This window comes from Equus asinus, chromosome 3 (assembly GCF_041296235.1).
Source record: "Equus asinus isolate D_3611 breed Donkey chromosome 3, EquAss-T2T_v2, whole genome shotgun sequence".
In the NCBI taxonomy this organism is placed as follows: domain Eukaryota; kingdom Metazoa; phylum Chordata; class Mammalia; order Perissodactyla; family Equidae; genus Equus; species Equus asinus.
Window position 1 is genome coordinate 101267774 of NC_091792.1, and position 60948 is coordinate 101328721.

At 40.9% G+C, this 60948-nt stretch overlaps 1 protein-coding gene and 1 long non-coding RNA gene across 4 annotated transcripts; both read right to left on the reverse strand.

Annotated features, from left to right (window-relative positions):
• Window positions 1-10287: 10287 nt before the first annotated feature.
• On the reverse strand, window positions 10288-18843 carry CCNG2 (cyclin G2). 3 transcript variants are annotated; one of them, XM_014865521.3, is made up of 9 exons: window positions 18515-18799; window positions 17638-17947; window positions 17410-17547; window positions 16627-16764; window positions 15307-15557; window positions 15035-15113; window positions 14850-14948; window positions 12520-12725; window positions 10288-11334 (listed from the first exon to the last, which is right to left on the reverse strand). In XM_014865521.3, exons 3-9 carry the CDS (start codon window positions 17545-17547, stop codon window positions 11211-11213), a joined length of 1035 nt encoding a protein of 344 aa, XP_014721007.1. In that variant the 5' UTR covers window positions 17638-17947; window positions 18515-18799; the 3' UTR covers window positions 10288-11210. The 3 variants fall into 3 exon arrangements, with proteins under 3 accessions (XP_014721007.1, XP_044622126.1, XP_014720997.1); XM_044766191.2 differs by lacking the exon at window positions 18515-18799 and adding an exon at window positions 18307-18497; XM_014865511.3 differs by lacking the exon at window positions 17638-17947 and having other exon boundaries at window positions 18515-18843.
• Window positions 18844-21651: 2808 nt separating this feature from the next.
• On the reverse strand, window positions 21652-60666 carry LOC139044849 (uncharacterized). Its single transcript, XR_011502173.1, has 4 exons — window positions 60261-60666; window positions 50069-50205; window positions 47148-47330; window positions 21652-34366 (listed from the first exon to the last, which is right to left on the reverse strand). It is a non-coding gene; the product is annotated as an uncharacterized lncRNA (long non-coding RNA).
• Window positions 60667-60948: the final 282 nt, after the last annotated feature.

A 60948-nucleotide genomic window follows, 5' to 3' on the forward strand; every position in this document is an offset into this window, starting at 1 on the left:
GTCATTTATCAGGTCTATCCTTCTAAGTAAAAATTAACAAAGCTCAAGACAGACTTGACTGGATCACAGACTGGATGTAATCTTAACAAAAATTACGAGTAGAAATAATGACAGTCCTCTAGTCTAGGATTTAAGAAACCCTCTTCCAGAAGACAAGAGTTTGAGCTGCATTAGAATTTTCTTCTAAGCTTTGGAGTGAAAATGACAAAGCTACAGTGGACCTCAGGAAGTCACCTCGCCCAATCTCTTCATTTTATAAAGAGGAAAGTTAGCTCCAGAGCAGGGGAGTAACTTGCTTAGGTCAGACAGCTTAGACCGATCTGGGACTAAAACCCAAGATTCCCAGGCCAGGCTTTTCCCAACAGCTGTCCCACGTGGAGTTTGCCTGGTCTCACTGGCTTCCACAGCTAAGCCTTCTCCTTCCATATTTTAATCCCTACTGTACCCCCTTTCTTTCAACTTCTGTCAACTGCAGCTTCCTTTCTTTCCCTCTTGCTTCTCCTTCCACAGGATTTTTTACATTCCTCTCAGTCCTGTGTGTTCCCTCTTCCTGAACCCTTTGTTTTTTCTGTCTTTGCTATCAATAAAGGAAGAAAACCACTGTGCCTGTCTATCTTCGTATCTTCTACATTTAGTACTTAAAAAAAAAAAAGCTTGATGTATATGGAAATTCTGAACTATCTTTAAAATAACAATTCTATGAATATACCATAAAGTCTACTGGAAAAATAATACTGCCAAATTCCAAAGATTTAATGCTAAAGCACTTCTGGAATGCAGAGTAGGTTTTGAAATGGTTGCATAGAGGCCCTCAGGACTTCAAGAAAAGATATAAAAGTTCCTTTAGGGGAATTATAGTCTTCTGTAGTATAATCAGATCAAAATGTAGTGGATGATATTAACTCTCTGCGGCAGCAATGGAAACAACCAAAGAGAGTAAAAAACATACAAACAATGAAAACTAAGTCCCATCACATTAACTGGAGAAAGCTGCTTGGGGGCAAGCTGAGCACCATATTTCACCAGGTCTGGATGGGACGATGCTCAGAACCAAAACCTACTCTTTGTTTTCAGTCCCTGCTCTCCCAGCGTGGAGTCCCTGATTACAATTTCCCATATATTCTGCTAGCAGGAAGGGCCTGTTTTTGATGGCAGGCATTAACATCCTATATCCAACCAAAGGAAATCCTCTAATAGAAATTGACTAGTTGGTACCCCCATTTCCTTCCACTCAAAGACTGTTCCACTCCACGTGTTAGCCTCTAGCTCTGGTCCTGCACAGCTGAGCTTCTGACTTTGAACTCTGGTGGCCCCATGAAAGCGTTATCACCATGAACTCTGCCCTAACGTCCAGCCAGCTTCCTCTGGCATTTTGGGGCCTTCTCTACCTTCTGCAGATTGATGACATAACAAATATCTATTAAGCATAATTGCATGGCTCTGAATAAGGTAGGTTATTTGCCCTTCAAGAGTGGACAATCTCATTGATTTAAACAAACCAGGAGTAGTGCATGTTCACGATCTGAGGAAACGGAGAGCTAGGTGTGCTTCCCTCTGGGCCATTTTTCTCGTGCTCTTCTAACAGCAACAAGAAAGGAAGGGAAAGAAGTCCTGAGAATCTACTGGGGCTGGCCCTTGGTGAGCAAAGAAGCGGTTCTCTCTGCTCCCAGATGAAGGAGAAGCACCTCTTATAACCATTTCACTTGTTGCTTGAGCAGCCCTGTCTGTTCCCAGAGCTGAGTCCTGGAAACTGCATAAAGGAGCTATGTCACTGAAGCTCAGACCGGGCTCCCGCCCTAAGTCCAGGCAACAGCTGTGAAGCAGCTGCACCACCGTGTCCTAAAGCTGCTTAGGGTAAGATGCAGACGGAAAGGGGCCAGCTCTCTGAAGCTATGTGAAAAATACAAACCCCTGTGACAACAGCTGGCAGGTAACAGATATCATGAAGACATTTGTGGCATTAGAATGGATACATAACAGATGAGTTTTAGATTAGTATTTTAAGTTATTTTCCCTAAAAGTTATGCATTCGAATCTTTTCAATTCAAGAAAAATTAATAAGAAAAAAAGAGAGAGAAAGGGAAGAACCCTGGCAGCTGGTACAATGCAGGCACAGGGGCAGGTAAAATGTGACTCTGTGTATATAAGTAGGATCCTACTCCATATACTCTTTTATAATCCACTTTTGGCTCTCCCTTCAAGAAAGAACCTGCCATTCCGCTACAAGAATCCTCACCTCCTTTCCCTGCCCCGATGCCCCACCCGAAAATAGCATGAAAAGCTTCCCTGGAGCAACCAAGATAAATGTCTGCTGCTGGAGCTGGGCCCCAAGTTCAGGCACAGCACCACTTCTGAGAGTTGGCAGCTTGTCTACCCTTTGATTGCCTTTCTTCTCGGGACACGTCAACCTTCCTCCTCTTTAATGTGCAAGATGGGGCAAGAGCTCAGGCCAGGCAGGTATAGCTGCAGGCAGGGCTTTCTCCAATGCTACACAGAAAAGCTTTTGCCTGCTGAGGCCCAAGGGAGCAGCTGCAGGTGCTTGCCTGCCACATCCTATGAAAAGAGTCTTGACCTTATGGTGGCTTAGCATGCGTGTTGCCTGATGGCAGGCGAGCTGGGACCTGGAAGCAAATGGAAGGCAGGCAGAAAGTTACTTTCTGAGCCCAGCTTTCAGGGTCTATGCTTCCCATCATACCCTTTAGTGACACCTTCCTCTGAGCCCTTTAGGAATCGAATGATCCCATTCACTTTTTCTGAGCCCTCCTCCTGGATCCCCATCAAAATACTCTGGTGCAGAAATAAGGAAACTGTCACTGACGTGGATTATTGATGGGGTGTGAATCCATATAACCTTTCAGGAAGAGCAGGTCAACAATAGATAAATTTTAAATGTGTCTTCCCTTAGAATAGAGCCTGGAATTTCATTTCTAGACATGTACGCTGAAGAAGTTACTACATGGGTGAGCAGAAATGTGTGTACAAGAATGTTTATTGTTTCTTTGATTAAAAATACTGAACAATTAGAAACAATGTAAGGATCCATTAGAAGGGGATCTTAAATTATCACGTAAGCATACAGTGAAACACTGCAGCCATTAAAATTAAGGAAGTAGATCTGTATCAACTGACACCGACATATGCCCCCATATATTGTTAAATGAAAAAAGTGGATTATAAAAGAGTATATGGAGTAGGATCCTACTTATGTAAATATATATATATATATGTGTGTGTGTGTGTGTGTGTTTACACTTACATGGAAAGAATGAAAAAATAAATATCATTCTGACACAGTAGTATCTCTGAGGGGGTAACATTGTAGGCATTACCCACTTTCTCTATATGGTTTACATTTTTAGAAAGGAGATATATTAACAGAAAAAATATTTTGATACATTTTTCAAAACCCTCTCTCAGGAAAATATATGCAGTGCCTTCATGCTGACAACCACTCGTATTTGTAAAGAGCTTCACAGTTTACAGAATACTTTATTTTCTCCATTAACTTGTTCAGTCGTCACAGTCCTGGGAGGTGGGAAAGGCAGATCTTGGCATCATCAAGGACAAGCAAAGCCAGACATTAGTTACAGCGGTGAAACCAGACAGCAGGAGGAGAAAGAGCTGAGCTCCATTCCAATTTGGGCAGAAGTGACAGCATTTTAAAGGGAGAATGAGGATGAAGGGAGGGGAAGTGAATGGAGGCTCAATGAAAAATTACAAGGAGCTGGTGAGTGTGAATGTGACCAGGTCAGCTGTGTGTACTATCTGGCAGTTATCAAAGTTAGGATTCTAGCCTCCCATAGAGACTGGGAGACAGAGGTCCTGGCCTTCCAATGATTACATTTCAAAGGAATGGCTTTCAGATCCTTGAGAAAGATGCTCCTGACTTGAAGGAGATACATACACATCTCACAGGGACAGAAAAAGGATTCACAATTGTAAGCCCTTTTCAGTGAATGCTCTAGGAAAGGGAGGTCAGGTGTTGGCTAGAACAAACAGTAAATTCTTTTGCTAGCTCTGAGCTTTTCCAGACAGGAACTCATAAGAGGGCTGGGTTGTCTCAGGAACACAGCCTTAGGCTGCTAGAAGCGGTGTTAAAGTTTGGTCAAGTCTCTTAACGCAGGGGTTTGAAAAGAGTGTGCTTGCCAAGAGTTTTTATAGTTCTCAGTGTCTCTTGTTTTCAGATTGAAAAACTAGTTCTCAGAGAAGTTATGTGGTGTGTCACCTTGGAGGTACACCACAGGGCTCTCCCTTCCAGAAAGAACCTGCCATTCTGCTGCAAGAAGGGCAGTAGCTGACAGCCTCCACCTGCAGCCCCTTCAGGAGCTACCTCAGCATATGAGCTGAAGCCACACTCTTCCTGAACAGTCCTCTGCCAGCAAGTGAGCACCAAGGGTGCTAGGCCTGGCCATTTCCAACCAACATGGGGCTCTTCTAATGGACAACACGTGCTCCCAAGTCCAAGGTTGGCTGAGTCTTGTCGGGTCAGCATCACAGGCCCAGGCTCTCCCTGCCCAACCCTCCTTCCTCTCCCTTTCTTGTTCACAGGTGTCACGCCACAACAAACCTATTGCACTTCCAACTTCAACTCAGTGTATGCTTCCTGGGGTACCGAAAATAACACATGTGGCTTGTCCAAAACTATACTCACAGTGAATAGGCGCTCAAATCCTGACTCAAACCATAGTTTCTGAATCCCATTAAGGTGTAAACCTTGTTGGAGATATTTGCATTTTAACCAGACTCAAAATCTTTAGCTAAACGAAAGACTTTCTAAAAGTGGGAATGACGAAATAAGCTAGAGGGAAACAGATGTGAGGGACACTGGAAAGAGGATGGACAATCATGGCCTCCCAGGAATGACTGAAATCACACCAAATGGTCTTTTAGTTCCATCTAAGAAGAGAATCGTGCAGATGCAAGACCAGGATGCTAACACCATGTCTTGGACATATTTCTATTATCATGCTCCTTACATTGCATGGTAATTGATATGTCTGCCTCTCACTTTAGAGTCTGAGCGCCTCCTTGGTCAGGCCTGTGCTTTGATTCCTTTTTACATCCTCAGTGCCTGGAACAAAACTCAGTACATCATAGTAGCTCGATAATAGTTGAATAAATGATTGAGTCTTATCTCAGCAGGGAAATAACAAGGTAGAGACAAAAGTGAGGCAATAATTATCATAGCCAATATTTACTGAGCATATGAGGCACTGTTTCAAATTATCATGCAGCATCATGTCAGTGAATACACACAGTGAGCCCACGAGGCAGTGTTGCAGGTGGTGGTGTCCAGGAAGCAGACTCTGAGACAAAGTTTAGGGTACAAGACGTTCATTGGAAAGTGCTTGTGAGATCAACACCCATGGCAGGGAGGAGAAGGACGCAAGGCTGGGTGGAGGGAACTGAGCCACAATGCAGGCCTACCAGCAGCTTCCACTAACCCCACAGGAAGCTCCAGGACAAAAATTATCCATCTGGGTTGTCCTGTGTTGGACCAAAATGACCAAGCCTTTATACTTCCTCCCCTCGCAATCAGTCACTAGATGTGGGCCCTCTGGGCGGGGTGTGACCTTGGGTGAGGCTGCTCTCTGGGTGGGCAGCTGTAAAGGGGCTGTCGGCTGAAGGCTGTGTTCCAAAAGCACTCTCAGCAGCTGGGCATCTCGGCAGTGCATTTCTGCGTCTGTCACAGGTAGATAATATTATTGACCCCTTTCTACAGATGAAGAAACTGAGGCACAAACAGTTTAGTTAACAGCAGTCAGGTCAAATAGTGAGTGACTAAACCAGGATCAAACCCTGATGGTCTGTTTAGAGAGCCTGTGTTCCTGATTACTACGTCTCACTCTTGGATAAAATGCACACAACTCTAGCAGTGGGCTACTGACCCCCTGCATTCCCTAGTGATGATTTGGAATCCTAACTTTGGAGAGGGTGAAATCATCCTCTCATGCATGGAAGATCACCTTTACAAAGTATGAATCGCTGCAACCCAGAATGGAAACACACCGTTGGGTGTGATACTTGTAGAAAAACGTTGACACATGTTTTTACCCAGCAGTATGCTAGGCTCTTTGAAGTATATAAAGGAAGCAGGATACATGGTCTCTTCTCAAGACAAGCTTAGATTTAGGCAAAGGGATAAACCACAGACACATGAAATAATTATTGGAAAAATCCCAGAACTGTAAATGGGAGATGATTGCTATGTTGAATAACAGTAAAACAGGCAAAGGGCAAGCAAGCCTGTCATAAAACAGTCCTCTATTGTTTCGTTTCACCCCCGTTAGACCAAATGACTCTGGGCCTTGGAACCCAAGATCACACAAAAGTATAAACTATAACCCAAGTGTAAAAGGAACTAGACACACAGGGGTTGGGAAGGGCCCACAGCCTGAGTACAAAGAAGTTTCCAGGGTAAATTAAAATCCCTCATCTTCTCTACCAGTATACTGCATTGAATTTTTACATTACCCTATGTGGCTCCCGGTTGATTAAAGATATTTTAACTGTAAATCTTAGCCATTTTTCCTTTATCTTGCTGAGAGCACTTAAAAATCGAACAACAGGAGAATACTATGGTTTATTTTACTGGTGTTATGAGTAGGATTTTCTTTATAAAAACGTTTATTATTTCATTCGTTCAACAACTGTGTAATAAGTGCCATCAACATTTGGGTAGCAGTTCAGCACAGTGGCTAAGAGAATAGGGTTTGGCAGACAAGCTTGGTTTGAATTTACAGCCCTGCCACTTACCAGACCTGTGTTAAAGTACTTCTCTAATCCTTAGTTTCTTCACATGAAAAACGAGACTAATAGTAGGACTTGTTGAGTAGCATTGTGGTGAGGATTAAACAATTCATGTAAGGTGCCTCGAACATATTAAGTAATCTAAAGTTATTTTTTACCAGTCACAGCCGGAGTTGGAGGAATTTGGGCCAGATACCATGCTGGGTGCTGGAGATTCAACAATGAGCAAGAAAGACAAAGAGCCCTTGACTTCTCAGATCAAACAGATAAGGTAAGCAAACAAGGGAGAGAGACAAGCAAGGTATTAACTTCTAGGATAAAAAAAAAAAAACAAGAGTTTTATGGAACCATTAGCACTGACAAGGAGAGGAAAGTAAAGGAGTTCCAGAAAGACTTCTTGCAGGGTCTTGTAAGCTATGGTAAGGAGTTTGAACCTGATGATAAGGAGCAATGGGAAGCCATTAAGGATTTTAATCAAAGAAAGGATGTATAATGAGTGTGTGTTTTTTAAAGTTCATTCTTTATTCTGTCAATACACTAATAATTCAAATCCATTTTAAGAAAAAAATAGAAACTATAGGTAAGCTTAATTTTAAAAAGTCACCTGTAATCTCGCCACTCAGAGATAACCACCATTTGACTATAAATAACAAGCAATCTGTCTGTTATCTATTGCTGTGTAACAAACCACCCCAAAACCTAGTGACCTAAGACAATGATTTCTTATTTTTCATGAGTCTGTGGGTTGACTGGGATCAGCTGGGTGGTGCCTCTGCTCTGTGTGGGTTAGCTGAGGATATTCGTGCAACCCGCATTCAGCTGGGAGCTTAGCTGAAGCTGGAACATCCAAGATGGCCTCTCATCCTCAGGAGCCTCTCTCCACATGGGCTCTCATCTGTCAGTAATCCAGCTTGCTTCTTTGCAGCATAGTGGCTGGATTCCAAGAAGGATGAAAGGCAAGCTGCCTGCTGGTCCTCTTGAAACCTTTGCTTGGACATGCACTGAAGTTCTTCCACTGCGCTTTAGTAGGCAAAGCTAGGCACAAGTCAACTGAATTCAAGGGGAATAGACTCCACCTCTTAATAGGAAGACCAGCATGTATGCACAGGGGTGGGAAGACTCATGGGCCATTGGGAAACTATCTACCATGCAGTCTGATTTGCTAATCACAAGGTCAGTAAAGTTGTTGACCATTTCTGGTACAAATAATTAGAAAAACTCAGTTCAAAAGTGACAAACGCAGAGTACATGGTTTTGGGCCATATAAAAACTGGTAAGTGGGTTGCTTAAATAAGCTGACAATTTGCATGTGTGCAGGGGAAGGTGGGAGGCAGGGGTAACATCATATTAGAACCCAGTGTTGAAATCAAAGGAATCAAAGGAAAAAGGCAGATCCGAGATAAAGAAAATGGTTAAAATAGTCACAAGAATTCTACAGCAACCAACATGTCTACAGTTAACCTGAGTATTAACTCTTGAGCGTGACAGGCAATTACAAAGCATTATTTGACCAATCTCACTTTCTGAGGGTCAAATGGGTGGAGACCCAGGGACCAGGGACAGCGATACTTCAGCACGCACACCAGCAGAAGCAGCAAAGTGTGCACACCACATCCTTAGAAAGGACAGAATCAAAACCCGAAAAGCCAAATTTCTTGCCAAATCAAGGAGCAAATATGAGACCAAAACGGTAGCCTTCTCCTAACCTCTGCTCTGAATGAGGCAAGAGGCTTGATACTCAATTTTATTCATCACAATCATGGGAAAGCACCTGGATGAATGGCCCAAGGAGGGCATAACAGACTCCTGGACTTGTCTATGAGTCTACTAATAATGCCTCAAGAGAAGGCATAGGTGCCTCTCAATTCCATCTCTCTTCCTCACCCCACTGCCAGTTGCCTTAATTCAGTCCTTCATCACCTCTTGGATTTCTGCAGGACCCTTGACCGGTCTCTGTTACTCATCTCCACCTGCTCCAGCTCTTTGCCACACAACTGCCAGTTAACTTTCTTAACACACATTTTCTAGCCCTAGGAAATGGCAAGAAAAAATGGCCAGTCAGGTGCAGTGGTCTGATTAGGAAGAGACTTGTATGTCATGTTACAGATTTTATCCTGATTGAGAGGTACCTACCGAACACTTTTTCAGGAGAGAGATAATCTGCCTATTTTAAAACGATATCCAGGCAGCAAGAGAATCATGAGTAAGCCTGGCGACTGAGAGATCACTAAGACACTGCAGTAACCCTGCTCATGAAGAGTGCAGGTCTGACCCAAGCCAGTGGCAGAAACGGGCAGAGAGATACAGTATAAATGATAAACAGTGAGCTCCAGTAACCAGGCACGAGGAAACGAGGATATCACCTGTTTCCAACATGAGTAGATGGAATATCTACCTATTCACCAAAATAGACACATAGGAAGAGCAGGTTTGGGAGTAATCAGAAACTTCCAAGTGGGATGGCTAGTTGTGAATAAACAGGTTGGGAGCTGGATAGAGGTCTAAATATATTGAAAACCAGAAAGGGGAACAGATGAAGCCACCTGTGGACAGATTCACACAGTTATCTAGTAAGAAAAGCAATAAACCCCTAGAGTAACTAAGATGGTTTCAAGATTTGGAAAGCCCAAGTAACTTTTCATCTCAACAAATCAAAACCTGAAGGCAGATTATCTACTATTTACCAAAATTATTTAATGAGAGGGAGGGTCACTGAAACAGATTCTCCACTGAGAGAGTAGAAAACATGCCCTAACTCCAGGGGAGAAGAGGTATTACCTGAAAACCATATTCGGTATATCTGAGTTTCTAAGCAATTAGAGAAAACAACGGTATACAAAATCAAATAGATGAGGAACATCCAAAAGAAAAAAAAAACACGACTTGCAAAGCAAACCTAAGGCTTGGAAAAGAGCCAGAAGCTGGCAGGGTCCAGGCACAGCTAACACCCCTAGTGCTTACTCACCAAGCAACCTTCTGATTAGAATTTGGCTTGTCTGCAGACTACTGATCTGTTAACCTGAGTATTTTGGTCTACCTGATACCTGCTGCTTTGCACTATAAACTAACAGGCATTCAGGTTAATATATCACTCTTCTGTTTAATTATGAGTCCACTCCAGAGAGAGGTCAATTCTCAAGTGACAGATTCACTTTCGATATCTCCAAGGCTAAGGGCCAAACTATGGTGAGGAAGTCATACCTAGAGGACTTCTGGTGACCAGATAGAGGGCTTATCCTGGAGGCACTTCAGCCCCACTTCAAGCCTTCCCGTTGAAACACAACCAGCACTTTTTCTTTTACCAAGAAATTAAAAATGATGTGACTGCAAACAAGGAGTACAAGTCATCAAAATTTTTATTTTGAGTTGTAATCTATTATTACTTCAAAAAGATCCACTTCAGAAAACATCCAATGGATGTTGACTTACCAGTAGAAAAAAGTAAGTCATCAATATATGATTTATAATACAGAATACACAATAAATTATATTTACATGCAATGACTAGACTATCACACACGGTAAAAAAATACAGTATTTTTATGTACACTTTTTAAAGATTTACATTTTCATATACAGTTTATAAAGTTAAAAATTCTCTGCACAAAATCTCATGTGTACAGAGTCTATAAATCTTATTATTATGGCTGTACCACCACACAGATATACTTAAAACTGTAACACTACACTTAGTTTTTTTTTTTTACTCCATATTCAATCTTGGCACTCATATACTAATAACATTATTTTTGAAATGTGAATTACAAAGGAAATAAAACACAGTCATGCAGACTTTTTTTAATATAAGAAAATGAGCTAAAATGTGCTACTAGATCAACATTTATCAACCAATTCCATAGCTACCTAGTTCTGTTCAACTTCCTGCACTGCTTTCAGACAAGGACATGCAAAACTAGCAGAAAATGCATTGATCATTTTAAAAATAAACAACAAAAAGCGTGTTTGACATTTAAGAGTATATTCTCTGTTCTGAGAATGGGGGGAAGGGGGAGATCTAAGATAAACCATTAAAGGGTTATCCATTGTCCCTGCTAAGGAAGCACTTGCACACTCCCAATCTGTTTAAATAGACACCTGAAGGCTTTATAAAAGTTTAAGATAAGCTACACTATTCCTCTTTAAAAATCTTCTTGAAAAGTAATGAATTCAAGGTATCAGCACCTTCCCTCCTCCCCCAAGTAGCTAAAGAGCAACAAGAAAAATAAAGTGCCGATGTCTGAAGTATTGTTAATTGTTTAAGAGGCACTAACCCATTTGATGGCTTAGAATTAAACATGAAAATAGGCCAGATCTGATCTGAATAATAAATAGAAGGTAGGTAATTCCAGTCTATGCAATTCCGGCCTAGCTGGGGGCTGGACCAGACAACTACCCACTCCTCCATTTATTGCTTTGAAACCTGTACACAGTTTAAATTCTCACACAGAACAATGAGATTTCTAAGATGGAAAGCACAGTGTCTGTGCCACTTTGAAGTTGAAAAAGAAAGTGCTCTCCTGGTCACTGAGGGGAGAGCTGCCGAGACTCTCTTCTCCACAACTCATGTCTTCACAAGAGTCCTCACTAAAAGGAAAAAGGGACACAAAGAAGAGGGTTCCATTATGTAGAATACACTTAAATGCTTAACAGGCAAAATAGAACTGCTAAACGAGTATCTCTAGTCTCAGATTTTTACATTTAAAATTTCAGGTTTACAGACACACAACTTAACTTATAAAGACTTCCTAAAATGAAGTCTATTGTAATCTCCTTAAAAAATACAGATGTCCTTAAGAGGTTTAAACAAATAACTCTGTGCCAAACTACTATTCGTATACCTATTAATAACACTATCAGCAACTAATAGTAGAATTCTAAGTATTTTTTAAATCCAATAAATGCAAACTAAGGACAACATATCTCCTATCACATGGTTTTGATGTCTTTCTTACAGCAGTAATTGCATCACTGATATTCTCAAATACCAAACCAAGAAACCAACAAACTATGAAAATGGAACTTCTAGTCCTTTATCTCTATAACATAAAACAATCATATTTAATAAAATTCATTTTACAAACAAAAATAAACTCTGAGTAAGACAATGGCATGTGACAAAACTATAAAAACAGCTACAGAAGTCTGCCACATTAGTGGTGGTGCTTCCCTTTATTTTCTAGTCATTTAACCTGCAGCCCCTTCTCATAGTACCATATTAGCACTTCATACTAACATTAAAAAGCCCGGAATGCTGTTTCTGTTTCTTTTTTTTAACCAAACTGTATTTCAAAGAGCAAGGGAGATGGGAAACAATTGGTTTTTAAAAAAGGAAGAAGTAAAGTCAGTCAGAGAAAGACAAATACTGTATGATCTCACTTATATGTGGAACTTAAAAACTAAAAACAGAACTCAGATTCAGAGAACAGACTGGTGGTTGCCACAAGTGGGGGATAGGGAGGTGGGCGAAATAGCTGAAAGTGGTAAAAAGGTACAAATTTCCAGCTATAAAAGTCCTGGGGATGTAACGTATAGCATGGTGTTTTGGCTTTTTTTCTAAATGAAGGAAAAAATGGGGGGAAGAGGTACATTTCCAAATTATTACCTATTTTAATTATTAACTCCTTCTAGTTAATTTTCTTACCTGAAGAAATGACGCTATTAGAGTAGGGGCTTTCTCTGATGCCTTTTAATATTCCATGGTTCCATTTTGAGTATAAAATCAGTAATATTTAGTCTGAGGAAATCTAATTAGTCAAGGAACTTGCTTACCTTTCACTTTCATCAAAACAAGTCCCTTCTGGTATTGTTGGCAGCTCAGGAACACTATAGTAGCTGTTGTGGAGGTTCTGGGCTGTGCGCCTTGAAACAATCCAAACTAACTTCTTAAGATCTGGTTTGCAACATTCAGGAGAAGAATATTCGGCTAGGCATTTAGAAACTAACTCCCTCCAGTAAATGAACTCAGCGTCGTTAACCTGAAAAAAATATTTTAATGAAGAGGTTACAACAGTGGTTCCCAAACCTTGCTGTACCTTGGAATCACCCTGCTGTCTTTAAAAAATACTGACACCTGGCTACCACTCCCAGGTATTTTTATTTAATTGATATGTGTGACCTGGCCATCAAGACTTTTTAAAGCTCTCCAGGTGATGCTAACATGTAGTCAGAATTTGGTCCCATAACCTCTGGTTTAGGGGAGGAGCACCAGAGGTAGAAATAATTTACATAGGATTCAATACATAGAAAGCTTCGCTTGTTTTAAGAAAACACACTGACCTAAAAACACTAGGTCTGTTAATAAATCAATTATCAAATACATTCTTTAATAGTCTCACTGCAAAATAATTTAGTATAATTTAGGTTTCTGTAACGTAGCACTCTTTTGATTGCTACAAATATGCACTAAAACTGTCTGGACTGCTAAAAATATGCATTCAGACATCAGACATGTAATAATGGAGAAGTTAGCAATATGAGAGAAGAGGAATTTCCCCAAAAGGGCATAGTTCCTCCACTACTGCGGAATGCCCCAATTTATTTCAAGGAATCAATTTTCACTGAAGACGTTTCCAGATAAAATTAACATAAAAGGCTTAGATTAAAACTAATAAACGCATGATTAAAACAAAAGCCAGAAGAAATCTGTTAAAAAACCATGCTTCACAGTGCATGTACCTCCACCACAAACAGAAAATTTTCTATCATCTCGGCCTCCATTTCCACCTAATCCAGCTGCATCTTAATCCCCTTGCACTCTTGGCTTCTACCACACCCTTCTCATTCTACTCTCACCTCCTAGGTATCCAATGACCTCCTCCAATTCTCATCACACTGGGCCTCTGATCAAAATTCAATCCTCTTGGCCACAGCCTTCTTGAAAACCTCCTCCCAAACTGACAGCGCTCTTACTTGTCCAGAACACCTTCCTTCACTTGGCTCCTAATGGGGCCAGACCAATGCTGAAAACCCAGAATTTTAACTGACCCCTAAAGCAAAGGGCTCCACAAGCTTCTTATGGTTTCAACTATTAACTCCTCACGAGAAATTTCAAACCCCAATCTCCACCTATGTTTCATCTTCTGAGTTTTTATTCCAGACTGCCAAATATCTACTACCTACCTAGATGGTATACAAGTACCTAAAATCATGCTTCTTTGATCACAAATTAACTTCTCTCGAATTTCCCTCAATGTTTCCAATATTCTCTCCAGCATTAGGTCCAAATCTTGGTCATTTATGACTCCTTGCCTCATTTCCATGCTTTGCTTCCAAAACCACTATTTGAGTTGGCTATCCTTAATCCTGCTTGTGACTATCACCTAGACATTCTATCTACAAACCTACCCTAAAATGATTCCAAAAGCCTTCTTGTCCACCACTTCCTGGACACAAGCCTTTGCTGCCCAAACTTTCAATAAGATTCTTTTGGAACAACCCCAGTCTCCCAGTTATAGTACCTCTCATGGTCTGCCCTCCTTCTCTGCTACTCAAACCCTGAAAGTACTCCGTGTTCAGTATTATCTGGCACTGAGACACAGAATAATAAATGACAGAACACACTGCCTCATGTTAAGTTCCATATTTCTCCAACTAGACTATTAGTTGAAGAAAAAGGACTGTGCTTTTATTTGTTTCACACCTCTTTATGACTGCAAGAAATTATTGGGCTGGCCTGACTAACGGGTTTAAAAAGAAAAACATAGCTGACGTTATTTTGGAAATACTACTAATGGGATGATGATTCAGCCCTACAGATATAATGGGATGCCATCAGTGTATTTACTAAGTCTACTTCTTAGTGTGCATTTTAGAACAATGTGCATGTGGCAATGTAAAGTGCTCTATTACCAACTGGCAAGAATACTACAGAGGTCCGTCTGAATGCAGAAAGAAGACAGGCTAAGGGAATAGGTTCCCTTCCAGCTTAACACTGTTTGGGTCAAAGCTGCATTTTGAGAACTTTACCCCTTCAGATAAAAAAAAAATTAGTAAAAGTTAAGAGACTTATAAACCATTACTTAATGTGTAAGTCACCACATTAAAAAACTGAAACACTACGAAGGAAACTTGCTTTAAAGACTAAGAACTGAAGATATTACCTTGGAATGTTTTTTAACAAGCAGGAGAATTTCCAATAATTCAAGAGACTTCAAAGTTTCTACTTCCAAATTGAGAAGGCACAAAGCTAATACAGATGGCTACAAGAAAAAAAAGAAAAATAAATATCTTTTTTAAAATTCAAACTAGAAACTATAAGACATGTATAAGCAAGAAATCGACTTACTCTTGCTTTTGAAAAGGTAAGTCGGCAGTTGCAAGCTTTCAGCTGAGCTTCTAGTTTATCAAGGCTCAGTATTTCTTTCCTATACAAGGAAAAGAAAGGACAAAATGTTTATTAAACCTCCAAAGATTTAAATGATTTTAAGGACTTGCCATTAAAAGTCCAAGTTGAAAGTTTGGAGGGGGTAAAAATATAAATTTCACTGGCATTCTAATTCTTTACTGTTAGCTATAGCAATGCTAAAGTACAAAATTTTTATTTTAAATACCACTGACCTTTCTGAAGTATGACAAAGTACAATAGTATGGTATAAGTGCAAAAAGTTTAAGGCAGTAGTAGCTTCCAATTCATAGTGCAATTTTTCTGAAATGATTTTTTCCATTCGTTTTATGTCAGAAGCTGTACATTTACATTGACTAATCCGGATTACATCATGAGTGGATGGAATATTGCATTCTTCTTCAACTATTCTAGCAGCCAGCAAAAAACAACAGACTCCAATGCAGGACAAATGTTTAGGTTTCACCTGAAAAACAAACAGAAGGCTTCTTCTAACTATTGTCACTTTGATTTAGCAAAGCAGACACGACAGAACGATGCCCCGACTCTTAAGACCACACAGTCAAGCTGCTTCCCTGTACTTATACTTACCCACAATTATACTTCATCATTTTAAACTATCTTAATCTCCCTTCAAAAAAAAAGCCATTTTGAGCATTTAAATTATTTAATTTAAATGCAGGCAAAAGATTTAAATGCAAGTTGAAAGGCTAGGTTTCTAACACTGAGTTATACTTTGTATTTCAAACATACGAAATTCATAATAGTATAAGCTCTCCCAAAATAAATTAAGTCTTTCAAAACTAAGAAAGCACACTACTTCTTTGGATATAAAAATAATACATTCTGCTTATCTTTTTTTCTTCTTATCTATTTATCTTTAAAAATCACCCCATACTTCAATGCAAATCTGCCCAAGAGAAATACTGCATTACTTGCGCAGAGTGGGGCATATGTAAAGCTGCCGTGGACAGATGGCTGCCCTTTTCAGTGCCCTGAAAACTGACCCAGCAGCTGACAGCAATCCTACTGGCAGAAAAATCGCCACATTTTTCTAACAGTTGTTGGTAATTGTTAATAAGACTGTGGCTCCCCGCTTTGAAAAGACTCCTATGCAAGGTAGAAGGTTACCTTTTAACATACCATTATACTTCCATTTGTCATGTTTCAGCATTAGAAACACCAAGGCTCCAACAGAAACATGATGGAAGACGAAAATACGAAAACCTTTTTTTGAGGACTGTGCACGTACTGTACACATATATGGAGAATACCGTAGGCTTCATTTTGTCACCTCTTCATAGACACGGTATGTAGGAGGTACAGCAAAACCTAACTTAACACACAACGATACACTTAATTTTGTAGTCAATCTGGCACTAAAGATCACAATTCTGGGATTATTAAAAATGCTTACGTATAGTGACATAACTACATTCATTTGCCAAATATTTATTGAACCTTCGTATACTAGGCATTGTGCTAAGCACTGGGGATAGAAAAATAAGGATGTATTTATAAAAATGATTAAATACCTTCATAAGAGCCAAAAATCTGTCCAAAATATTGACAGCCAGAACAAAAGTTTCAGTGCAAGATCCAAAAAAGTTGGTTAAACTTCTTAAATCTTCTACTTTGGCATTTCTCAATCTTGGACACAAAGTGTTATCATTCTGCAATAAAAATCAGGGGCCAAAGCGTATGATTTCTTAGAACTAGATGGATAATACACACAGATACAAATAAGGCAATTATTTCTTCTTAATCTTCAAGAACCTGGTGGAAAGAGTGGTATCATTTAACTAAAGCACTACAATTTTTCATACACAAAATGCATATTATCATTGATTTTTTAAAATATACATCATAAAAGAACTTCAGCAATTCAATATAAAATGAACTGCTGCCACAGAGGGTTCCAGAGAGTCACAGCAAATATAATTCAACTCCCTTGTCACAGAGTTCCTTACTTTTCTAACAAAATCATTTAAGATCCTACTATAAATATTTCATACTTATACTGTAAGTATTTCAGGCAGAGGGTACTTCCACAAATGAACTGCTCAAATCCCAGGAAGTGTTCCACCCAGAAAACCTAGCTGGGGGTGCCAGATTTGAGGAAATACTTCTCTAGAGTTGGTACCACTCTCGTTCCTGCTAAGAAACGAAAGCACGGCCTGGATTGAGATTTATCTTAATCCTCCAGAAGACCAACTGAATCTTAAGAAACTTCGCAGCCTCTGGTCTTGATTCAACAAAGAAAAAGGTATTCAAACCCTATCAGCTGCTCGAGCAAGTTATCTTTCCTGAGAACTTACCTCCGGGGTAGCCTCGATCAAGCTCAGCCCTTTTTCTCGAGGTTGGAATCTCTGTTCCTGTTCGAGGTATAGGCTCAACAATCCGAAGAGCTGGACCCCTTCACGACCTGCCAAGTACTCTGCCCCCAAATCCTTCATCTGCAGCAAAGACACGGCACACAGTTAAAGACTGTAGCCTGGGGGTGGCGAGGGCAGGGGGAGAGGGCAGAAAAGAGCTGGTGCCAATACCTCCAGCGAGGGCGCCCCAGCGCTCCCCGGCGAGGAGCGGGCGAGGGGATCCGTCACGTCCTCCAGAACCCCGGCGCAACCCTCTCCCACCGCCAGGGAGGTGTGGCAGGGGGAGGGGCCGTGCGCACATCCGCCGGCCTGCGCCGGGTCAGACCGGCCAGCCCGGGCCTCCCGGCCGTTTCACAAACAGGAAACTGTCCCCGGGCGCCGGTGTCTGGACGGTGTGCCCCACCTGAAGCCGTGGGGGGAGGGCCTCCGGCCCGCGGGATGCACCGGGGACAGCCGCCGCAGCCGGTTTTGCGGGCCGGGGCTTTGCACAATAGGGGGGAGGGAAGAGAAAGTCTCGCGACCGAACAAAGAAGCGGAGGGAGGAGACTCCCGAGCCCCGCCCCTCCCGGGGACCCGGCTCCAGAAGCCCCTCTCGCTGGAGTCCAGCCCCCAAGCCTTTCCCACCCGCGGAGGCAGTGCCTACTCCGGATATAGCCGAGTGGCAGAGACCCCAGTCCGAGAGCGGGGAGGTGGCGCGGCCCACCGGTCGGGGGGCAGAAGGCCAGCCCGCCCCGTGCCCAGACAGCCCCCCTCCGTCTACTGATGCCCCAGGGCCGTCAATCCCACCGCACCACCCTGGCGAGCCGCCGTGACAAAAAGAGCGCAGGGCGGGGGGAGCACCAGAGAATTGTCTTCAGCCTCCTCGCCTCTCCATCCAGCCCACCAGCGTCTCTCCGTCTCCTGGCGCCCACTCCCGAGGCTGAGCTGAGAGCTGGACCCGAGTCGCACGCCGGGACGAGGGGTGGGCATTCTGATCCCCCGCCCCGTGCGCGCGCCAATCCCGACCACGAACAAAGAAACCCCCGCGATCCCGGCTGGGCCCACTCACCGTGCCGGAGACGCGCCTCCACCGGCCCGCGGCGTCGCGTCCGGAGGGGACTGGGCGCGCCGGGGGCGTCCGGAACTGTCTCCGAGGTCGGGGCCCCGCGCCTCAGCGGTGCCCCCGGACCGGCATCCGACCCTTCCCCCCTGCCACCGCCGCCTCGGCCTCACAGCCCCGGCTTCATCCTGCTCACGGCGTGCCCACCCTCCGGCTGGGGCGCAGCGCCGGCCCCTCAAGCTCTGGCCCTCTCCGGGGCGCCCCAGCCGCCGCCGTCGCCGCCACAGCGGAGGCCCAAGCAAAACCCTTGTTTTTGTTTTGAGTTTTCGACGCCCCCAAAGGGGCGGGGCACGTGATTCCCCGCGGAGGGATCCGCCGCTGTCGCAAGAGACTTTGAAAAAGAGTCCCTTCTAAGCCGCTGTCCCCGCCGGTTTTGTGGCCTTTCCAGCTCGTGTTTGCTTCGCCGAGCCACTCCTCCCTCTCGGTTCCAAGGCGGAGGGTGGAATCTGGGCGTCGGCTTTATTCTGCGATTGATCCAAGGGGGAAGGAATGGGAACGATAGGGTTGAGGAGCGGAAGGAGACAGTTTCTGGTCGCTTTGCACCTTTTAAAGGTCCCCGATTTGTTTTGTTTTCGCTGTTTTGAAAAGTCCGCCCAAATGACCCGGCTCTCGGATTGGCTACTGGTGAGGCGACCAGAATGCGGGGGCTGTGATTCACTCTCGAACCCGGATTGGCTAACGGGTTAGTCTTGGAGCCCTCTGACTGGCTTTCGCCGTATCCTGCGCCTCTGTCTTCCTTGGGGCCTTAGCAACTCTGGGGCCTGGATTGCGCATGCCTGGGGGGCCGCCTCAAGGAATGCGCTGCTCTGGCGTTGGGGTCTCTTCCATCCTGCGTCCTCCGCGCGTCCCCGAGCTGCGCCGCTGTGGCTCTCCCCGCGCAAGACCCGGAACAGCTAGATAACATTTGTGACCCCTTTCACCACCGGAGAGTTTTCTGCGTTCCTTTTTTATTTTGTCCTGCGGGTCCATTTTGCAATAACCAATTAAGTTATTATAAAATTTTCAGTGTGCTTGCTAAAATATTTACGAGTAAATGCTATCATCTTTGGTATTTGCTTTAAAGTTTTTCCGACCAAAAGGAAAAAATGGAGAGGATGGGTGAAACAAGATTGGCAAAAAAAAAAGTTGAGTTGTTGAATCTGGGTAATGGGTACAAGAGGGTTCGCTATAGTATTCTTCCTGCTTTTGTGTACCTTGAAATTTTTGCGTAATAAAAGCAAATAAGTGTTCAATGAAGGGACTTAAAAAAAAAAAGAAAAACTTCCCTGTGCGCATTGACAAGGGCACATAAATATCTAATAATTATAATAGCGTTCCTCCAGAGGTTGCAATTGTGCTGTTGTTTTAATGAAGATTCCGAGAGACTCAATCACCCATAAATTATCATTTATTGTCCATTATAATTAGCATGTTGTTAAAAGGAGAGACCTCTCCTGAGTTGGGGCAAAAAGCAAAGCAAGGTTTGCCTTAGGCCAGAGGAACTTCAACAGGGAATATCGTTGGGGGATGTAGCAGCTCCCCCCCCCCCACATTTATAGTTACGACATTTATAGTTACTTCCTTTACTTTCTCCTTCAGTTCCCTGCCCCTGTTGGCCAAACACGCAAATCAGTAAATAGCACATTATTGGGTTCTAATCTAAATAATCAGAGAGCCCCTAGGAACAGATTTCTCTTTTCTGCTCTTCTGCATGATTTTTATTTTTCAGGAAGATTAGCCCTGAGCTAACTACTGCCAATCTTCCTCTTTTTGCTGAGAAAGACTGACCCTGAGCTGACATCTATGCCCATCTTCCTCTACTTTATAGAAGGGCCACCTACCACAGCATGGCTTTTTGCCAAGCGCCGCCATGTCCACATGCGGGATCCGAACCTGAGAACCCCAGGCCAGCCAGAAGCAGAACCAGTGAACTTGACTGCTGCGCCACCAGGCCCGCCCCTCGTCTGCATGTTTTCGGTGAATTGTTTGTTAACTGTAAATATGAGAAGGCACACAACCTAGCTTTAGCAGCAGCTTTTTCTTCTTCCCAAAGCAGCTAAGGAATGTTAGAAACAGATCCCTTTGCATAGTAGCTGGGACTAGAAACATGCGTCTGGATCCCACAGCAGCTGGGGGGAAAGGAGCTCAGAGAGCAAATCCTCTACTTCAGGAGGTGTGGCCTTGTGCAGGGTTTTGGGAAAATAAAATTACATTAACAGGGTACTTTTAAATGATTTACAGGTTGCATAATTTTGTTCAATGCTTGTTTAATCTTTTAAACGTTATTAAAACTATTACTTTTATTTGAGACGAACTTCTTGCTGGAAATCTATGATGAAAAACATAAATGAGGGGATGCAACTAACATGGAAAATAGAGCTAAGATTAGAATTACACAGATGACAGCTCATTGCACAGTGAATAAAGAGGCTCAGTGGACAGAGTCCAGAGAGAGACAGAAAGCAGCTGCACAGAAAATGTACATCATTAGAGAAAGGAGAGTTTGTGGTCAAAACATGAAGGAGATTGGGGCCTTTTTTCAAGTAGGAGGGCAAAGGTACAAAAGGAATGTAAGATATAGAGCAAGTGATGTGAAAGAGGAAATGTAAAATTATGTGGTAGAAGATTTTTTAAATGAAGTATAAGATAAAAAGAAAGACGTGGAGACATTGTCCTCTGCTTAGATCATTAACTGTTACAAAGTTATACAAAATGTATACTAGATAATATTTCATAACTGGTCGTTTATATATCTTTTAACAGGCAGCCCCATGAACGATGAGCAGTTCTCGAAGAGTAAGAAAAGAAAGCTTTGTAAATGTTGGATTTCCTGCTCTTGGCAGGCCCTGTTCAGTACAGGAGAAAAGTGATCAAGTTGCCCAATATGCAGCTCTTTATCCACTTTAGTCCACTTATCTTTTTAAGATAAAGGAAAGCAATCAAAAAATGTTGGTCATGTAGTTACATCACTCTTTTTGTTCAGAACACCCTCTTTTAATAATGATGATATTCTGGGGGAGAAAATGACGCAAGTTTTCTTTTTAGTCTGCTGGGGTTTTTTTTGGTTGGTTGTTAATGTATCCTTTATTTTTATTTTTTATTTTTTATTTTTGTTAACAACAGCATTTCCCCAGGCTCTCTTTGTCTGTCCTTATCACTTTGGCTTACTTTGCTGCAGCTGTAGGTCTTATTTATTAGAAAGACATTCTCCCCTCGGCTAATCAGCCTCTACTTTTCAGTCTTCCCTAAGCTTTCTTGAGGGCGCTTTTCCGGCATCATGCACACACACAGAATGAGGAATCAGAAGTCTGGCAGTCCCCAAGACTTCGAGGGGATTTACTTCATTATATATGCTTGGTCTTCTACAGCACCGTGACAGGGGTGCAGTGGAGTTGGGTGACACCGTGAAGGCCTGATGGGGAACCTTTTTCCTCAGTGACGTCTGAGACTGAAAGTGGAAGGTGGGCACAGAGAGGAAATAAGCAGCGGCCCGCCCACAAGGAAACCATGCATTTGTTCCCCGAATACTTGACTTACTCTCCACCCATGTTTGCAGCAGAAGCAGCAGCAGCAGCGGCTCCTCCTGCCCGTGGGTCCTGTCCCCACGCAGCAGCTCTGACTGCCCATGGGTCCTGTCCCCATGCTATTCCACACTATTCTCTAAATAAAAGAGCACTACCGCCAGATCTTGAGAGTCCAAGAAATCTTTCTTTAGACTCCTTGGCTCACTGACCCCGCATCATTTCTGGTGGCCCATATGGGGAACTTGCTTCATAGGCTTGTGAGCTCAAGTTCTGGTAAGTGCCCTTTTTTCCTTGTGCCTTTCTCTTTTTTGTGGATGGATCTAAATTCACTTCTCCATCGGGAACTTTCTTGGACGGCTGTATGAATCCACGTTTGCTGCCCATGGCTACTCTATGGGGCAAATCATGGCATTCAGCTTGAAGAGAATCAGTACCTTAAGCCTCAGGGTGATGGAGAATGAATTAATCCATTCCTTCCTGACTCTATCTCTAATATATAAATTTTACATGGGCACGGGTTGACCGCTTAAGTCATTAGGATGGTTGCCAATCTCCAAGACTCCCATGGAAGGTTTCTTTTCCTAAGGCTGGATTGGTATCCCTCCTTCTGGCACCTGACCACACTCCGAACTGCGGGAAAGTCCCAATTGGGACTCCAGTTCAAGGAAAGTACCAAACTCTAAACTTTGGTTGAGTATGGGAACCCCTTCTTGGGAGAATGGCTCCAGGATGCAATTGGGTAGAATGTCCCCCAGACTGGTGGAAAATTGCTTACTGTTTTTCTCTATCCTTTATCCTGGGGGCCATTCACCAGGTACCTATTACTGCCAAGCAGAATAGGGAAGATGTTCAAGGGATGCACCCATCATCCTTTGCTGCAGGAACCCCAATGGGGGGATTTTCAAGGTAATGGCTCCTTTTCTTTCATCTCTCTTAAAGTTCTCCTTTTCTCTTGGGGACTTTTCACCAGGCACCTGTTACTGCCAGGCATAACAGGGAAGGTATACAAGGGATGCAATGCTGGGGGACGCCCCCATCACCCCTTGCTATAGGAACCCCACACTAGGAACGAGGGGTAGGACGCTGCCCTAGGTTCAGGGGGGATTTTCAAGATAATGGACCCATTTCTTTCATCTCTCTTACAGTTACAGTGGCCATTTTCGTCTCCTTTTGAGCTTTGCAACTGGGAAACAAAGAAATCTTTAAAGAGTAAAAGGCTCCACACCTGGGAGCCACCCCCAACTCTGGTTTCCGGGCCTGATCACCTGGCGACCCCAAGTGGGGTGCCCTCTTTTGACGGTTGACTCATTGAGTATTTCAGTCATCTACTGAGTCGGTTATGAGGGTAGAAGACCTGTGATTTATTCTGTGAACTGTCGTGCTAGGGTAGTGTGCCCAGGCATGGGAACTGTTGTGTGACTCTTATCTTGATAACCATCTGGAAGAGGCCATGAGGGCGAGGTCTGATCTCTTCTTTTCCTTTCTTTGTCTGTGTTGTTCATCACCTCCTTTGTTGTCACCAAGTTGAGGTTAAGTTCAGGCTGGACCTGAGCAGAACCTTGACCTTCTGTAAAATTGAAAAAATAAGCTTTTTGCCAGGGACTTAACTCTCAACCCTGGCGCTGGGAGCCCCAGCCTCCAGCCAGTTCCAGGCCTTTGCCTCCTGCTTCCCTGCCTCAACTGTGCTGGCTCAGAGACAAAGTGCCCAGGCTAAGCGAGACTTGACTAAATCTTATAACTATGTCAACACCCGCAATCGGCCTCTGCGCCCTTTCTCCAGGTGCTGTCAGTCAGACACTGGCTTTACTGCCATGGGGAATGCCCTAAGCATCCCCAGAGACTAAGCGCTTGGTGCATTCTAACTAATTGGAAACACTTGCAATTGGATGGGTTATGCCCCAGAAACTCCAGCCAGGAAAAAACTTGAGGGGTTTCTCCGTGTCTTTGTGATGCAGTTGGACAGGTAGATCAACCTACAATGTCATTGAGTTACAACCCAGTTTCTGAGAAATCAAGAGCTCTGTTTAATTGGCTTAAAGTGAGTGCTTACAAAAATTCAAAATGTAGGAGAAATTAACCCAGTGTCCTTCAAGTTAATGTGATGTGAATTAATCTTTGGTAAGTGAAAGCTTGTTTAAGTTTGTTTGTTTGATTGAAATAGTCGTGTTGTCAGAGTTGTTGGTATTTGCATATGACGCAGGGATGCAGCTTGGGTTTACTAGTCAAATAAGTTCATGTTGTCTGTTAGAAATTTGTCAGCAAAATAATAGCTTTAAATGATGATCAGTTTTGTCTAAAGTCTCATGAGGTTTTCATGGGTAATCTGAACATACTTGTTGGAAACAAATGATTTAAATAGATAAAAGTGGGTACAATAACTGTTTTATGGTCTGTATACTTGGGGAAAAAAACAGCTTTGAAATTCTTTTTGGTAACAATCTTGAGTTTTGGCAAGTTCAATTAAATGATAAAAATCTGAGTATCTGGGTCATTTTTGGATTGGATGGAACACTGAAACATTATTGTTAAAAGTATGTAAGTTATCTACTTTTGGCTTCTTATTGTAAAGAGGCTAAAAGCGTTTGGGTCTATTAAAGAGCATGCCTTGTGTTTTATTGTGAAGTGGCATGTTTTTAGAAATTATGAGAAGTGTTTAGAATGCTGATATAAAAGATAATTCATAATTGCTTACCTTTTAGTGTTTACTCTGGTCTGTTAAGGGTTAAAAGTTCTTATTAACCTATATGATTAAAGCTACTGGAAATTAATAAGGAAAACAGCTCTGTATTCAAGGAAAGTAAAATGTATGTTTTCAGTAAAGAGGGTATAAAGAATGGAAGTATTTTTGTTTGATGGGTTAAGAAAGATAAATTTGTCCTAATGTACTAGAAAGGAAAAAAAGAAAGACTTTGGGACAAATTCTGAAGGCAAAAAGAAAGTGTAGAAGGTTTGTGAAGGAGAAATTCTGAAAGGAGTTTTATGCCTGGTCAAGTAGACTAAAGTAAATCCAATTAAGTGAATGAGTTTTAATGTTAAAAATAAGCTGGCGCAGAAATTAAAATTTGGTCTTCTCTCAAAGGATAATTTTCTTGAACTTTTGGTCTGCTCTTGATAAAGAGGTTATAAAAGGTGTTCCTTTGAATAAGTCTACCTAAAAGACAAATCTGTTTTGTTGAAATAATGACTGAAGTCACTCTTAACATTGTTTCTGTTCTCACTTTGAATGGATACCTAAGCATTGTGTGACAGTGAGCGTTGTTTGAACAAGTGTTTTAAAATCTTTTGGTATTTTTGACAAGCTTTTCGTCAAAAATATTCAAGTCCTGAATAGAAGGGGTTTTTTTTTGACAATACTAAACTAATTAGGCTTATTTGATCTATTAAACTACATGGGAAGCATTGTCAAATAAGCAATGATAAACTTTCTTAGGTGGTATTATGTGGGTAAATATTATTAATATAGATGTCTTAGAATTATATAGCATTCCTAAAATTCTGATCTGTCCTGGTTATCAGTCATAATTCCAGTTATTATCTTAAAGTGTTATATGTCACAGAAGTAACCAAGTTTCTTTGTCAATTGCCCTTTGAGTCTTTTGTCTATTTGCAGATAGTTGCTGTTTTACTCTGATGCCTTTTGCTTTTGCAAATATGTTTCGTCTTCAGAGAAATTCCTGGAAAGGATTCTGACACAAGATTCTAAACTACAGGTTTCTGATAAACTTTCAGATTGTAAAACTGAACAGGGTAAGAAATTACAGAATTCTAACAGAAACTGAGCTCATAAATCTGCTAACAGAAGATTAAGCTCAAGAATCAATTATACAGGACTGTGTGAACTGATGAGGATGATTATAATTTTTTGTGACTTCTGTTTGAAATATTGTTGATTTTTGAGGTGTTGTTTTGTTTTCTCATATTTAAAGAAATCTTTTTCTCTTTTCTCTTATGCTAACTATGCCTTATAGCAATTTAGTGAAATCATAAGTTTATGAGCAGAACTAAAACATTTATCTTTTTCTCCCTATCTGACCCCTCCAGAATTTGGAAACTCTTTGTGAGTGAATATGGTTATTTCATGGCAATATTTGCATAAGTTCAATAAGAATCTGTTCTCCTTATAACAGGACACATTGGTTATATTACCAAGGCTTTGACTGGAATGTCATATTTGAGAGAGACATATAGGTGCAGACATAACAAGATAGCTTTTCAGGAACAAAGATTGGACTTTCTGGAAATAAAGCCACTTGGAAATATGGGACTGGTACCTTGTTTACAGAGATTCTGGCAATCTTACCTGGTAAGTAAGGAAGCTTGCTTATCTGGCAGGTGCAAAGAACCTCAGAATATTTTGGGGGACCTCAAGAAGAGAGAAATCCACCCAAATCTGTAGGTACTGCAGGCAAAATCTGACAGCAAGTCCTTGGCTTGGCTTTTCTGGCCTCAAGAGGCCTTTACAGTTCAATCTGAGATTCCTCATAAGAAAATTCCAGCCAAGCAGATTTTTAAAAAAGCCTATATAATCAATTGCTATTCTTGCTGCACTTATGTAAATAATTGAACCAAGTTTTATTAAAACTACACTTATTTTGCAATCCGATTAATCTTAATTTGGCTATCTTGTAAAAATGAGGGTGATTTTAGAGAGAAAAATTATGTTTCAGTAGAAGCTATAGTATGTACACATTCATGGGTATTATATTCTAGTTCTTTTCCTCTACAAGATTCATCTATTACTAATCATAATGTCTCCTTGTGGCCATCCATCTCTGATGGGGAGTTCCCTGGCCACAATCAAGCCTTTTCCTTCAACATTACTGCCCAAATACTAACTAGATTTGCCTTGTCACAAGTGGATCATAAACAACAAGTTCCAAAGGTAAAGTCCCCAACTTACTGATACACACAGGATGGACTATATCAAATTTGGGACGAATATATTTGGCTCACTCCTAGTAGTGGTCAACTCAGCCAAAAGGCCACTCTATGTTGAGAACAAACCAATCACACCTGTGATATGTGGCCTAATAGTACCTGACCTATGGGAAAAATTCCCCATTGTATGTGTTCTTATATCATAGCCTTAAGAAATACTGATTGGTTTGGGACTGACTGGGATAGACGGCCCAGCGTACGTTGGTTAGCCACTAATGGCACTCAGTGGTTATGTGGGTCCAACTTATGGCCTTGGCTGCCACCTGGATAGATTGGACGATGCACCCTAGGTTTCGTCTGGATGCAAGGTAGAACTACATTTACTATATCTCCTCCTGCTAACCTACCCAACCTGCAACAGCACTGGACGCGCTCTGTCTTCCACTGGTATGACCACCTTGCCTCAGTTTTCCTTCCCCAATTAAGAATCGAAAGTGTCATCTGGCACATGGAAGCTCTAAACAAATTTACTATGAAAGCATTAAATGATACACAACATAGCCTTTTGCTGCTTGATTTAGAAGTATCCCAAATGCATAAGGCAGCACTCCAAAACCGAGCCATTGTAAAAACTTGTGCCATTATAAAAACTGAATGTTGTGTTTATATTCCTGACTACCATCAAAATATCTCTGGCTTCCTATCTGATATGAACCACCAAATTAAGGCCATGTCTGACCCTACCCTATCTCTAAATGATTGGTTGAACTCTTGGTCAGGACCAGGTTTCTGGACTACTATCAAAACCCTATTCATTGCGTTAATCATATTGCTTGTATTTCTTATTATAATTTGTTTATTTCATTGTTGGTCTTCCGCATGTCAACAAAGTTTCACCTCCTGGACCACCTCTCATCAAATTATTGTCTCATCTCTAGAGGAACTGTATACCTTTTCAGCCTTGGACTCCACGGGCGCAGCCTTCCAGTCTGCTGAACCTCCTACCTGTACCTATGGCCCCATTTAGGGACAGCTCTACGACCTTGTACAGCCGGAAGTTGTTACAGAAGACTGACCATCGTCCATATCCCCAAAAGATTTCGGGGCCAGATGGGTTCAGACGGGGTTTATGATGAGGATTTTAGGCTGGCTAATTTTACAACTGCAGATGAGAAGCAGGCTCCGAGGACTGGAGTTTGCTTGCCCTCTGTTGGGAAACATTTACATTTGTAAGGGAAACCTCCATCTGTAAAGATGCTTCCCTCTCTGTGCCAGGAAGAAGGGAGATGGCCTTATCTCTAGAAACTCTTAATTACTGCCAGAGGCAAGAACTGAAGTTGTTTACTGTCTGGCAACCTCATGTAACTGCCGCACCCCCCCCCCCCAAATCCTCCTTTGTCTTTGGCTGAGGATAATATTTAAGCAGTGGCTTCTGCCATTTACTCAATCCAGTTTGATTCTTATCTAAAAGTTGTGGGACCGCTACCGGTACTGATACCATTTTAACTTTTTTACGTATTCTTTCCTTTGTCTTGTAAAGAGATAACTCACATACCTATGCCTTAAATTTAGCCTTACTCTCCACCCATGTTTGCAGCAGAAACGGCAGCAGCAGCAGCTCCTCCTGCCCGTGGGTCCTATCCCCACGCAGCAGCTCTGACTGCCCATAGGTCCTGTCCCCATGCTATTCCACACTATTCTCTAAGTAAAAGAGCACTACCGCCAGATCTTGAGAGTCCAAGAAATCTTTCTTTAGACTCCTCAGCTCACCGACCCCGCATCAACGTCGTTACATCATCCTTTTTGTTCAAAACACCCTCTTTTAATAATGATGATATTCTGGGGGAGAAAATGACGCAAGTTTTCTTTTTAGTCTGCTGGGGTTTTTTTTGGTTGGTTGTTAATGTATCCTTTATTTTTATTTTTTATTTTTTATTTTTGTTAACAACAGCATTTCCCCAGGCTCTCTTTGTCCGTCCTTATCACTTTGGCTTACTTTGCTGCAGCTGTAGGTCTTATTTATTAGAAAGACATTCTCCCCTCGGCTAATCAGCCTCTACTTTTCAGTCTTCCCTAAGCTTTCTTGAGGGCGCTTTTCCAGCATCATGCACACACACAGAATGAGGAATCAGAAGTCTGGCAGTCCCCAAGACTTTGAAGAGATTTACTTCATTATATATGCTTGGTCTTCTACAGCACAGTGACAGGGGTGCAGTGGAGTTGGGTGACACCATGAAGGCCTGATGGGGAACCTTTTTCCTCAGTGACGTCTGAGACTGAAAGTGGAAGGTGGGCACAGAGAGGAAATAAGCAGCGGCCCGCCTACAAGGAAACCATGCGTTCATTCCGCGAATCCTTGACTCCTGAGGAGTGTCCTTCAAACCTACTCTCACTTAAGCTTGAAAAGAAAATAGAACGTTCCCCAGCTGCTGCCGTCCATCCTTAAATGCTGTATCCTGCACTTCCCTGAACTTGGTCAGGCACCAAAATTCCCTCACAACTTTCCAGATATCATCTTTCTCCTCCCAAATGATAGTTTTAGACAATGAATCCTAACTTTTTATTTGACAGATATTTAATGATAACACACTAGATGCCAGGCACGATCCTAGTACTCGGGGATACAAAAATAGATAAATAAAACAGTCCCAGAATCTGCCGCGGTACACGTGAGGTGTAGATGTCTCAGAGATGTAGGGCGAAAGCTCCAGCCAAGGTCGGGATGCCTGACTTGGAGTCCCAGCTTTCCTACTCACTAGAGAGAGGATCTTGAACACCTTGAATAATTTGAATTGAAAGCCTCAGCTTTCTAATGTGAGAAAGCAAACAAACAAATTGGGGGGCGAGGAGGGACCCCAGGGAGCAGTGGTTTCTTCTTCCTATGTAAGATTAAATACAAACATTTGTAAGAGCACTTTTACCGTATACACCTAGGCTGTTAGGGCTTCACGTGGCTATAACTTCAAGAAGGGAAGAGAAGGATGATCCCTCGCCTCAGCAAAGTAATCTGGTGGAAAGCAGGCCTGAGAAGAAAGCACCTCAGGATCAGGACCTGTAAGACTGCCCTGAGGCCACACTTCCCCTTCTGCTCTGCTCACTATTTCAGGCTCCGGCTGTTTTCTGTCATTAAGGGTGGTTTGCAGCCCCAAACTTCCTGCTTAAATTACCCTTGCTAGCAGAACCTGCAAAGGAGACAAGAGTACTTGTTGGAGGGAGAGGAACAGGAAAGGCATAACCTAACCTGGGGTGCCATCTTCAATCAATTCAGATTTTTCAACCAAGAACTCATTTTTTAATCTGAACTTAAAAGAATGAGACAATTTATATGCAGACTATTAAATCTCTTTCTTCAAGCAATCAGCAGAATAAATCAGTGAACATCTCCTATATTCTCTTTTCTGACTCCCAAGGACAAGACTTCAAATCTGAAATTAGCAAGTCCAACATTTTACAACCTATTTGCCTTATAGATATTTTGTAGCTGTTGTTGTTAATGACAGAAGAAAGTATCTTTCTGAGGGAGGGTTTATCTATGCAAGGGTCATATTCATAACACAGTTAATTCCCACATATTGATGTGCTCATCTTTGAAATTGTGGGAATTATGTACACTGTTGAGACCATCTGACTGACCACAGCAGTTTTCCCAGCCAGCCACGTTAACCTCTTCCAGTCCTACTAGCCTGCAAGCAAGGTAGCCTTCTGCAAACTTTCTCTGAAACCCAAGAATCCAATGCTCATTTGCCTCTTTGGCCCAGCTCATTACTTTAGTATCCAGAGCTCTTTCTGTTATGCTAAAAGTCAACTGATAGAAGTGGAGTAGCTTTGACATGGCCTGAAAAGACAGGCAAAGGAGAGAGCAACTGAGAATATGGCAATTCCTGAAAGCAGAGCTAATTATCTCAAAAAGATGGATCTGTCCCAAATAAAATATATTTTACGTGGTCCAGACTGCCTTCTGGGACATTGTACATTATCATTTATTTAATACATTTTTCTTTTACAATTTTTTCCAAGAACCATAATCTAAGTCAGATATTTCCTGTTTTTTCTTGACATCATGGTTGACACTGTCCGCAAAGAATCACTTAGGAGACATCTGTTGAATATATCATCTTATTGCTAAAGGAAGTTTTTATTTTCTGTGAAAGCAAATATCTCTTATTTTGATCCCAAATAAAAAGGCAATTGACATTTAAGATGGTATGAATAAGTAATATAAGTTTACATTTTGCTTCTCGTAACATTTTAAAGTGTCTTCAAAAGGAGAGGTTTTTTTAACTTGTGAAAAGAAAGATTGCTTTATTTCAAAGATCCTCAGATCTGTTTAATTACATATATTATTATGTTTTTCAACCACATTCTGAACAAGATATTGTGGCTACACGCAGGAACAGAACCAGATTTTTTTTAGGGGGCACTGGAGGGGCTCTCTCTAGGAGAAAGAGTAGAATTTACAAATACAAAATTAGATATGAAAGTGAATATTTATTTTAAATGAGACAAATCAAGAAAAACTATAGATTTTTAAAAGTTGACATATATTCACTGTTCCAGTTATCTATTGCATAGTGAATCATCCCAAAATGTAGTGGCTTATAACAACAGTAATCATTTTATCATCACACACGGTTCTGGGGTTGGCTGAGCTCAGCTAGGCATCCTTGCTCAGGAGCTCTCATGAAGTTGCATTCAGGTTGTGGCGCAGGCTGGAGTCAGCCTGTGGCTCCCTCACTCACATGTCTGGACTTGGTGCTTCCTGTGGGCTGGAACCTCAGATGAGGCTGCTGCGCAGAACACCTGCATATGTGGCTTCTCCATGTGGTCTTTCCACTTCCTCATGGCACTGTGACAAGGCTTGAAGAAAACCGATTGAACACTGTGTCTCCTTTTATGACCTAGCCTTGGCAGTCATGTAGCTTCTATCCTCGTTTCATATGCTACTACAACAAATTATCACAAATTTAGTGGCTTAAAACAACACAGATTTACTGTCTTATAGTTCTGGAGATCAGAAGTTTGACATGGGTCTCACTGGGCTACAATCAAGGTGTTGGCAGGACTGCCTTCCTCCTGAAAGCTCTACGGAAGATACATTTTCTTGCCTTTTCCAGCTTCTAGAGACCATTACATTCCTTGGCTCATGGCTCCTTCCTTCCTTTTCAGAGCCAGCATTATAGCGTCTTCAAATCTTTCTCAACTCTGACCCTTCCACCTTCATTTTCCACTTATAAAGATCCTTGTGATTACATTGGGCTCACCTGGATAATCCAGGATTATCTCTCTATTGCATGGTCAGTTGATTAGCAAACTTAATTCTATCTGCAACCTTAATTGCCCCTTGCCATGTGACATGATATAGTCACAGCCTCTGGGGCTTAGGACAGGGACATCTTTGGGTGGCTGTTATTCTGCCTTATTCAGTATTCCTTCAGCCACAGTCATATGTCTGTTCAGGTTCAAGTTTCAAGGGGAGGGAACATAGACTCCACTTGTGGATGAGAGGAGTGTTAATCACCTTGTAAGAAGAGCACATGGGTTGGGAGATATTGTGGGGATCATCTATGGTAAATAAAATCTTTCACACTCACAAATATAAAAAATCTTGGAAATGCCATGATAACTTTTATCAATAAACTGCCTAACATAGTCTATAAAACTTTTTGCAAATATTTTTGGCTGCAAACTCCCTAATCACCTCTTCATAAGGTAACAATATTGCAAGGTAATTTTTTTTTTTAATTTTGTCTTTCCTCTAGCATGGCTGATCAACCTTTTAAAATTGTTGCTATTTAAAAATATTTTTTTCAGTTTTTCAACTCATTATTAATGTATCATATTTTAGAATTGGTATCTGATTTGAGAAAAACTTTATCAAATTTTTTTCATGTATGAGCTGTAAAAAGTCAGGGCATCAGGAAGAACTAGGAAAATCATTAATTAGCTTGTTGTCTGTTTCCTTATTGCAGAAGCGTATTTTGAGTTTTATGTTATCCTGGTCAATGTCAACATTTTGTATCAAATCAACAAGAAGTTTCAATTTTTTTCAAAATGATATTACAATTCCTTCCTCTTCATTAATGAAAGTATCAAACAATCCAAGAGCCTGTCTATTACTGCTACTAAAAATTTCTCTCTTCCTTTTTAGGGAAATACTGCTTTTGGAATGATCTGGAAAAAAATTCTGTTCCATGGATTTCATCACGTGATTTTATCACTTTTACTTCACTTCTCATTAACTTTTTATCAGAATTTTCTTAGTTCTTTAATAAAACCACTTATAGATAAGAAAAAAGGGCACCTTTCTTTTACATCCAAATTAAGAGTTTGTAATTTCTCAATTGTTTTATTGAAGCATCCCAAAATGTGTTTCTAATTTCAGTTAAAATAGTCTGTCTCAAACTCCTCCTTAGCCAGCTCCCCAGACTACTGGTGGGCCCTCAGCACCTCCAAACACGAGAGAAATGGTGCAGTAGAAGTTGACATGGAGAGAGACAGCAGCCTTAACATGACTAAAATGTCTTACTTTTGCAAAACTCAGAAAAACATGTATGTGAACACTCTGCTAGGGCCTATCCTGAGACCTCAGAAAGAGCCTGTGCAAAGGAGGGGCCCTGAAGCTCAATTTCATTAGCTTCACAATAAATCCACACTTAGTCATCAATAATTAACTGTCAAGCACTGTACTAAGAGATTTATATGTACTGACGTAATTTTAATGCCCATAAGAGACAGCAATGCAGAAATAGAGGCCCAGAGATTTTAAGTAACTTGATCCCACAGCCTGACAGTGGTGGAATCACTATTCAATAGCAGACAATCTGACTCTAGGACCCATTCTCTTAATTACTATTTCACATAGTGGCTCTAGTATTCAGGAAGAAGGAGAATAAAGCTTCAAACTGAACATAAGCTCGATCATTTGGCTATACTTTCTATTAAATTCATGCAAAATGGTTGCATCAGTAGTTTAGGTTAGCCTAAACGAAGGCAATTTGGATTTGGATGTTTTATTAGGAAATTTAATCAATAAATGATTCAGCTGCATACTTTTGTAGGTGTGTTTTCCTTTTGTTTTTTCTTCAATATCAAGTGAATATACTTTCTGAGAAATCTGATTTCTCTACCAAAGTAATCTGGAAAGAAATCATCCAGAGAGAGACCAGGCATACTGAGATTAACTGCCTTCACCCTGGAGTTTTGGATTTACATGTTTCTAAAAAAGCAGGCCAATTGTTTGAGCACAGTCCTACCGCTCAAATCCCAAGAAAGCCAGTAGAAGAATTAAGAAGAGGCTCTTTCCGGTGGCCCTGTTGCCGAGTAGTTGAAAGTTCCATGCTCCATTTTGGTGGCCTGGGTTTGGGGTTTCGGATCCTGGGTGCAGACATACTCCACTCGTCAGCCATGCTGTGGAGGGATCCTGCATACAAAGTAAAGGAGGATTGGCACAGATGTTAGCTCAGGGCTAATCTTCCTCAAGTAAAAAAGAGGAAGCTTGGCAATGGACGTTAGCTCAGGGCAAGTCTTCTTCACAAAAAAAAAAAAAGAGGCTCTTTCTTTTCTCCCTTTAGATATCACAAGGAGATATCACTTTTGAAACATCATGTGGGTATGTCATATCACCAGTTTGCAAATGTTTAGATGCCAGGTCCTATTGGTCTTATTGGTCTTGATAGGGACTATTTTGCAGACATTTGAGCTGTTTTCCATCTTAAGACACAGAAGCTTTTTATAAATCTTTATAACAGAAGATTGTAATCAGCAAGTACGTTCTCTGATTGCCCTACCATGGCTGGTTCTTCTCTCATGTTCTCAAAACCTGCACACTATCATTCTAAGTGCAAGTCAAGGCCGGCTGATCACTCACTGCTAAAAATAGCAGGTTGAGCTTTACAGCCTGTGCTGGACAGAAGGAGGGTGGAGATGGGGCGGGGTGGCACAAATACAATATGTGGAATATACTTCTCTTGACAGGTACCCAGAGTTTACCAACTTATTGTGCTTATTGTGTTGTGCGATGTTTGTAAGTTTTTATGATGGACATGGTAATATTATCTCTAGATCTTTTATTTAAACATTATAGAAACTTATTGACTCATTCTACATGAAGATTAGCTTCCTAGAATATTCAGGTTTCCATAGTCAAGTGTTTTTTAAATGTAGCCCACACTGCATTTTAAAATCTTTGCTGCTTTTTGTGTTCAGCTTAACAAACATTATCTGGACAGCTACTGTATTCAAGGCACAGTGGTGGAAAGGAGAGATACAAAGTGACTGTGGTTAACCCTCCTGCAGGGAGCTCGGAGCCTAGTCGGGGAGAGCCCGGTGGACAAAGAACAATGTTACTCTGTGATCTGTGCAACCACAGGAATGTGTATAAAGTATAGTAGCAAGATGGAGAGAGAATAGTTATCTCGGGAGGAGAGATTAGGTAACTCTGTACAGAAGATGTGATTCTTAGCTGCTTCTAAAAGAGTTGCTTCTGCTATGGAACTGTGTCTTCTTTCAACTCGGAATGTTACATTCATTTTTAACAGTGAGCAGCTTCTGCCCTAAGAACAGATTAGCAGCATCTGAGCTACTCAAGAGTACATGTTCATAGAACTTCCACCTTCAGGGTGTTCTTTTAACACCCATGTTTCTCAAATATTTGTGAAATTCATTATCCTAACTCAAACTACTTCAAGTTATATTTTGTGACTTATTTAGACTAAGAATATTGCTGTTTCCCTATAAATGGATTACTTTAATATATTTTAATTATGAAAATAATAAAAGCACCTTACAGAAAATGTGGAAAAAGAAATAGTCTGTAACCAATCTAACACAACTAATGTTATCGTGGAGTTGTAAAATCGTCCAGTCTCTTTTCTGATAGATGTCTTTTATTATATTGTAAAATATGCATACAAGAGGGTATATTTAGTATGTGTACAATTTAAAGGTCATTGATAAAACAAATGATTGTATATCCACTACCCAAGCTAATAAATAGAATATAAGCTTGCCTTTGAAACCTCTGGATGCCTTCCTCAGGTCAATCATTCCCTTTCTTTTTAAAATAGATTACTTTATATGTATTTCAGGATAATATATTGTTTAATGTTTGAACTTTATGTAAGTGGAATTACAATGGATATATTTTTCTGTGACTTTTTTTTCTCAACATTATGGGGTTCCCCCCCACCCGCTTTTTTGGGAGAGCACCTGAATGGGAGCCCACCTGAAAATACCAGATGCTGTCAGCTTGTGCTGCCCTCCCCTGCTCAACATTATGTTTGAACTTCATCCATGTTTGCCTGTAGCCATAGAAGTTTTTGTTGCTATATAATGTTCCATGGTATGAAAATACCACACTCGATCCATTTTACTGTGGATGGACTTTGGAAATCTTTGCAGTTTATCACTATTACAAAAACTACTGCAATTCATGTTTTTTCCTCATCTCTTTGTGCACACATCCAAGAGTTTTTCTATAAAAGATACCTAGAAATGGGATTTCCGGATCTCAGGGCATGAGCATCTTCTACTGGACTGAGTAGCATCAGTCAGCTTCCAGAGCAATTGGACCAAGTTCCACTCCTGTCGGCCTCTGTGAGAGTTCCTGCTGTAGCACATCCTCGCCGACGTGTTACCTCTTTTCATGATGCCTGAAAACAATGGCCAGACTTACACGTCTGTAGCCTCCTCTTGATATAAAGCTAAATGCAGAGCAGATGCTCAGTAAAAATTCTCTGGTTGCTTGATTTGAAAGAATATATTCTATAAAGTTAAAGACTACTGTACTTAATGGGGCTGGCCCGTGGCCGAGTGGTTAAGCTTGCGCACTCTGCTTCAGTGGCCCAGGGTTTCGACGGTGCAGACCTAGCACCACTCATCAGGCCATGCTGAGGCGGTGTCCCACTTAGCACAACCAGAGGCACTCACAACTAGAATATACAACTATGTACTTGGGGGCTTTGGGGAGAAGAAGAAAAAGAAAAAGAAGATTGGCAACAGATGTTAGCTCAGGTGCCAATCTTTAAAAAAAATAAAGACTACTGTACTTAAATATACAATTATTCTTTTTATATATAGGAGGAAGCTTTGCTTTTATTTTTAAATTGATTAATAATACATACATAAACATACATTCAGACATGCGCACACTCAGAAACACATAAATACATAATGCTTGTTTATTAACGCAAAATATGGGAGCTAGGAAATAGTATTTCTTCAGTTAAAAAGATATATGCTGAAATTTTTCTACCTTTTCACACGTGTGTGTGTGCATGTGTGTGCATGTGTGCGCTTCCTTAGAAATTTGCATCTGTGAATAAAAAGGGCTTTAAAACACTGTCATTTGAACAGAGTAATCCACCTCATAAGCTCTCATTTGGAACCACTGATTAGAGGGTTCTCAACTGACAATTTGTGTAGAAATCAAATTAAAAATACATAGTTTAAAGTTAGCTTAAATATGCACCTGTCTAAGCAGAAACAGGGCTGCAGTGAATACATTGAAACTCTAAATTTACTTTTTCTCTATTTATAACAGAGTTTCATCCTCCTACCATCCATACCAATTTAAAACCAGCTTTGTTTTAAAATATAAACCTTTTATTAATCTGTCAAGGCAATCAATTTCAAGACAAACTTTAGGAATTTTAAAGGTAAAAATAGTGTATTTGTGCAATTTCAATATATTTCAAAATCAGCAAAATATAAAAATTTAAATTATAGTTCTAAAAAAGAAAAGAAGTCATTTCTTACTGGTCAAATATATTCTTTTTATCTAAAATGTAAATGGTTGCTAAATGGTAATACATTAAAAAGAGTAAGACAAATGTATTTGTTATCTAATAATTCTGAGAATTATTGGAAAAACAATTCTCTTTAGATACTTCAATTCAGAGAAGCTGTGTTCCCCTAGTTAGGAAACATAATAAATAGCAGAGAACATACACTTTCTAGTATCATGCCTGGGGTACTGTATTGGATCTAATATTTATAATATTGTATTTGCTTATTTTCACAGATAACACTTCCTTCATGTTTTTAATTCACTAAGCAAAAACGAAGCTGTTCTCTGTAGGGCCTGAATAATCTGGGTAATTGTGATAGCTACATTTCATTTTGTGCTGTACAGACTTTAACTTCACAATAAATATACATACGCCTGACCTTAGCTGTCTAATAGCTGAAAGAGCCTGAAACCTGGAACAAGCACGCTTAGCTTTGAATACTGTCCCTGACACCTACTAGGTGAGTGAACTCTCAAAGCCTTCATTCCCACATTTGTAAAACTAGGATAGAGGCAGTTACCTAACTATCTCACAAGACTGCCTGGGAAGATTAAGTGAAAGGAAGTATGCAAATACCATTAGTAAACCATAAAATGCAAAACAAATGTAAATTAGTAGTAGTAATAGTAATATTTTGGGTTCCAATTCCAGCTTTATTGTTTAATATCTGTATGACTTATAGAGCAAGCTACTTAACTATTTAAAGCCTATTTCCTTACCTTAAAATGGCAGTTTGATGAGGACTAAATGAGACAATATAGAGAGAGAGCTTAAGCACAGAGTAGACAGTAAAGGCTTAGCAAGCATAACTATTATTTTATTGTTACTTATTACCCATATCAGGAGAAAAATTGCTTTGAGTCATTCTTCCAAGAATCATAATAGGCTATGTTAACCATCCCTGTGATCACTGACCTGTGCTTGGGAGAGACCTGAATTGGACAGCACACAAGCTACAGCGAAGGAACAGATCTTTTCTCTGTAAAGAGCTAAGTGGCCAACATGAAAGGTGACCCTTGTCCTTCTTCAGTAATTGGGTGAACCAACGTGGACATGAACTATATAAACAAATTTCACGTGCTAAGAATATTGTTGCAAAGCCCAAGGATCAGCATCAGTATAATTTGACTAATATTACACTCATAAAATGTTGGATAAGAATTAGTATTGCTTGTTTATTTCATACAAGGACACTTCAACCATGACCTACTTCTTTCTCTTTGCTTTTGTTTTTATATCGCCCTGTCCTTGCAAATCTGTACTATGTTATTTCTTTTCACCCATTTCTACAACCAAATGGCTTTGGCTGTCTCCACCCAGCTGTCTTTTTTCCATGTTTTTCTGAGAGGTGGACAAAGTAGGTCACCATGGAGAAAAGCCCTGTGCTACTTCTTACAGACTGAATTCACTTTCCCCTACAGCCCTTGAGGTCAGACGTCTCCAAGAAGTTTATGACCCAAATTCAGGTCAGCAATGTGCCAGGGAAACCAGACAGCAAAATGGAACAATTCTGGCTCCAAATGATGCGACCATTTATATGATTCCGTTAAAAAAAATTAAAGTGACACACAATTGAAAAGCATAACATTTTTAGTGTATTGTAGCATGTGGCATATAGAACAACAGTAATGTAAACCAAATAGTTGCTATTTTATTTTTCCATAAGTATATAGCACTGTGCTACCAGAAGCCACTGAATCATGGTAACTTTTGATCTTATCCCAACAAGTTGCACCAGTACTGGGAATCAAACACTTGTTTATTTGTTAATGCAACCGAGGGAACTCAATCATTGGGTTTCAGTGACACTAAAATATACACACACATTCTATTTCAGACCAAGCAACGTATTTCCTTTCATATACAGGTTTGTTGTGATAATCAACTTCCTTTTTGAAAAAACCAGTCTGATTCATATACTTTGCCTCACTGTTAATAAGTCATTGTATTTGTTCTCAAGAAACAATCTAAATTCTGTATGAATATTATCCACGAATTTTTAAGTTTTAGGAATTGTATATGGTGTCAGTAGATGATTTAGCATTCTTTTGGGGTGTGAGACAATCAATTAAACGCATTTCCTTCACATCATATCCTTATGTATGAATGTTATATGTGCATACACACTAAAAATTAATTATAGACTCTGACCATTCCAATTTTCCCTTGGGAGGTTTTCCCCACTGCCCAAAGAGAGTTTGACTGGGATTTGCTAGGCACGGTGTCAGTATCCAAAATGCAGTTGATATTCTTCTGGTTATATGTCAGCTGTCGCTGAACCACTTCTGGAAGAGTTTTCTAAAACAGCACAAAAACACCAATGAAAAAAACATTCACTTTGGCTCAGTGAACACTTAATGAGGAACTCCTGTGTGCTAGGTACCACAATGAGCACTAGAAAAAAAAAAGACACAGCCCTTTACAGTTTGGTCAAAAGGCAGACACATAAATAGGTCATTCAAATAAAACATAGTAAATGCCATGATGGAGGTGAGCACAGGGCCATGGGAGTATGGAGGAGGAACTAGAATCTTCTTTCCTGAATTTCAGACTTATTAATCCAACAGTCTACTGGATATCATTAACTTCTCAACATGCGAAAAACAGAACTCGGAAACTGTCCTATCCAAATAACTTTGTAGCAGATGCTGCAGGCGCCCTGTTTGTTTCCTCTGGCCTCCAGTCTGCTTTGCTTGTAAGTGAGAACAGCCCTCAACCAATGCCTGAGTGGGTGGAGACATAACCCAGCTCTCTCCTAACTCAGGTGGGATAATTCAGAGGTAGGCTAATTCTTCTATGTGCTCTACAACGGTCCCATTGAACCTCTGCCCATTGAGGTCATTATGGTAAAAAGAGGTCCAGTGGAAGGCCCTGGAAATTCCTGTCCTTATTAGGATTATAAACCCAAAGCACACACCCAATGATATGACACTTGGAATGTCTGTGAGAAATATGAGGCTGCATGAAATCTCTGGCAAGCAACAATCAGAGAATCAAGTGTGGGACTCAGAGTTCTGAAGTAAATCTATGCTCCTTCTGCAGACAACAATTCTCCTTTTCAGAAACAGCTTCTAGCTTGACACTAGTACTGAATGCCTTACATGTAAACCATCTTTCCCATTATAATCTGGGTGACCTTCCCAGCTGTAAGGTTAGGTGTGCACAGAAGCAATCTATTATCAAGTGGAAATGGTATTGAGCTCAAGCAGGTCCCGAAGGCTCAGCTAAGTTATCTAAGCAGGTGGCTTATAATACACCCCAGGGTAAATTTCAAGCAAAGACATTGGGTTGTCCACTTTTTCTGAACTGAGAGGTGACCAGAAGTAGGGACTTGCCCTGATTCATGGGCGGTTACTAACAGTTTGGCTGGATGTTCACGGACTTGGTAAAAACAAGTATGGAACATTGGTGAGAAGGGGTCTGGGGAAAAGTTATGTAGATGGATCTCTCATAATGGGCACAGAGTGTGAAGATATTTGTGAATACCCTCCAAAGAGCATCCATTACAGAAGAGGCTTTCAATAATCAGGTAAGTAGGAGAAAACAACATATTCTGTGTATGTCAATCAGCTTATTTCACCAGCCATTGGAGGTCTTGCTCAATGGACTCATATGTGTAAAGTGGTCACTGTGGCAAGAATGCAGGCTATTCATGGGCTTAATAACATGGACTGACCTAGCTACTGTTACTGACGGCCAGCATCATACTGTTACTATCGACTAATTGGCCAACAGCTGAGACCAACACTGAGTCTCCAATATAGCACCATTCCCCAGGGCACCAGCCAGCTACCAGGTACAGACTCATTACAGTGGATCCCTACATTAGAGAGGAAGCAGAGATTTGTCCTAACTGAAACAGACATGTATTTTGGATGTGTATTTACCTTCCTTGTTTGTAATGCTTTTGCAAGTATCTCCATTTATGGACTTTCAGGTTTTATTCACCCTCATGTCATTCCGCACAACATTGCTCCTGGTCAAAGAATTCATTTCACAGCCAAAGAATTGAAGCAGTGGGCTCATGCCCCTGGAATTTTCTGGTCTTATTACACACAGACCATTGCCTAGAAGCTGTTGGCTTAAAAGAATGGTAGAATAGCTCCTGAACTCACTTACAATGCCACTTGGAGGAGGGGTTACAGCATACAAGAGGAAAACACTCTTTGACTCAGCAATCAGTAAATGGTGCTGTCTCTTCTATAACCAAAATAGATGGGTTCGGGAATCAACAGGAAAGCGGGAAAGGATACCCTCAATATCACACAATGACCACTCACAGAAGTTTTGCCTCCCTACTTGCAATTTTCAGTTCTGTTGATTTGGAGATCTTGGTTTCCAAGGACAGAATATTTTTGCCAGGAGATACAACAATGGCTCCATTGAATTGGAAGTTAAGCCTGATACCTGGCCCTTTGCGACTCTTTATACTACTGGCTGTATACTTTATACTTCTGGAATGATTGATCCAGAATACTGAGGAAAAGTTTAGTCACTGCTACACAATGGGGTCAGGGAGGACTACATCTGGAACCCGGGGGGTTCTCTGAGGAGCCTCTCAGTATTTCCATGTACAATAATGAAATTGAATGGAAAACTACAGCCATGAAAAAGTCAGGACAACTGAACCTTCAGATCCTTCAGTATTGAAAGTTTAGATCACACTACCAGGCAAAGAACCTCTGTCAGCTGAGGTCCTACCTGAGGACAAAGGAAAAGTAGAAAGGAAGAGAGAAGTTGTAAATATCAATTACGGTCTATGATGAGTTATAGAAATAAAGACTGTAGTGGCTTCATATATTTTCTTCCTTGCTTATTATGTATGTGTGTTTGTGTGTATATACAGACAGACAGATAGAGAGAGAGAAATTATTTTATTCTCTCTTCTTCTTCCCCTTATTTTACACAAGTTTTGCTGGAGGTTACCTTTACAATTTAGTCTTTAGTAGAAGAATATTCAGGCAAGACTATGGATGAAGTTGAGGAGTAATTGACATGGTCCAGAGATGGGTGGTACAACTGACTCCCAGAAATTCGTTTAATGATTATTAGCACTTTGTGTCTCCTCATTTTGACGAGAGAGTAAAAATGTATTCATTTATACAAAGGATGGTTGAATCTTGTTGGGTGGAAACATAGAGTTCTTTTTGTTGTTGGTTAAAAGCTTGAATACATGTGGTAGGGAAAGTATGGATGCTGAGTAGCCATAGTGTGGACTGTGTCAGTTACCAAACTATTATCTCGCAGCTGCAAATGCACCCTTCTTTGCTCTGCTTGATGATGCTGGTACAGGAAATCCCAAACCACATTTCTGCTTTGCCAGCTGGCTTCCTGTTAAATACTGCTATTAGGGTGCCCTAGAAGGATACTGCAAAGCTGGAGGAGGACAAAGGGACTTGCTACACATTGTCCTTCTGTCTGTCTTTTGTGCCCATGAGCATTCCTCTAGCATCGTTTCTTTGCTGTAGCAGCATCATTTTTTCCTCCCATAGCAGTAGCTTAACTAGGTTTGCATTTTTTCCTATACTTGGAGACCATCCTCATTTTGCCCCACTCTGGAGTCAATGGCACCAGTCAGTGGGCCCCCCTTCCTCAGAGATCTGGCTCCCAGCCTAAAGAGCTCCTCTTCCAAACTCAGAGTCAACAGCACCAACTGAGCAAATACCTCAGGCTCTGATACCTGAATTTCAGCTCCAAGGGACCCCACCCAAGTTTCTAAGTTTTTTTTTTCCTCCGTTTTTTTTTTTTTTTTCCGGGAAAGATTCACCGTGAGCTAACATCTGTTGCCAATCTTCCTCTCTTTTTTGTTTTTCCTCCTCAAAGTCCCAGTACATAGTTGTATATTCTAGTTGTAATTCCTAGTTCTTCTATGTGAACGACTGCCACAGCATGGCTACTGACAGATGAGTGGTGGGCTCCGCACCCAGGAACAAAACCCAGGTTGCTAGAGCAGAACACACTGAAATTTAACCATTAGACTATCAGGGCTGGCTCCCAAGTTTCTAAGGTTTTTTTCTTTTTTGGGGGGTGGGGAAGATTGTCCCTGAGCTAACATGTGTGCCAGTCTTCCTCTCTTTTATATGTGGAATGCCACCACAGCGTGGCTTGATGAGCAGTATGTGGGTCTGTGCCTAGGATCCAAACCTGCAAACCCTGGGCTGCTGAAGTGGAGCATGCGAATTTAACTACTAAGCCACCAAGGCAGTCCCCAAGTTTCAAACTTTAATAATTCCAACCTCTTCTCTTTATTCCTCCAGGCTTGGCGTGGTAGCTGCTTCCTGCAATTGGTACTTCCCTAATAATTTAGTGTTTTCCTTTTGTCCTTTCTGTTACCTATTTAACAACTTTGTACCCAGTTAACAATTCCTTTTGTTAAATGTTGGTGTGGTTCTATCTCCTGACAGGATGCTGACTGATACAGACACCTTCCTAGGATTCCCTCACCTGCTCCCATTCCCCACTCTAGGTTGGAAACATCTCTCCTGTTGTCCTACTATTAACAACACCCTAGCACAAAAATTATCACATAATTTTGTGATTGTCTGTTTTCTTATATTTCCTCTAAATGGGGAGCTCCATATTTCTAAATTATTCATCTCGGCATCTCCATTTCCTAGCATAGTGCCTAGAAAATGGAGACATTCAGCGAATATTTACTGAACAAATGAAAGAATAATTCAGAAAGATTCCCCATGGGAACATGACAGAGGAAAGAGATAGAGGTTGCAACTAGACCAGTGACTCACCAATATTTTGATCTTGAGATTCCTTTACAGATTGATGCATTGGTAAATGTTTAATAAAGAGCTTTAAAAAATAAAAGCTCTGATTTGTAGCATTTGCTGATTTTTGTCTGGTGAACACTTCCTCCACAGCTGATTTCAAGCCATCAACATGGTGTCATTGAACACAGAGCTGGAAAGAGATCCAGTTGGCTCTCATGAGCCAGTGCCAGCCAGCTCCAACACACCACTGCCTTTTACTCTTACATATTATTGAGAACCTTAAAGAACTTTGGTTTACATGGATTATATCTATAAAATTTATAGCATTAGAAATTAGAACTGAGAAATTCTTAATTTTTATTTATTAGTTCTATTAAGGATAACAGTAATAATCCCACTACTTATTGACATAAGTAACATTTTTATAAAACATAACTATGGGGCTGGCCTGGTGGAGTAGTGGTTAATTTCATGTACTCCACTTCAGTGGCCCATGGTTCACGGGTTTGGACCCCAGGCGAGGATCCATACACCGCTCATCAAGCCGTGCTGTGGTGGCATCCCACATACAAAAAATAGAGGAAGATGGGCACAGATGTTAGCTTAGGGACAATCTTCTTCAAGCAAAAAGAGGAAGATTGGCAACAGATGTTAGCTCAGGGCTGACCTTCCTCACCAAAAACAAACAAACAAAAAACCACATACCTGTATTTTCCAAAACAAAAAAACAATTAATGAGGAGATCGTTTTACATTTTGGCAAATCTCTTGATGTCTGGATTACTAGAAGACAACTGGATTCTTGTATCTCCTACATTCTTTCTGTTGTGATATGTTGTCTTGATTAAAGTATATGAAGAAAATCTGGCCCCACACAGATATGTTATTAGAAAAGGGAGGAGCGCGTATTTTAATAGTCACTGTGGATTGCTATTAAATAATTGTGACTTTTTTTTTGACACTACACTGAAACTCAAAAAGTGGTGGTGTCTTTTATTTATTTATTTATTTTTAATTGCGGTTCATAATAGTTTACTTCATTGTGAAATTTCACTTGTACGTTATTTCTTGTCTGTCACCACATGGGTGGTCCCTTTCAAGCCCTGTGTCCACCCTCCACCCCTCTTCCCCTGGTAACCACTGAACTATTTTCTTTGTCCATGTGTTTGTTTATATTTTGCATATAAGTGAAATCATATGGTGTTCACCTTTCTCAGTCTGGCTTATTTCACTTAGCATAATACCCTCCAGGTCCATCCATGTTGTTGCAAATGGGATGATTTTGTCTTTTTTTATAGCTGAGTAGTATTCTACTGTGTATATATATATATACCACATCTTCTTTATCCAGTCATCCATCGATGGGCACTTGGATTGTTTCCATGTCTTGGCTATTCTGAATAGTGCTGCAATGAACATAGGGGTACATATCTTACTTTGGATTATTGATTTCAAGTTGTTTGGGTAGATACCCAGTAGTGGGACAGCTGGGTCATATAGCATCTGTATTATGAGTTTTTTGAGGAATCTCTATACAGTTTTCCGCAGTGGCCGCACCAGTTTGCATTCCCACCAGCACTGTATGAGCATTCCCTTGTCTCCACACCCTCTCCAACATTTGCTGGTTTTGGTCTTGGTAATTACAACCATCTGACAGGTGTGAGGTGATATCTCATTGTAGTTTTGATTTGCATTTCCCTAATGATTAGTGATGTTGAGCATCTTTTCATGTGCCTGTTGGCCACCTGTATATCTTCCTTTGAAAAATGTCTGTTCATATCCTCTGAAAAAGTGGCAGTGTTTTAAAGATCAGTTATAACATGGAATCTGAAACCATATAATGAACTTTTAAACTCTATTACAATAAAGTCCATTGGTTTATCTTGCATTTTGAGTAGATCTCTTACCTAGCATGATTTTGTAACATAAAACATTGGTCATTTGCAAAGTATTGCTTCACTGACATAGGCAGATCTTCCAAATGTTGACATATTTCATTATACAATATCAGAAATTATATTCACTGATATCACCACCAATCCCATCAGTAAAGTATTGGGAAACTATCAAGCTCATAGTGGTGAATACAAGTTTCCCCAAATTCTAATTTTCACTCCAATTTTTCTCATTGACAATAAATACTGTCATTGTTTCCTTGAAGTGACAGCTTTGCTTTATGCATTTTTATTAAAATGTCTGCAAATGCCCAAGTCTGAATAACCATAGTTTTCTGTCAGCCACTTTTCCCAAGTGAAAATGATGTTCCAGGAGAAAAGCAGTGAGTTCAGCTTGTATCTCAAACAATCATACACGTGCTTTTTCTCCAGATTTCTGTAGGCAGCAGAAGTGCTTTATGCATATTTCCCATTTTTTACATAGAATATTAAAAACTGTATAACCAAGTGTCAAGATTTAATAAAATTAATAATTTTACCACTTCATCAAGGACATTCTTAAGAGATACTGGCTTTCTTTTTGTGTGTATGTGTGTGGTTTGGTTTTTACTGCAAGTGCATGACAGTGAGAAAAACGATGACTCCTAGTACAATTTGGTGCCACTGCCTTGAGTCACACTGAGATGCCAGCAATTTTAATGACCATTGCTTTACATAATTAGTGCAAATGTCAACACAGAGAAATAGTATTATAAGATTGTACCATCTTAGTCTTATAGTAAAACTAATTTTTACCTCACAGACTCCACAGAGGATCTCCCCAGGAGTCCATTGACCACACTTTGAGAAGTGCTGCACAAGCCAACTGAAAAAATACATAGCCACAGGTTGTCTTCTGGAAAGTTTGCGGATATATAAGGATCATTCAAATGTGAAAGATTGAACCTTTCCAGAAAGATGTTTCCTCAGGTCACTATGCTGGAAAGAAAGAAAGAAAAGACTTACTGAGAGCTATATTAAATAAGTTAATCATGTCCCTCCTGAGGGGGCAGCTCCAGGCTGCCGTGATCTACCATGAGACCATACGGCTCTTTTGTAACACCCATCATCCCTATTACCATCCAGCTACGACTTTGGACTGAGGACATCAAATATACAGGCTCATAGAAACCAGGATATTATTAGGACATTAATGCAAGAGCTCCTTTGAAACAGAGAGTACCTAGAGAAATCGTACTCCTTCTTCCCAAAATTTAAAAAGAGAAAAAAAAAAAGAACCTGCCAGGTGTAGGTGGTACAGAAGCTGGGAGGGAAAAAAACACTCAGATAAGAAATGGTAGTCAGGCCTGTGATAGGTCAGGAGCATTCAAAAGTTATGATAAGCTGAAGCTACAAGAAAGAAGACACAGCGCGTGAGAAAAACCAGTGAAATAGAGAAAGGGGCTGAAGAGACAGGGAGCAAGTAGGTCAGTAGAGGTAGAGAAAGCAGAGACAAAAGAGGAACCAAGTCACCATAACGGGGTAGGGTTCACAAATTTCTGCTACTCAAGGGTTAACTGGAAAATCCAGTTCTTAGACTTGCCTTGCCAAGCCTCAGCTTGGAGCTGAGATTCCTTTTGTCTACGTAAATGCTTCCAAAAACCCTCTGCTTTTTAAAAAATAACTTGATCCAATGGAGCCTAATAAACTCCTAACTACTGGGGAATCTAGGTGCATCATGCTAGGTGCTTCCACATTGTTATCTCAATTTTAAACGATATTTCTCGATTTAAGCATAGGTACCAATAATGTTCCCGCACGTCAGGTGTGATGGGAACTGTGACAAAGTTGACATGATTTTCATGTTCCATAAGCCATAAAACACATAAAATACGAGGGCCGCAAGCCAGGGAGAACTGCGTAGTTGAAGAATTTGTTGCTTTTTCCTCCTGGTTCAAAAAGAGAAAAACAATTGAACTACATAGCATTGGGGTGACAAGAGAAAATGGTGTATCCAGTTGGGATTCTTTTAGTTACAAAAAATAAATCCAGTGGAATTAAATTAAGAAAACAAGGAGAATTAATTGTAAGACTACAGGGCTACCTCACAGAAGCATAAAGGGATGCTGGGCCTCAGAAAAAACCACACGTGGATTTTCCTCTGTGTCTCTATGTTTCTCTCTGTGTAACCACTGCATTCTTCTGTCCATGCACCCTAGCTTTCTCTGTTTCCCTGTCTGGTAGAATAAAGCTACGCACAAGTCCTGAGTTTGCAGGTCACCAGTCTACCTCACAGGGAAACGGCATCAATCTCCTCCTTCCCTCCCTTCTTCCTTCCCTCTACTTCTTATCCACGTCAATCCAAAATTCATAGAGAGAGTGCTCTGATTGGTCCAGCTTGGGTCAAGTAGTCATTGTTGGTACAATGAACTGCAGCTAGAGGCAGAGTCTAGCAACCACCTTATAGGAAATGGAAATGATGACGGAGTAATGGAGGGGTTAGGGAGTGGTAATTCTTTTCACCATAGATCACTAGATTGGGGCAGTTAGGTGTGGGGGGAGGGTGTCTATTTTTCGTTGGTTGACTCCAAAAGATATTCACTGCAAAGGATGAAGCTTTGTGTCTCTACCTCATTAAGCAAAACAACTCATAAGTGATCCCAAATGGATGAGGCTCCATCTCATGACCTTGATCCACCTCGATTTCAGAACCGTCATCCTCCAAAAATAAAAAAGTTTGCTGGCCTCCAGCAATAACGTCAAAACGTGTTTTGAGAAATCTCTCCCTTTGCAAATTTCCCCCTACCATGTGCCTTATGCTTCAGAGCTCACTTTGTCACTTGACCTGGGCTAGCCATTCCCCATGCAATAGCCCACATTCCAGACCTATTCTTTTCCTTTCCTTTCACTCAAGCAAAATCTATCTGTTCTATATTACAGTCTCTTGCTAAATGATAACACCTAGAAAAGTAACCTGTGATAGGGTTTTAATAGTCTGATACTGTTAGCCATTCCAAATAGGAGAAATGTTTATTAGAGTGAATTTCTTATTTTAGAGGAGTAGTTCTGATGATAGCAACAACATTGGGCCAATTTGAATTTAAAAAAAGATACATTAAGAAAGGAGGTCCATCACTGTACTGCTTACAATGCAACCCATTTCCCCCAAAAATGTGGGACTTGACCTTTCCTTCTGTTTCCATTCCAAACTGGCAATCTTGTTTTCCAGACCTACTTTGTAACTGCTATCTCTGTGTTTACATGTTGAAGCCATTATACCATGTTCTTTGCATAATAAATAATATTATAAGCCAGAGGCACTAATTGCAAAATCCTGAGGAATCTGCATTTGTGCAATACCTTCTAACACCCTAAAGAAAAAACAAACTCGGTTTTTAATGAGCCCTAAGAGAGTTTTCAAAGATGTGAGTTTTCTAAAATTTGCATTTCTGTCCTCTTAAAATGCAAATATACAAACGTCCAGTGAGTACTATTTTTTTAAAAGGAAACATTGGTATCTACATATATTTTTAAAAGTATCGCCCATAGTTTCAGCTCCCTTTTCATTTAAGCGGCTGCAAATCATCTTAGAAACTGACTTAGTTAATCTAAAATTCTGTCTGTAACTATGGTACAGTAACCAGCAAGATGAGATTGTAAATTATTCTGTCAAACCTTCCAGCTCCCTCTGTCAGCTATAAAATCTATACCCAGATCCAGGCTTTAATTCTCCTTACCTCCACACAAAAAGGCAGTATGTCTTACTGGTTAGACAATAAATTCAGTAACCAACTTCCTGGGTTTAAGTCCTTCAGACAATAGTTGGAAGACTCGGGGAAAGTTGCATGAGCTCTCTGTGCCTCAGTTTCCTCACCTGTAAAATGAAGATAATAATATTATCTACTCACATGATTATTGTGAAGATTAAACAAATTAATATTGCAAAGCTTTTAGAACAGCAACAGGCCATACTAAGGGTTAATCATTATTGCACTAACTTTGTAATCTCCATTGACTCTTGGTTACTGATGACAAAGACACTCTTTTTGACCTAATTTTAACCAGATTCCTGTGAGCCCTCTGCTAGACCAGGCCAGATCTTGGGCTTCCCTCTCTGCCCTTATAGAATCTATTTGAGCAAGAATCCTGCTAAATTAGTTTATCAACAATCCCCCACCCTGGCCTGCCTTCAGCAAGAATTCTGAGTCTTCTAGTAAGAACCCTGATGTTTCCTCTTAGTAATTTTCCATCCACTGACCCCTACTCTTCTTCTTGGCTATAAATCCCCACTTGTCCTTGTTAGAGTCAAAGCTGAGTCGTATCTCTCTCCCCTAATACAAAACCCTGTTGAGGTGGCCCCCCCTTGAATAAAGTCTGCCTTACTGTCTCTAACAAGGTCATGAATAATTTTTTCTTTAACAATGCCCTGTCTATGTCTTTAAATAATCAATCATCTCTTGTGCAGAATGGGAGGAGAGGCACATTTTGGAGCAAGCTCGAATATTTTAATCTTATCTCTAATAATTGAGCCTAATATATTAATATTTGAGATGTTGGTGGTTTACTGTCTATGCCTTAGCTACACAGGAGAGTCAAAAAGGACAATGTGATTGCTTAGAGGGACCAGCCTGTGAGGGTTGGGAGAATGGACAGCAGGAGCTACTGCCACTATAAAAACTGGTATTATAATAAATATAAATTTAATTTTAATGCAGTTTGCATTGATATTATTCATCATGCAGCCACGAGCTCATTTGTTGAGATACAAGAATAAGGAACACAGTAGCTCAATGTCCCAACACCTTAGCAACATCTGTACCACCTTGTTAGAGGTTTGCTAAGGTTGATTGTCTCGACCACCAGTTTCCCCCAGATAGTTTTTATTCTATTATTCTGTAAGAAGTGTGGGAAAACATTTTTTTGACAGAAATGGTTTTTAATAATAAAAAAATTGTGAGAAAGTGCTAAAACACCTATCATTCATGTAGATACATACATATTTACTGATTTGTTATCTTATTCCATTCCCCAAAGAATATCTCTTAAGTGCCAAAAATACTAACTGAAAGGTCACATTGAAAAACTATATTGTATGGGGGATCAGAATTGGCCACCCCAAAATGTGTCTCTTTGGCTATTTTTAAGAAGAAAAGACTGAAATTTGGAGCTGGCCCAGTGGCATAGTGGTTAAATTCGCATGCTCCACTTTGATGGCCAGGGTTCACAGGTTTGGACTCCAGGCACTGACTACACACTGCTCATCAAGCCATGCTTTGGTGGCGTCCCACATACAAAATAGAGGAAGACTGGCACAGATGTTAGCTCAGGGCCAATCTTCCTCACATAGACACGCACACACACAAAGACTCTGAAAGAAACTTTGACCTTCCCTCTAACACACAAAGACTCTGAAAGAAACTTTGACCTTCCCTCTAACTGCGTAAGGAAGATTTAAGATAGAATGCCTATCCCTAGCACAGGCCATCACCATAGATAACTCTGTGTATTGGTAAACCTGAGAGGAGCCTTGCTAAGCCCATTTTTATCAAAGTTCTGTCTCTAGGTCCCATTGTCTATAGATAGTCCAGCAAACACTTGTTTAACAAACATTTGCATTTCCATCTCCATGTAAATTGCCTTCCTCCCCTTTAAAGTCCCACACCACTACCCCCAACATCCTCCTTTGTCTTTAGCTGAAGATGGTATTTAAGGTGGCAGCTTTGGCCGTCCTGGCAAGTTACTTAGTTTTTCTGGGTTTCTGCCATATATACATGCCATTAAACTTCGTTTTATTTTCTCTTGTTATTCTGTCTCATGTCAACTTAATTCTTAGACCAACCAGAAGGACCCAGAGGGTAGAGGAATTGTCTTCCTCCCCTACAATTGTTTAATCTTTAGAAGAAAAATAGAGGTGATGTGGGGTAGCATTTTAAATATCCTATAGACAGTAGAAAATGCTGGGGTCTATTAAGACTTTTACAGACCTAAGCCAGCCCTGATGATCTAGCTGTTAAAGTTTGGTGCTCTCACTGCTTTGGCAGCCTGGGTTCCTTTGCCGGTCTTGGAACTACACCACCCGTCTATCAGTTGCCATGCTGTGGCGACAGCTCATATAGGAGACCTAGAAGGACTTACAACTAGGATATACAACTATGCTCTGGGGGGTGGGGGGTGGGGGTTGGGGATAAAAAAAAGAGGAAGGTTGGCAACAGATATTAGCTTAGGGCAAATCCTTTCCTACAAGAAAAAAAAACAAAACTTTTACAGACCCACATAATGTTACCAATCCTACCCTAGACAATGCATCTAGGAAACTACTCAGTAACCTAAAGAAACAGCTGTTATCTCAGGTTGGGTTTTGTATAAGCAGAGCCTGAGAAAGGGGTTCTGGTGTGTGTACTTTATTGAGTGAGTGCTCTTTAGAAACAGCTGTAAGGAGGAGAAGAAGCGGGATAGGAAAAAGGTGAATGAGGATATCGTCCAGGTGAAGTCTGGGAAGGAATATGGAAGGGTGGAAATGAGTCAGGCCTTGGTTGCCCTTGGAGAGGGGAGGGGTATACCCTCTCAAGTGTCTCCAGTGAAGTGGCTCCCACTTAGCTAAGGTCAAGTCTCTGGAGAAAGTCACAGGCACAAGCTGTTAGCCAAGGTGCTGGCAGCAGTTGTAGGATGGCTGCCTCAGCCTACAAAGGAGATCTGGCCTGGGCGACATATGTCTACCACACGGCTCTTCATTGTTCTTCAGTGCTGATTTTTAACACATGATGATAGGAACTTCATTTTGTGCATTCTTTGTGTCCCTGGGACTTACCACAGTGCCTAACATATGGTAGGTTTTTAATAAGTTGTTTCATTCATTCAAATTACCTATTGAATTTACAAAGCAATTTCTTTAAAAACCCGTCTAAATTCAGATTTTATTTTGTACTCTTGTTAAGTGACATTGTGCTGTTTTCTTCGTGCTCTTGTCACCACCCCAGCTGCTTACATTTTACAGTCTTCTCTGCCTGTCAATAGGAGAGGAAGGAAGTGTGGTCTTGTGGTTTTAGACGAGTCGCTTAAGAACGCAGACCTGCTAGCCTTAGCTGTCTCTTGTTGGATGCCCAGTGAAGTCACTGAACCTCTCAATGCCTCCAGTTCTGGGAAAGGAGAATACTAAATCCTTAAAATGGTCTGTTTTACTTCAGCTTAGCGACATCTGTCTTACTTCTCTTTTTATGTTAAACCTTTTTACATTATCCATGGTGAATGAGAACTATCTAAAGCCCCTTCCTGTTGGAGATAGAAGTCTGGAAGCTCTGATGCTTAGAGAACACATTCCTGGAGTCTTAGAATCCTGAGACGCTGGGCTTGCACACTCTGCTGTGGAGAGAGAAGAGCTAAAGTGAGCTGGTCTTTGCTCATGCACCTGAATGCACGTGGGCAAACTGACCTCATTCTGCACGTTTACGCATAGAGGTAGGCAGAGAGGGATCTGAGGGGTGGAATCTGATGAGGTTTCCAACAAAGGAACATTTCTCCCTCAACAGAGAGGCCCCTGGGCCTCTCTGAATGCCCCTTTAACTCTCCTTTAGGTTTCATCCAACCTTCTCCTAGACTAGAGAAACTGTCTGATAGCTACTTTCTCCCTGTCTACAAGCATCTAACCATGCATGCCTACAGAGTGGGGAGCTGGATCATGGTCACGATCATGACCAAGAAAGCCCTAATTTTTTGAAGAGATGGAGACAGACTGCCAAAAATTCTGGTATTGAAACTACATAACTGAAGGCATTAAATCATAGAAAATTGGGGAACAAGGCCGAATGAGGAAAGTACAAAGATCTTATTGCAGTGGATACATAAACTCAAACACTCTAATGGAGTTAATAGCCTAATTGAAATGTTACTCGTAAATTACATCTCGATTAAATTATGAATTAATAAGGCTTTTATAACCACAAATTATACCAGGTATTTACCTCATGAATAATCATCTGGCTCCACCAGAGATGAGGAAGGTTGGACTTGGCGGAAAATAAGAGGGACTTTGGAAACTGATTTAGGGAGAGAATTTCTGAGGTTGACTCTGCGTGCGTGCGTGTGTGTGTGTGTGTGTGTGTGTGTTTTCACTGTGAGCGTAGATAACTAAATGTGTGATGTGGGAGGGAAAGTTGGGGTCGGGAGGCAGGGATAAAGAGGCATAGGGTACTTTGGAAGCAAGTAAACAGAAAGTTCATAGACCTTTAAGGATAAATCTTAAGTATTTTTAAAAATTTCCTACAATTGTTTTCTATTCTCCTCTCAAAGAGTAGGTAAAAATCACATTCTCCTGTCTAAAAATTGACGCTTATGAGAAAGAATTGCACAACCCCATCTGTATACAGTGGCAGCATCAGATGGAGAACTCTGCTACCCTGTCTATCATACCATGGTAGGGCAGGGTGGTAAAAAGTTTTGGGGAGAGGAAAGTTGGTTTCTGCTGGCTTGCCCTTTCTCAAGCATGGGAATCTTACCGACTGTGAAATTTAGTTCCCTTGCATGTATCAGACCTACTATCCAAACTCTCTCCTTTCTTGGCCTCTAACCTGCCTCAGAGAGCTTACTGCTAGGGACAGTCCTCAGGAATGGGTATCAAGATACCTACAAACAAGGTGAGGATATTTGGGGTCATCACTGCTGAGCGCATGGGCACTGGGGTACAAGAAACATTAGGGGGAGAGGGAATATGGTAGAAACTTAGTAGTGTTTATCATAGATTGTTTTTCCTCTCATTCCTGGGCACACAGGAACACATTCCAGCCTCCCTTGAAGTTAAGTTGGGGCCATGCATGAGCTCTGGCCAATGAACTCGGAATGGAAGTGATATGTGTCACTTCTATTCTATGGTGGTTGAGAACACGCATGAGTTCTCTCTCCTCCCCTGCTTCAGTATTGCAGGAAGTCTTGCGTTGTAGGTGGACTAGCTGTAAGGTGAAAGCAACCTGGATTCCTAAGTCATCACTTGGAAAGGAGGCACCCTGAAAAGCTGCTGGACATACAGTAGACTTTGCATGAGTGAGCTGAGTGAGGTTTAGGGTTTGTTTATTGCTGCAACATAGCAGAGCCTCTCCTGACTAATACAGAGAAGGATGCAGAAAGAGACATGAGGAGGTGCCTGGAGACAGCCCTGCTTTCATCACCACTTTCCAGAGCCACAGAGAAAGGGCCTCTCTTCTAGAAAAGGAGGCATCAAAAAAATCTTCAGTGAAGGTAGACTTTAATATCTGTATGCTTCTGTATTGTCTTTTACAACAAGAATGTGCTTTTAATGTAATTTAAAAAAATAAAAGTTGGGAAAAAACACTTTGGGCGACTTCGAGAAGAAGCCTTCACAATGAGGAATTTGGAAGACCTCCACATCCCTCAAAAATGTTTCCATCCCTCCATTTACAGAAAGGTTTGTTTGGGTTACCAAGCACCCATTTAAAAAATGACTCAGTGAGGCAGCATAAACAAAGTGAATTCCTGGATGGGTATGATTTCACTCACAAATGCTGGTTGCTGCTGGCTGAAGACACTTGGCCTGGGTCAGCTTCATTTGGCAGGTTGATGGTATAGAACTCCAATTCGCTTCAGTTGGTCGACCCTGACTTTTTACTCCCTCACAGTGATGAGCAACAAACCCAAAACTCCTTAAGCAACTTGGGATAGTTGATGTTGATAAAGTTTATTTCCTGCAAGCAGCCTGAAATGCTTTGTGGAAGGAAGCAGAATATACAATAAGACAGTATCTAATAAGTAAGTGCTGCTGACTTAAAAAAAAAAAAGTGAGACAATCATTCCTTTGAATAAACCACAAGAAATTACAGAAGTTAGTTTGCATGTGTTCCATAAGATATCAGTTCACTGGACACTATGAAAATGACCTTCTTTATTAATGCTGTTGGTGGCTCCAGCAACTGAATAAGACAGTGACAAAATCAGCTTCATAAGTTCTGCTTCACAGCCTTGGTAGCACCATGGGACCTAGAGGCAATGCTCCCATCAAGTCTCCTACATAAAAACACCCTCACAGAGACTTGTATTTGTCACCCACTGTTGAAGAGAAAGAGACCCAGGTGGACAAGAGAACCCGAGCTCTCCTCTCTTCGGCTCTCCCTACTCCTCAACTCCTGCTGCCTCTACTCTCTCTTCCCCAAACTATGAAAACCTCTCTTCTCAGTAATTTATTCTCCTCAGTTGATTAACTGTTGACACTTGGGTGGGAATGGGTTTCTCTGGTGAATTAGCACAAGCAGGAATTTTCCCTGTAAACCTTTTCTCTCTAATTGTGGAGCCATGGGCTGTTGGTCCGGTTAAAGGGATTTTACACATCAACACTAAGACGGAATGTTTTGGGGATAAAGAGCCTATGAAATCACACAAGGATCATTACTGGGTTGGCCCAGAAATGGAAGTTAATCAAGATCATTTCACGCTGCTGGAGTGAAGGTCAAAAAATCACGGCTCTGCCAGTCTCTCTTCAAAAGGCACCCTGCTCTCCTAAATAAGATCTGAAAGTCTTCTGGGAGGCCTGTCCCCCCAAGTCCTCAGTGGTGGCCAAGTTTTCTCCCTGCCCTGGACCCTGCCTTGCTCTTGCATGGATCTCTCTAGAACACCTGGGCCTCCCCTCTCTTAGCTGGCTGGGCAGGAGATTGGGCTCCCCTCCCTACTTCCAGATTTTAACATTTCCCCTTCCCATACTCTTAAGAACTGAGATGTGTATGTTACTTTCTCTAAGAAACTTGATTTTATTTTCATTATAGAAATATACTGTTACATCACCTCTTTTCTGAAATTTTGGAATGCTCAGATTTAATAAGGAAATGCCCCAGGTTACTCAGAATATAAGCAATTGAGGTGGTCATTTCTTTTTTAAAGCCTCGTTTTAGCATCCATTCATTATTAGAGGTCCCCAGAATCCCCAAATTCCCCAATCAAATGCATAGATGTGTTGTCACACCTTTCTCACATTAAATTGGTTCTCATACCAATTCCAGTGTCGGGGGAGGGGGTTCCTCCACACACCAACAAGCAATTCTCAGGCACCAGCAGAGTGTCTGAGAATTCAACTCAATTCTGACGCTATCTACCCAGAGATAGCATCAGATTCCACAGGTTAAGGGTTCAGTCCTACAAGACCGGTCCCCCCACCCCGCAATTTCCCCCACACACACGCTTCAGACATCAGTGGGAAGCCCAAGTTGTTGCCCCAGCTTTTGACATCTGGCTACGGATTGGAGGTTCCCACAACCCCCTCCTCAGGTTTGATTTATTTGCTACAGCAACTCACAGAACTCAGAGAAACATTTTTCATACTACATCACCGGTGTATTACAAAAGGATAAAACTCGAGAACAGCTGGATGGAAGAGATGCATAGGGCAAGGTATGGGGAAAGGGCTTGGAATGTCCATGCCCTCTCAGAACAAGCCATTCTCCCCAAATCTCCACTTGTTCACCAACCCTGAAACCCAGGGGCCAACTTGCTTGACTATACTCAGTTAGTTGCCTGTTTGCAAAAGTAGTTAGATAATGCATTACTAAAACTCACCTTATAGATAACATCTCTGAAGCCTGGATCACCATGGTAAAGGGTGCTTGAGTTTTTCAAGAACTGAGAGTCAACTCCCTGTCTAGTTCAGGCTGGTTAAGACCACCGATTCATCAACCGGGCCTGTGCAGATGACCAATATGTGACCCTTTGACATGAAGGAGCTGAAAACTCCACCCTTGGATCATGGTAACACTGCCATTTTGTGAACATGTGTCCTATGAAGAACTGTGAAGCTTGACTACGCTTGTGCAGGTCATCCATTACCTCACTTCTCCTTACCTCCAATCATTTATTCCCACTTCAGACCACCTTGATCCTTTATCCTGTAAATATCTCTAATCCCCATATTTTGGGGAGGCAGATTTGAGATTGGTTCTCCCGTCTTCTCATTTGGCTGCCTTGTGATTAAACCCTTTGTCTTCGCAAACTTGTCATCTCTGTGATTGGCATAATCATGCAGTGGGCAAACCAGGTTATTTGGTAGCAACCTGGACCCCATCTTTTTGAGTTTTTATGAAAGTTTCATTGTATAGGCATAATTGATTAAATCATTGGCCATTGACAATGGATTCAACTTCCAGCCCCTCTCCCCTCTTCATGGTCAGGGGGTAGTAGTGAAAGTTCCCACCCTGTGATCACATGGTTGGCACTATTGGCAACCAGCCCTCATCCTTAGGTGCTTTCCAAAAGTCACCTCATTAACATAACAAAAGGCACCTTTATCACTCTCAACATTTAGGAAATTTCAAGGGTTTTGGAAGCTATGAGCTGGGAACTGTGGATGAAGACCAAAGATATATAAGAAATATATTTTGATTATCTGAATGACCAAATATATATTTCTAATAACTCACAATATTACACACATGTTTCATTAAGCCTGAGTAATTATAATGCAATTAAATTGGTCTGAAAGAACGGAAACTGACTCACTCAGCACTTAACCCAATTCCAACTTACTTTGATAAAACAAGGATCTGTTTTTGATTCTCCATCTGTTTCTATGTTACGTTTTATTATCACCAAAAATAATTTGAAATTTTTAGAAAAGATTCACAAGATGTCCATTGAGGAAAATTGATTCATTGCCTATGCTGTAAATTTTGAACTTATTCAAGTAGCAAATAATGATTCTTTCAAGGTTTCTAAGTATTTATTTTTGGAACTAAAATTCCAAAAATTGGATAAACTAATGGGTGTTTTTTTAATGTAAAATATCTCCATAATATAACTACTGAATATAACCACACTGATGGTTTCCCTGTTGCAACTTTAAGTTGCTATGTTATTTGAGTAGCTTAAAACCTTGATGAATCTTGGACAACATGCAATATATGGTAGATGTTAAAAACAAAACAAGACCCAAATGGAGTCACTTATGCTAAGCCCCATGTCACCAGAGACTTCACTTAATTACAGTTTCAGCTTTCCTAGAAATGGAATCTTAAACCAGTTGATCAGGAATGGCCTAATGGGCACTAGTTAGATAATTTGCCTGACAGCCCCCTGCTATCCCCTAAAGGGAAGTTACCTTGTAATAACCAGTCCGTTTTTGTCTTGTCCCCACACCCTTCTGCCTATAAAAGTCTTTCATTTGGGGGCCAGCCCCATGGTGTCGTGGTTAAGTCCAGCATGCTCCACTTTGGTGGCCAGGTTTGGACCCCTGACGCAGACCTACACTACTCATCAAGTCATGCTGTGGTGGCGACCCACATACAAAATAGAAGAAAATTGGCACAGATGTTGGCTCAGGGCAAATCTTCCTCACCAGAAAAAAAAAAGTCTTTCATTTTGTACAGCAACTCGGAGCTCCTTTCTGTCTGCTAGCTTAGATGCTGTCTGATTCATGAATCATTGAATAAAGCCAATATCTTCAAACTTTACTCAATTGAATTTTTCTAACATAGATTATACATTGATCATGTAATATCATTTTTAACCAATACAACAAGAGGCTGTATTATGAAAATGTTTAGAGTCACATGGAACAATACGTGGAGTTATGCACTCAACTTAGCCTAAACTTTCCTCCCCTCCAACATCACACTAATAAGGTGAGATGTTAATTAGTAGGTACAACAGAAGATTTAGGGTTTTATTGCCTCTGTTTTCCTCTCTCATGTTGTTTGTGACTGTTGAAGAACAATGAAATAGTCAAAAGGGAGACAGCAGGAGAGAAGTCAGAAGAAACATACAAGTTGCAAAAAACACAAATTGAATAGCCAGTCCCTTAATAAATTAGTGTTAATGGTGCTCTCAACTATCGATTAACCAAACAAATGAATGGGGAGGGAGTTCCTGCATTAGTTTGCTAGGGCTGCCACAACAAAGTACCACAGACCGGGTGGCTTAAACAACAAAAATTTATTTGCTCACAGTTCTGGAGGCTAGAAGTTTGAGATCAAAATGTTGGCACGGTTGGTTTCTCCTGAGGCCTCTCTCCTTGCCTTGTAGGTGGCTGTCTTCTCCCTGTGTCTTCACATCATCTTCCCTCGGTATGTGTCTGTGTCCTAACTTCCTCTTCTTAAAACAACACTAGTCATATTAGATTAGAGCCCACTCTAATGACTCATTTTAACTTAATCACCTACTTAAAGACCTTGTCTTCAAAAACAGTCACATTTTGAGGTACTTGGAGCTAGGACTTCAACATATAAATTTTAGGGGTAGACACACTTCAGCCCATAACAGGGTCCTGACCAAACCACCTGCTGAAAACCACTAAAAGTTTCATTTATAATATGCAAAGCATCTTTTTAAATGCATCAAAGAGCTGAGAGGAAAAAATATATACACGCAGGCCGAAAATTAAGTTAAAGTGGGAACCTCAGTAAATAAAGAGAGCAGTGAAACTAGTTTCACTTTGAGGCACTTGCCAAAACCTGGTGACTTAGGCATTGGTTTTTTGTTTTTGTTTTTTCTTTAATTTGCAGAGAGCAGAGAATTGGAGGTGAAACCTAAGACTTACCCAAAGTGAGGAATCTAATAAAGGCTCCCCCAAAGCAAAGGGATAAACAGCCAGTGTAAGGGTGAGCTAGAAATAAACCTGTCCCCTTACTCATAC

Excerpts from the sequence above, each read along its gene's own strand:
- CCNG2 (XM_014865511.3), bottom strand. The coding sequence starts at position 17,547 with ATGAAGGATTTGGGGGCAGAGTACTTGGCAGGTCGTGAAGGGGTCCAG. Across the intron at positions 16,765-17,409 it reads TGATCGAGGCTACCCCGGAG|AATGATAACACTTTGTGTCC; the intron begins GTAAGTTCTCAG and ends TTTTTATTGCAG. Across the intron at positions 14,949-15,034 it reads TTACCTTTTCAAAAGCAAGA|CCATCTGTATTAGCTTTGTG; the intron begins GTAAGTCGATTT and ends TTTTTCTTGTAG.